Source organism: Salvelinus namaycush, chromosome 21 (assembly GCF_016432855.1).
Source record: "Salvelinus namaycush isolate Seneca chromosome 21, SaNama_1.0, whole genome shotgun sequence".
In the NCBI taxonomy this organism is placed as follows: Eukaryota; Metazoa; Chordata; class Actinopteri; order Salmoniformes; family Salmonidae; genus Salvelinus; species Salvelinus namaycush.
The window spans coordinates 52,259,223-52,331,311 of NC_052327.1; the positions used below are offsets into that span (position 1 = coordinate 52,259,223).

The 72,089-nt window shown below is 42.1% G+C and overlaps 2 protein-coding genes across 7 annotated transcripts in view; both read left to right on the forward strand.

The window, feature by feature from the left end:
• Positions 1-1,591: 1,591 nt before the first annotated feature.
• On the forward strand, positions 1,592-50,388 carry LOC120066483 (CUGBP Elav-like family member 2). Of its 5 annotated transcripts, none has more exons than XM_039017882.1 (14): positions 1,592-1,900; positions 19,333-19,523; positions 31,963-32,045; positions 36,989-37,037; positions 37,423-37,557; positions 38,548-38,627; positions 40,347-40,508; positions 41,022-41,157; positions 41,720-41,845; positions 42,440-42,580; positions 43,226-43,402; positions 44,383-44,526; positions 44,799-44,977; positions 45,871-50,388. In XM_039017882.1, the coding sequence occupies exons 1-13, from the start codon at positions 1,818-1,820 to the stop codon at positions 44,924-44,926; spliced, it is 1,635 nt and encodes a 544-aa protein (XP_038873810.1). In that variant the 5' UTR covers positions 1,592-1,817; the 3' UTR covers positions 44,927-44,977; positions 45,871-50,388. The 5 variants fall into 5 exon arrangements, with proteins under 5 accessions (XP_038873810.1, XP_038873811.1, XP_038873812.1 ...); XM_039017883.1 differs by having other exon boundaries at positions 42,443-42,580; XM_039017884.1 differs by having other exon boundaries at positions 41,720-41,827.
• A 7,042-nt stretch (positions 50,389-57,430) lies between these two features.
• Positions 57,431-72,089, forward strand: part of LOC120066485 (probable 2-oxoglutarate dehydrogenase E1 component DHKTD1, mitochondrial) — a 47,760-nt gene continuing 33,101 nt past the window's right edge. Inside the window, exons 1-7 of one of the 2 annotated variants that reach the window (XM_039017888.1) lie at positions 57,431-57,504; positions 58,443-58,683; positions 64,288-64,440; positions 65,855-66,066; positions 66,847-67,041; positions 67,302-67,571; positions 68,549-68,720. In XM_039017888.1, coding sequence (XP_038873816.1) covers positions 58,497-58,683; positions 64,288-64,440; positions 65,855-66,066; positions 66,847-67,041; positions 67,302-67,571; positions 68,549-68,720 — 1,189 coding nt within the window. In that variant the 5' untranslated portion in view covers positions 57,431-57,504; positions 58,443-58,496. Of the gene's footprint in view, positions 57,505-58,364; positions 58,684-64,287; positions 64,441-65,854; positions 66,067-66,846; positions 67,042-67,301; positions 67,572-68,548; positions 68,721-72,089 lie in introns of those variants that run through there. The other variant, XM_039017889.1, reaches the window with a different exon arrangement.

Genomic DNA, 72,089 nt, shown 5'->3' on the forward strand with positions numbered 1-72,089 from the left:
TGCTCTGGTACAACCAGTACTTGACAACCGTGGTTTCAGCCCCCCTCGGAGTGGGTTTCATATAGGAAGACCTCGCCTGGCAAGTCCAGTTCAACAAAGAAAGACAGGCTCCTCCCCCCCAGGAAAACACCAGCAAAATCACAAAAGGGGAACATGAACTGTGACCTCTATAGAAGCAAAGTGTACATCCTAAATGGCACCATATTCCCTATGTAGTGCACTACTTTTGACCAGACCCATAGACCCTATTCCCTATGTAGTGCACTTCTTTTGACCGGGGCCCATAGACCCTATTCCCTATGTAGTGCACTACTTTGACCAGGGCCCCTACTTTGTAGGGAATAGGGTTCCATTTGGGATGTAGTCAAAGACTCAGGATGCCCAGGATTTTTAAAATTTTAATGATCTTAATCACTTGGTTTTCTTCCTGGCCTATACTCACAAAGAGTCTCAGAATAGAAATGCAGCGCTGATCAGTTTTGCCTTTCATATCATAATGAATATGATTTTTGGACAGGGGGGACCTGATCCTAGATCAGCACTTCTACTCTGAATACTGGCCCAGATACTAATAGGAAAGTACTGGACTCGGAGTCGAGTGGCTCAACCTAAAATCTGGAGCAATTCATTCGAATTATTGGCGAGAGGATTATAGAATGAGAATTTCCTATAGCTACTTGATTGGTTCAGTAATAGCGAAGTGCTTGGGCTAAGGACTCCTCAGGGAATGGGTTTGCCATATAGCCTATACTCTCTAACCTCTCTCACAAATGGTATTGTGTCTGTAGTCAAGGTTCAAGGAAGGGGTTTGGGTTGCTATATACTTTTCCTTTCTCTGATAATATTTTACCTCTGTTACAAAATGTAAATTGCTTTCTGCTATCATCTGTCTTGGGTCTGTACTAGTCTAGCCAGGGAATGTGGGGGTCTTCATGTCCTTGGATCAACACCTGCCATATTTCCCAAACACATAATTTAGGTCAGATTGAGAGCCATGGTTGGTTGGTGTGAGTGAAGACACTTGTGTAGCCTAATTTAAATAGACTGACAAAAAAATAGTCAAACACGTTGTGGATTCTGTGAAAGTGTAAACCAAGATGACTGGACTAGCCTAGCCTACATTATTTTTACATACTTGACATGGAATGGAAGTAGCCACGCCTCTCCAGCTATCCATTTCTGCATTCGCTTTGACAGTGAGGGGATTCGATTAACCTGGTCCGGGTAAGCGTGTTTTGCACCGGGTGAAAATTGATTGCATTCGTTTTGGAACTGGGCTGCCTCCATTTCAAAGTCCCCTTAAAACAAAAGGGAAGTAAATAAGCATGTGGAGTAATGCGTAGGATTATGTGTGTTCACATGCAAAAGTGATTACTTTTAATAAAAACGGTTTGTCTGGATTCCCAATGAAAACTAGTTAGAAAATTATATCATATTTTATGGTAAAGAGATGTATGTTTCTGATATTGTTCGATTTGAGAGGGCGCTCCTCGATCGCCGTTTTTGCCCGTTCACGTCATGGTCCACAGAACGGGGCCCCGCGGTTCAACATAATCAAATCCGCCCAGTTGCGCGCCTGTAGTTTATTTCAACGGGGGATTGCAGAAGAAATTAGCTGGGGATTGCAGAATACGAATGTCAACCGACTGATGATTAGTATTCGCATACTGCTGCTCTGAGTAGAAGGCTAGAATAAGCCCCCCTCCCTGCACCTGTCCCGCTGCGTTTTGTGGTCGCGCAGAGTTGAATCTCGAGGCGATTTCACTCACTTTCATTGTTGACTACAGCGTGGTGGGTTCTGGTTGTAGCTCGTGAAAATGACTTCGACATACAGTGGTCTGGATTTTCATCCGGATAGGATGGTAGAAAGCCGGTTGATGATGAGCTCGGAAGATACAACGTAAGTAACTGTTTATTAGATTCTAATAACCGACATTTTAAATATTTCGTGTTGCATTATTTGCCTATAATAAACTAACCTCCACAAAGTGCATTCAACGCACTGTTAATTTTACGAGAATTCACCGACATGTCTGAGTAACATAACAAGTGAAATGGGTAGCTAACTAGCTAGCTAGCTGGAAAAAATGTTTACTTCTTGGCTAAGGAAATGCTAGTGAAGTGACATGTGCTTCCGGAGTTAACATGTTCCAGACATTATCGGACTAGGTAGTCGTCATTCTAAAGTGTTTTTAACATAGCCAGTTAGAAATAATTGCTTGTGTGTTTCGGTGTCGTTACTGTGAGAGCGCGAGAAAAACCAGCACACGCGGCAGCCGCCCTTTTGATTTTTTTTCATGCCGCTTGCTTGAGCGGATAGAGAGGAACAGAGGGCAGCAACGGAGTCTTCTGTTCAGTAACAGGTAGGCCATGATAGAAAATAGCTCAAAACAAACACGAAATTCTACCCTATTGCAACGATTTTGATATCAAGTCGATGTATTGCATAATTCGCTATAATGTAACGTTATTTCTTTTTCACGAGACAGTAAATGCATTTATACTCGATGTTTCACGAGGGGCAGGCAACTAACTACGTTTCTTTTGTAGCGAGTAGCGACCGTAGTTCCCCGTTAGCAATCGATTTCCCGTAATGGAGGTTCATGTTGGGTGCCTTGCGGAACACGTGGTACATTATTGAGCAATTTTAATGGACATCTTGTGACTGCCGAAATAGATTGTTAGCAAAGGAAGCCAGTCAACAGCACACATACATGTTGTTTTAGAAATGCCCGGAGGCTAATTGGGTTTACCATGACTGGATTTCAACTCTCAGCCATATAAAGGGTATACAGCATAAGGCTGTGCGTTGCTCAGGGAGAGTACACTCTGAAACCCCCCTCCCCTAGTTAGCTCTAGAAATGGGCTTGGCCCTGTAACGTTCATGAAACATAACATATTTAGCTACATAGCTAGCTACATACTTAAACATGTTTACAGCAGCTCCCTTAGCCCGATATTGATTATTAAATGGGCCGATAAATGGATTTGCAGTAAAACATGGTGAATGACAAATAGCCTGTGATTTCCTGCTAGACGAGAACACACTGGAAGCATTAAGCGAGAGAGGGAATCCATTTTTTTGTTGTTGTATCTACTACAAATAGGTTTGTCATAGTCCTCATGGGAACTCTTTCGACCTCTAACCTGTCCAGCGCACATCTGTTGTTGTATGATGGATTTCTGAAGGATGTTACTGTCATCTCTGCCAATCACTCACTAGGTCAACATCATACAGCAGGTATGCTGTAGTAACTACATGCATTTGAAATACACACACAGACACAGGGAAAAAAAGGTGACCTAAACAAGAAATGATTAAGTGAGGTTAAAGATCATCATGGTTGTCATGGTTATCTGGCACTACCATGATTGTGGCTCTAAAGCCTAGCAGAACAGTGGTCTGGGACTATAGAAATTAAAGGAATCTCATTTTTTGGCTTTGGACCCACACACAGGTGATGCAATCTCAACCCAACTCATCTGTGTTCTGTGATTTGATTGAGCCTCTGATAAAGGACAGTGATATGGTGAATATCTGGGCTTAAGTGTGATCCTTTGGCAGCGAACACTGACATGGGAAGTATCACAAATGGTGCCATTTTCCCTATATAGTGCACTACTTTTTACACTATGGGTCCTGGTCTTAAAGTAGTGCACTATATAGTGAATAGGGTGGCATTTGGGACACAGTGTGTTATCTGGGCTAAGCTACATTTGATGGTGCTGTGATCCCATTGTTGTGGACTCTGACCGATTTTTTTTTATTTATTTTTTTAAGATTTTTTTTTTGCCTGCAATGAAAAGTATACATAAACTCTCTAGGTAAATAGTATGGTCTACAGCTTGTCATGAGGTATTAAACTCAGGCGAGTAGAACCTTGAGCCTTCCTTTTAATATTAGAGATCAAGCACCAGTTAACAGACACACCCCTGCCCCCTTTCTTGACGCTGTCATGCGGTCTTGAAGATGCATAAGAAACAGCTAGATGTATATTGTCCTTGTTCAGCCACGACTCAGAGGAACATAGGATATTCCATTTCTTCAGGTCCCGTTGTTAGAAGGCAGATCATTAGGGTAGAGGCAGATCATTTATTTTCCAATGTAGTTAAGTCAGGGTGCCCGCACGTTGGCATCTTAAGCAGACTCTTCAGAGTTTCTGGAATTGTGGCCTTGTCCGGGGTGAGCAGTATGTCTTGCGCCGCCGAAACGTTGAAGTAGAATCTTCATCCAAATCCAGGTTAGTGGTCTCTGTTCTGATGTTCAGAAGCTTTTTTCAGTCATAGGAAACGATGGTGGTAACATTATGCACAAAAGTTTATCGGCACAAATAAACGCACAAAATTGCAGAATTGGCCAGGAGCCTGTAAAACAACAGCTATCCATTGCAGCTCCATTCTATACCATACCAAAAATGCCAAAGGAACCTGTCTATATGACTATTGCCCATCTCCCACCCGGACAAGAGGAACACCTATGTGAGCATGCTGCAACTGGATCCTGGACTTCCTGACGTGCTGCCCCTTGGTGGTGAGGGAAGTCAACAACACATCTGCCATGCTGACCCTCAACACGGGGGCCCCTCAAGGGTGTGTGGTTAGTCCCCTCCAGTGCTCCCTGGTCACTCACGACTGTGTGGCTGCGGCTGACTCCCAACATTACGTTTTCTGACGACAAGACGTTGGTAGGCCTGATCACCTACGATGATTAGACAGCTTATAGGGAGGGAGTCAGAAACCTGGCAGTGTGGTGCCTGGACAACCTCTCCCTCAACTTCAGCACGACAAAATGGAGCTGATCGTGGGCTACAGGAAACGGAGGGCCGAGCATGCCACCATTCACATCAACGGGGCTGTGGTGAATTGGGTAAAGGCTCTTGTCCACATCACTATGGTTCTATTATGATCCAGACACACTAAGACAGTTGGGAAGAGGATATGATAATGCCGCTTTCTCCTCCTAGAGGCAGAAAAGATTTGACAAGGGCCCTCAGATCCTCACATTTTTACAGCTGCGCCATTTTGAGAGCAACTTGATTGACCGCTTCACTGCTTGGAATGGCAACTGCTTGGCATCTGACAGCAAGGCGCTACAGAGGCCCAGTCCATCGCTGAGGCCAAGCTCCCTGCTATCCAGGACGTCTATACCAAGGCGGTGTCAGAGGAAGGGCGTAATATTTGTATTTCTTAATTCCTTTACTTTAGATTTGTCTATTGCTAGATATTACTGCACTGTTGGAGCTAGAAACACAAGCATTTCGCTGCACCCGCAATAACATTTGCTAAACGTGTATGTGACAAATCAAATTTCATTTGATGTAGGGCTCACTCCATTTAGTCGGCTCACCGATTTTGTTGGGTCAATGTTTTGACCCGTCTTGATTGACGCCTGTCTCAGTGGCCTAATCCATTGTGAATGCCGCTTGGATGGCACAACGGTATCACCTCACCAGTAGTACATTTACCGTTAATTCCCATAATTTTGAATCTAGAATTTGTTTACTGTAATTTCTGTTAATGCATTCATATTATTTGTCTTTTACAGTTTTTGTTGTCTTAGTGGACACTTTGTTTGTTTGCAGAGAGCACAACCTAGGCTACACTTGTTCTATTTACGAGTTGTCAATTTATTGTGTTTGGAGCATTCCTGTCAATGTTGAGTAAGGATGTTGGCCTGATTATGCATAGAAGTGGGCCTAGGCTAGCTGGCCTGCATGCAAATGTTGGCTTATGAATATGCCCATTTGGGGATCTGATAGTATTGCTGATTGTCTTAACTCACCACCTCTAATGAGCTGTGTAGCTCAAACTAAATGTTTTCTTCACCTGAAATGGCAAGTAAACCAAGTCTGTTTTTACGTCCTTTGAAAATACTTCCTCAATGTAGCCCATTTGAAAAGATAATTCCAGCCCTCTCCTTTTCGATAACCACTTGGTGTGAAGAAGACAAAAAAGAAGTCAAATGCTGATTCAGTTGAAACTTCCCAAAATATGCCTAGGGGGAAATTTTATATATATATATATATATATAATATAATAATGTTGCAAGTTTGTTAGTGCAAGCTTCTGGCTGGATGAAGTTGATTGTTGATACAATGTTTCAAGTTCCTTGCAGACAAGCCATGAGTAGCCAATGTGATGAATTTATCAGGATATTTTCCAGCTGCAGTGCTTTTATTTGTTGGCTTTATGTAGGCAATTTTTTACATGTTTGGTGATGGCAAAAGAAGTTACTTTTAGATTTGTATAATTTTAATTTAGATGAAGCTAATAACTGGCATGCAGGTTGGTTAAAAACAGTGACACAAATTGGCACTCCAAATGGAAAGGGTTGCGGACCCCTGGTGTATCCTATTACCGGCAACTTCGTGAGCGTAATGGCAGAATCTGCGAAAGCCAGCAGCAGCGGGAGGAGATTCGGGAACAGGTTTTTTCCTGCTTGTTAGGCTATCTTGATCTCTAGCTCCCTCTTGAGTTATTTGTCTTAATTATTTAATCACAGTGTGCTTAGTGTCAGACAAGCCCAGTAGCCTACAAATAGTATTTTTTTGTATCTTTAAAACATAGGCTGTGTCCTAATAGTGGAAAAATACACATTGTAAAATTTCTACCTGTAGATTGGTCAAAAGAACACACGACTCTTGGTCAACAAAGATTTGTTTTCTTCCGGGGACTGGCCTAGGTTCCAGCCAACAAAATCCGACTGTTCTCTCTGTTACCACACGGCAAGCAGTACCTATTAAACAAGTCTGGAACCAACAGAACCTGAACAGCTTCTTATGGCAACTGCTTGGCATCCAACAAAAATATAAACTTAACAATTTCAAAGATATTACTGAGGAACAGTTCATATAAGGAAATTGGTCAATTTGAAATTAATTGAGCCATAATCTATGGATTTCACGACCGGGCAGGGTTACAGCCATGGGTGAGCCTGGGAGGGCGTAGGCCCACCCACTGGGGTCCAGGTCCAGCCAATCAGAATGTGTTTTTCTCCACCAAGGGGCATTTTTACAGACAGAAATACTCCTCAGCACTCCCCCTCCCCTCAGACAATCCTGCATGTGAAGAAGCCGGATGTAGAGGTCCTGGGTTGGCGTGGACACATGGTCTGGGGTTGTGAGGCCAATTGGAGTCTAAAACGACGTAGGTGGCTTATGATTGAGAAATTAACATAAAATTCTCCAGCAACAGCTCTGGTGAATATCCCTTCAGTCAAATGCCAATTGCACGCTCCCGCAATTTGAAACATCGGTGGCATTTTGTTTTGACAAAACTGCACATTTTAGTGGACTTTTATTGTCCCCTTCTTGATATGCCACACCTGTCAGGTGGATGGATTATCTTGGCAAAGGAGAAATGCTTACTAACAGATTTGTTCACAAAATTTGAGAGAAATAAGCTTTTTGTGTGCATATGAAAAATGTCTATTTTATTTCAGTTCATGAAACATGGTCCCAACACTTTACATGTTGCATTTATATTTTTGTCGGGTGTAGTTAGCCCAGGTAGGTGTTTGGTTATCTATCTGCACTTACCCTTTTTTTGCACTAACTGTTTTGACTTGTCACTTGTTTATCTATCCTGTTGCCTTTTTAGTCAATTACCTCGTACCCCTGCACATCTACTCGGTACTGGTACCCTGCGTACAGTACCAGCCAAGTTTGGACACCTACTAATTCAATTATGTAGTAACCAAAAACGCGTTGAGCAAAATATATTTGAGATTCTTCAAAGTAGCCACCCACACTTTGCCTTGATGACAGCTTTGCACACTCTTGGCATTCTCTCAATCAGCTTCACGAGGTAGTCACCTGGAATGCATTTAAATTAATTTGTGGAATGTCTTTCTTTAATGCGTTTGAGCCAATCAGTTATGTTGTAAAAGGTAGGGGTGGTATACAGAAGAGAGCCCTATTTGGTAATAGACAAAGTTAATTTTATGGCAAGAACAGTTCAAAATAAGCAAAGAGCAACGGCAGTCCTTTCCTGTGGCGCTAATGAACATATTATCCTCTGCAGCAGAGGTAACTCTGGGTCTTCCATTCCTGTTGCGGTCCTCATGAGAGCCAGTTTCATCATGGCGCTTGATGGTTTTTGCGACTGCACTTGAAGAAACTTTCAAAGTTCTTGACATTTTCCGTGTTGACTGACCTTCATGTCTTAAAGTAATGATGGACTGTCGTTTCTCTTTGCTTACTTGAGCTGTTCTTGCCATAATATGGACTTGGTATTTTACCAAATAGGGCATTTTTGGATGCTGATTTACATTGCATTCCACGAGGAAACCGCGTGCAGCAAGGAGCCAAGGTAAGTTGCTAGCTAGCATTAAACTTATCTTACAAAAAAACAATCAATCTTCACAATCACTAGTTAACTACACATGGTTGATTAATATTACTAGGTTAACTAGCTTGTCCTGCTTTGCATATAATCAATGCGGTGCCTGTTAATTTAACATCGATTTACAGCCTACTTTGCCAAACGGGTGATGTTTTAACGAAAGCACGTTCACGAAAAAAGCATAATCGTTGCACGAATGTACTTAACCATAAACAAACGATGCCTTTAAAATCAATACACAAAGTATATATTTTTAAACCTGCATATTTAGTTAAAAGAAATTCATGTTAGCAGGCAATATTATTTAAGGAAATTGTCACTTCTCTTGCGTTCATTGCACACGGAGTCAGGGTATATGCAGCCGTTTGGGCCGCCTGGCTCGTTGCGAACTAATTTGCCAGAATTTTACAATTATGACAACATTGAAGGTTGTGCAATGTAACAGCAATATTTAGACTTATGGTTGCCACCCATTTGATTAAAATACAGAACGGTTCTGTATTTTACTGAAAGAAGAAACATTTTGTTTTCAAGGTAGTTTCCCGATTTGACCATATTAATGGCCAAAGGCTTGTATTTCTGTGTTTATTATAATTAAGTCTATGATTTGATAGAGCAGTCTGACTGAGCGGTGGTAGGCAGCAGCAGGCTCGTATGCATTCATTCAAACAGCACTTTACTGCGTTGCCAGCAGCTCTTATCAATGTTTGAAGCACAGCTCTGTTTATGACTTCAAGCATATCAACTCCAGAGATTAGACTGGCAATACTAAAGTGCCTATTAGAACATCCAATAGTCAAAGGTATATGAAATACAAATGGTATAGAGAGAAATAATCGCAGCGTCATAATTCCTATAACAACTACAACCTAAAATTTCTTAACTGGGAGTATTGAACCACCAACTTTCATATGTTCTCATGTTCTGAGCAAGTAACTTAAACGTTAGCTTTTTTACATGGCACATATTGCGCTTTTACTTTCTTCTCCAACACTGTTTTTGCATTATTTCAACCAAATTGAGCATGTTTCATTATTTATTTGAGACTAAATAGATTTTATTTATGTATTATATTAAGTTAAAAGTGTTCATTCAGTATTGTAATTGTCATTATTCCGAACTTTATATAATCAGTATCTGTTTTTTTGGTCCTCCAATCGGTATCGCCGTTGAAAAATCATAATCGGTCGACCTCTAATTCCAGGTGACTACCTCATGAAGCTGGTTGACAGAATGCCTAGTGTGTTCATAGCTGTCAATGCAAAGGGTGGCTACTCTGAAGAATCTCAAATATAAAATGTATTTTGATTTGTTTAACAATTGGTTACGATATGATTGTGTTATTTTATAGTTTTGATGTCTTCACTATTACTCTACAATGTAGAAATAAAGAAACCCTTGAATGAGTAGGTGGCAACTTTTGACTGGTACTGTATATAGCCACATTATCTTTACTCATTGTATTTATTACTTTATTTCTCTATTTTCTTTCTCTCTCCATTGTTGGGAAGGGCCTGTACGTAAGCATTTTACTCTTAGTCTACACCTGTTTACAAAGCATGTGACAAATTTTTTTTTGAGCTGGCTGTCTGTTGATCTTGTCAGTGTGGCCTCTTGGCACGGAGTCCTGGGGCTGATGGTGGTGGCCAGCTGTTCTCATAGTGTGTGTGTTCAAGAGGGAGAAAGGGGAGCCGTGCAGACAGATGTTGACGGCTGAGAGGACTCCATTCTGGCTTGTCACCTGTTCTGCTGCTACTGCTGTGATGTTGGATATGCACCCTGTATCGAGGTTAAATTATAAAAAAGTTGTCTGCTCTGGTCCAAAACCAGTTTGGCTGAAGATGTAGGCCTAGATAAAACGGTGTATGCTGTGGCCTACATTGACTTCAAACCGCTCTCCTGAGTTTTGTATGCTTCATTTTAAATTTTTGGTGGGAAAAATATTGCGTCAGTGGTGTCCTGGCCCTAGCTGGTGCTCTATAGAGCATGGGGACAGGAAATAGAGCCTACTTTCACATTACATGCTCCGTGTTAGATTTGGAAATGGAAAACATTGAGAAAGGAAGGTGTCTTGGATTCGACCAGTGCCAAGGTAAATCGAAAAATCCAGTTTGTATGGAAGTTGGAACATCCCCTATGGCACACACAAGTGGCACATTATGATATAGGAAGCTAAGCCTTGCTAATAAAATCTTGAAGATTGCGATGGCATGCACTTGATCTACCAGGTGACCATAGACTCAGCACACAGGATGAGTTGGCACTGTCTGTTGTCAAAGTTGAGTGGAATCGGCTGCCAGGCCAGTTGTTTATGATTGGGAGTACACAATGGAAAATGTTTTCCAGTGGAAAGTGAAAATAAGAATTTCTTATTGGACAAGCCCAGGTAGTCCTTGTCCCTTCCTGTTTGTCTTTTTTATTTTTTATTTAACAGCTCTTATTTAACAGCTCTCTAGTTAGCTAGCTAACTATAGCAAAACAACATAAATCGGTTTCAGTAGCTATGTTTTTGGGGAAGAACATTGTGTGCATCCATGAGCTAGCTAGCTTTTTAAAATGAACAGCACTGTAGGTGCGCGAAACAACTTTACCAGCATCATAGCATACGTATTGATGAATCGTTGTGACATGAAATACGAGTGACGGTGTAATGATTACTTTAAAAATGAATGAACGTGTTTAAAGTATTTGACGTGCAGTCATATTCAGGTCCTGATTGGTCAACACGCTTATTTGACACATCAGTGTTATTTGGAATCTTTTTTGACCCGCAAAGACCCAAATGCCGTTCCATAGAAATCCTGGTTGAGAATGAAACGACTGAACAAATTAACAACGAAACAGCACAGCAAGTAAGTGAAAGAAATAGGTTTTGATTATGTTTTACTGGTAATGGGGACATGCGTAAATGGCAACAAAGTAACTTTTTGGTGTGTGTGACGTTTATTTAACTAGGCAAGTCAGTTAAAAATATTCTTATTTACAATGACGGCCCGGACGATGCTGGGCCAATCCTATGGGACTCCCAGGAACGGCCCTAATGTGATGCAGCCTGGATTCGAACCAGGGACTGTAGTGACACCTCTTACACTGAGATGCAGTGCCCTAGACCGTTGTGTGTGTGTTAACTATTTAACTGTACTAGAATGCTTAAAAGGCCGCTAAAATTAAGTGTCGGTATAGTTTTTTCCCGGTGTGCATAAAAACGGTGCATAAGAACTGCATAAAAATAACTGGCCCTGAGTAGGGTTCTTTCTCCTTTTTTAATCATGCTATTAAGGGGCAGTATTAAACAGCCGTTTTCTCTGGTCTTAACAGCTACAGTAGTATCTTATTTAACTTTTTATATTGAGTGCTTTTCTAAGCACCAGACTAGGAACCCCTGTTTTCCCTGGGTCTACCTTCAGTGTATTTGGGTCTCTAATATGCTGCTAGTCTTTCCCCTGGGGACCCATCGCTGCTAGCCTGGATCCCATAATTCAGTTTGGATCTAGGCTCCGACCCCGCTGTTGCTGCTCCTACCAACAAGCTTCTCTTGGCCTGATGCTGGATTTTGTATGCTAGCACAACTGGATGAGGTGTGACCAGACCACAGTTGATTTGGATCATCCTCAGCCAGATTCCTATTAAATTCTAGAGCATTCATTCACACCTGCTTTACTTTGAATCCTTATTCTCGAGACATTTTGAGTGTCCATTTTTTATTCATGCATGCATTCACACCCTGACTCACCTCTTATTCATTTCATTCCATTCATTCTTTAATTTTAATCCATAACCACGGTCACCAGGGACGCTCCATGAGATTTAAGAAGCTAATGGGGTAGGTCTCGTCGTCAGGTCCTGGCTGCTTGTTGTTTAACATGGGGCTCTAGTCACAGCCTGTTAACATGGGGCTCTAGTCACAGCCTGTTAACATGGGGCTCTAGTCACAGCCTGTTAACATGGGGCTCTAGTCACAGCCTGTTAACATGGGGCTCTAGTCACAGCCTGATTGGACACATCTGTCTTTATCAGGGGAAATGCAACAATGAAAATGGGGCCATATTGAGGCAGAATTGGAGTTAATGCTGGGAGGATAACGTCTTTAATGGGGCCCTCATCAGAGCACTGATGTACTGATTATAGACCAGGACAACAGTCCTTTCAGCAGTCTGCAGCACCTTGTATGGAATTAAGACGAGATATCACAGACTGAAGAATGTGTGTGTTGCGCCTTGCTTTAGTGACTCGAGGTGCAGGCTGCCCTTCCTGTGTGTCGTCGTTTAATGTAATCGTTGTGGTTTACAGCCTTGTAGTGCTGGGGCTAACACACACACACACACACACACACACACACACACACACACACGAAACCAACTGCTGCTATTTCTGTGTCGCTTGTTGTCATGTGCCTTGCTGGAGTGAGAGGTGGTGCATCATGCTCTGCTTGTGTGATCTAACCAGTCTGAGGCGACACAGCCCTGTGACCTAACCTAAGGCCGTCTCCTACTGCCAAGTGACTCCTGAGGGAAGGGAGCATCAGTTATAACCCAACGAGGGAGAGCCTCTTGTTAACATGGCTATTTACGCGAACTCCCTTTACCACAACTATGAATTGAACCAAAACATGAAGCAACGCTGCATGATATCACAGGGTGTGGGTGGGCCTATGAATTTTAAAACTTAATTTATTTATTTATTTATTTATTTTTATTTTTTGGTGGAGTCGAGTGATCAAACAATCCTAGCCAAGCCAAGGAAAATCATTAGGCTTGTATTCTAAGTTAAACTGGTTGGTGTTAACGCTCCATTAATTTAGAACCCAACAACAGAACCCAACGACGCCAGGTGACACATTTTGAGAAGATGGTTGACATGTAGTCTAGAGTATATAGCCTTATATTGGTGACTGGTGCTGCCTCCATGACAGTCTCGCTATAATGGGAGCTACTAGGAAAGATGCAGCAGCAGTGTAGCTGACATGCTTCTGCGGTCAGACCACAGCAAACGGCCAGGCCAGGCATATGGTCCCGGTAAATCATGTTATTTTATGGGAAGAGCAACAGCAGGTATGCTAATTTCAGACTTGGGCCTTGGAGTCCTCTGGAGCCCAGGCGTCAGCTGCTCCCGGGTGTCTTTGGGACAGGTCACCTGCCACATCATAGGGCCGTCAGGCCTCAGTCTTTCCCTGGTCTGGGTTGTAATCATTGGGGTACAACATATGTAGCAAAACGCTTTGCAACTTAAAAGGGCACATGTGTTTTCTTCTTATTGGATACTTTGGAGACCTTCTGTTTTAAAAATGGAGTATCCCCTTCTCTTCCCCCCTTTACTTGGAGAGTGCCCTCAAGTGACTAATCATTAAGTTTCCTCCAGGAACTATTTTTTGTTGGTCTAATTGAACAGTATAAAACAATCCGAATGGGGTCGGCCCCATGTTTTTAAAAATCACTTAGCATTTACAGTGCCTTAAGTATTCATACCGCTTGATTTATTTCACGTTTTGTTAGACTGATTTCAAAATGGATCAAATGTATATATTTTTCTCACCTATCTACACACAATACCCCATAATGATAGTGTAAACTTGTTTTTAGAAATTTTAGCAAATATATTAAATGAAATGCAGATCTAATTTACATAAGCATTCACAACTCTCTGCGATGACACTTCAAATTGAGCTCAGGTGCATCCAATTTCCTTTTGATCATCCTTGATGTCAATACAATTTGATTGGTGTCCACCTGTGGCCAATTCAATAGTTTGAACATGATTTAGAAACATACCTGTCTATATAAAAGGTCCCTACAGTTGACAGTGCATGTCAAAGCAGAAACTATACCATAAGGCAAATGCAGAAACTATACCATAAGGCAAATGCAGAAACTATACCATACGGCAAATGCAGGCAAATCCTTGATGAGAACCTGCTGCAGAGTGCAAACGACCTTAGAATGAGGGTGACGATTTACATTGCAGTAGGACAATGACCCCCAGAATACAGTCAAATCAACCTGGGAATGGCTAAAGAAAAAGAATGTGGAAGTCCCTTTTGAGCCGACCCAGCAAAAGCCCAGACTTGAATCCCAATGGACATCTGTGGATAGACTTGAAGATTGCTGTTCACCGCTCCCAATCGAGCTGAACAGAGCCGGAGAAAATCTGCAAGGAAGAATAGGAGAAACCCCAAATGCAGATGTGCAAAACTGATACACACCCAAGATGACTCAAAGATGTAATCGCAGCCAAATGTGCTTCTATAAAGTATTAACTGGAGTGTGAATGCTTATTTAAATGAGATTTCTGTATTTCCTTTTCAATACGTTGTGGAAGAAAAATCTGAACATGTCATTTATGAGGTGTGTGTGTGTGTGTAGATGGGTGAGATGTTGAACTTTTTATTATTGAAAAACCAAATATAGTGTAATTTATTTTATTTAAAAAAAAAAGATTGTGATAACTCTTTGGCCGTATCATCCAGCTCCAATTCACACCAGATGCATAGTTATCAAGATAATCATACGTGACAGGCAACTAACTGTGTCTGTATCGAGTGGCGCAGCGGTCTAAGGCACTGCATCTCAGTGCTAGAGGCGTCATTACAGACCCTAGTTCCTATAGGGCGGCACACAATTGGCCCCGCGTCGTCCGGATTAGGGGAGGGTTTGGCCAGGCTGTCAATGTAAATAGGAATTTGTTCTTAACTGAATTGCCTAGTTAAATAAAATTCTTGATTTGTACATGTAGGAGAATGAAGGCACTCAGCAAAATGGTGCTGTGTTGGGACTGTGCTCTGGAGCAGGTTTCCTTCAAGGATCTTTCTGTACTTTGCTCCGTTCATCTTTCCCTCGATCCTGACTAGTCTCCCAGTTCCTGCCGCTGAAAAACATCCCCACATCATGATGCTGCCACCACCATGCTTAACCGTAGGGATGGTGCCAGGTTTCCTCCAGATGTGATGCTTGGCACTCAGGTCAAAGTTTCATCAGATCAGAGAATGTTGTTTCTCATGGTCAGAGTCCTTTAGGTGCCTTTTGGAAAACTCCCAAGTGGGCTGTCATGTGCCTTTTTACTGAGGAGTGGCTTCTCTGGCCACTACCATAAAGGCCTGATTGGTAGAGTGCTGCAGAGATGGGAGAACCTTCCAGAAGGCCAACCATCTCCACAGAGGAACTCTGGCGCTCTGTCAGTGACCATCGGGTTCTTGGTCATCTCCTGACCAAGGCCCTTCTCCCCCGATTGCTCAGTTTGGCCGGGCGGCCAGCTCTAGGAAGAGTCTTGGTGGTTCCAAACTTCTTCCATTTAAGAATGATGGAGGCCACTGTGTTCTTGGGGACCTTCAATGCTGCAGACATTTTTTTTGGTACCCTTCCCCAGACCTGTGCCTTGACACGATCCTGTTTCGGAGCACTACGGATAATTTCTTCGACCTCGTCTTGGTTTTTGCTCTGACATGCACTGTATACTGTGGGAACTTTTATATAGACAGGTGTGTGTGCCTTTCTGAATCATGTCCAATCAATTGAAAAAGCATTGTTGTAAAAGCATTGCAAGGATGATCAATGGAAACAGGATGCACCTTAGCTCAATTTCGAGTCTTATAGCAGAGGGTCTGAAATACAGTACCAGTCAAAAGTTTGGATGCACCTATTCATTAAATGTTTTTATTTTTACTAAAAAGAAATTTACTATAGAATAATGAAGACAAACTATGAAATAACACATGGGATCATGTAGTAACCTAAAATGTGTTTCTTCAAAGTATTCACCCTTTGCCTTGACAGCTTGACATTCTCTCAACCAGTTTCACGTGGAATGCTTTTCCAACCGTCTTGAAAGAGTTCCCACATGCAGAGCACTTGTTGGCTGCTTTTCCTTCACTCTGCGGTCCAACTCATCCCAAACCATCTCAGTTGGGGCGGCAGGTAGCCTAGTGCATTGGGCCAGTAACCGAAAGGTTGCTAGATCGAATCCCCGAGCTGACAAGGTAAAAATCTGTCGTTCTGCCCCTGAACAAGGCAGTTAACCCACTGTTCCTAGGCGGTCATTGTAAATAAGAATTTGTTCTTAACTGACTTGCCTAGTTAAATAAAAAAATAGGTTGAGGTCGGGTTACTACATGATTCCATATGTGTTAATAGTTTTGATGTCTTCACTATTCTACAATGTTGAACATTAAAAAAAATAAAGAAACCCTGGAATCAGTAGGTGTCAACTTTTTCACTGTTACTGTATGCAAATAAGATGTATATCATTAATTATTTTTTATACATTATCAAAAATGTCTAAACCTGTTTTTGCTTTGTCATTATGGGGTATTGTGTGTAGATTACTGAGAATTGTTTTATCCATTTTAGAATAAAGCAGTAACGTTAACAAAATGTGGAAAAAGTCGAAGGGTCTGAGTACTTTTCTAATGCACTGTACATGTATGAGTTCAGAAGGCAAGTCACTCAGCAAAATGGCGTCAGGCTGTCTGGTTACTAGATAATGGTGTCACACGACACAATGCCCGCTGGTTTAGTTAGACGTAGCGTTAAGTGGGAGGATTACAAAGCGTCCTTCTGACTCACTAAAGGCCCATTGTTATCATAGAGGGTATCTGTGAAGTGTTCTCTCCAGCATCTGAACAATATGCGCTTGTTTCCCCTGCTGCTGTGCTGGGGATGGCATAGAAAAATAATTTGTAGAATGGAACCTGCTATCACAGTAGGTTGACTTGGAATGGGGGATGTCTATTCTAAGAATTCTATGTCTATGGAATGCTGGTAGGTTACTCCCTGTTCCATCGCCAACCAAACCAATGCCTGAGGAGTGACGGTTTACAGGCAACAATCCTCTGCTTACTGAACTCTGTTTTTAGAGGGTTAAACATTATGTAACGAAAATACAAACATTTTTTCTTCTTTTTGGACAAGTTCAGTCCTTCCTGTGTTTCGGCCTGCTATCTTTCAATTTGTGCTGACTGACCCTACTGTGCTGGGGCCTTCCTGCTGAGAGGATTCTGTGTAGCTAGCTGTCGGGATGGGTGGCGGGGGTAGTGAAGTCGCCCCATGGCTTTGTGTGGACTGTAAAGAGTCTTCTTATGCTTCCAATTTCAGTCGTGTGTGTTTAGCTGTGTATAGCTGCTTGGATGAGTTGACTCCAGTAGGATGGTTTGTGCCTCTATTTTTCCACCCTAAAATTAGTGCGATTTAGTTAACAAGTATTGGATTTGGGTGTTTTCTAAGAGTTGGATTTCCAAAGGAATAATCGCTAAGGGACTTGTCAGTAAGCATGTCGTTTAGGTCGTCCCTTGGTGTGTCGGCCGAGCGTTTGGGCTCTGTGTGTAAGAGATGGATGGCTCGTGTCCAAAGGTCTGTATACTTCCCCTCTATCATTTAAATTTAGCCTAGTCACCTTAACCATGTTTGTTTTCCTCAGGCCCTCTGCTTACTATCCCATTAGAATTAATCGGTGTGTGTCGCCAGCTTGCTATCCACCAGGAGTCCCTCTGCTCATCTGGCTGTGTACACACACACACACACACACACACACACACGATCTTGTTCCTCAAGCTCATGTGTGCTCTGCTGTGAGTGAATGATAACTTCTCGTTGGCATTACCTGTACCTGGGAGACTGTAGGGCGGGGATCAACTTGATTCAGCCACGGGCCGATCATTTTTATTTTTCATTGTTTTTCTGAAATGGATGGTCGGCGGCGAGGGGGCTTAATAACACATTTGTAGGCTGCAAATTGACCGCAAGAAGCCCAAAAAGACTAAAACAGTCATTTCAAATCTAGCTTATGTCTTGTGTACAATCACCTGTCTCGTGAGAATACTTGAACAGATTTCTTTAATTAAAATCACTTCGGGTTGATTTCCATTTTTTAAAATATATATATATATATATATAAAATCATTTTTTATTTTTATTTTATTTTTTTGCCGCGGGCCGCCAGTTGGGGAACCCTGTTGTAGGGCCATAATCACAACAAACTCCCCTCCCTCCCAGGTAAATGTAGGACCAGAGTCATGGCCTCCTGGCCCTCTTCCAGCCTGGCTGAGTCAGGAAGGCTATGGTCAGAGATTGTGAGATGCTGCCCCCTCAGCTTCCCAGCCTAGCTCAGTGGAGGCATGTGCTGAGAGAGGCTTCTGCTGGGTTGTAGTGGACTGTGTGATACTGGTACGCTCACGACGCTGTCTCTAAGTTCTAGTGGGGGTCTGTGAGGTATGCTCCTGTGCTGTGTAGAGTACTGAGCTTAATCAGTCCAAGTCTAGCCTTAACTTAATCACCCCGAGAATGCTGATCTCCTCTCAGGGCCCGTCGAGCTGCCTTGCGTTGGCGCTGACCCACCCTGAGAGAAGAGAGCAGGGAGGGGTGGGTGGTGTGTGGCTTGTGTTACCGTGTCGCTGAATTGTTTGTTTATAAAACAGTGCAAGTTGAAGTACTATTTCATTGGCTGGTAAAAGTAAATAAAATGGACTAGAATGCTAAAGGTTAAAACAAGGATTAAAAGTACAAACTATTAGCTCAATATTAAACACACACTCCCCACTTCATCCTTGTGACTAGCCGCTGCCTCTCAAAATAATACACCAGTTTCCAATCAACTCCAAGTGGTGGGAGGGGCCAATAGTTAGGCTACCTAATTTTTCAGCCAATGACTGAAAAATGGGGCCTGTTTTCAGTCACGTTTAGCATACATTCAATGATTAAAGATGGGGGATTGTCCAGTGATTTTTGGAGAGGATGTGTGATTATTTTCATCAGTATCTGTTCTTTTTTTTTTTTCCTGTCAGCCAGACTTGTTAGTTATGTGCTCTAAAATGTATGTTAAAATAGAAATAAACGTGGTACAGATGTGACAAACTATCGCTAGGGGGCAATTATTCTGCTAATACTGCAGCACAACTTAACTGCTTAAGTGCCAGGCAACTGTACTAGCCACACTGACTGGTGGACCCAGAAGTATGTTTCAGGTTCTGGTACAGTCTAATAATCCCTCACTTCTCCCCCACAGCAACGGCAACAAGATGAACGGTTCCATTGAGAACCTGGAAACACCTGACCATGACTCCATCAAGATGTTCGTTGGCCAGATACCTCGCTCCTGGACAGAAACCGAGCTCAAGGAGCTGTTTGAGCCCTACGGCGCCGTGCACCAGATCAACATCCTCCGAGACCGCACCGCCACACCCCCCCAGAGCAAAGGTAAGGGGGAGACGGGCACAGAGCGAACACACACACACACTGCACCCAGACACCTGCAGAGCAAATAATCAATTTAAAATGTCTCTAATGAAGCCCTTTCTATACCAGCATAAATACCTTTACAATAGCCCAGGCCCTAGAGGCCAAAGAGGACTGAAACACAGACAGAAAGACAAGGTGCCAACACCATTCATTGTCAGTGTTGACGGCTAATACCTCTGAGCCAGGCGCTGCAAGCTGTTTGTGCACACAGTTGTCTATTACTTAAAATACAACATTAGGTTCTAATATGTTATTAAGGTTTAAATACCAACCCTCCTTACACCTGTGCATTATGGAAAACATTGTCTTTCCTCTGGTGAGAGGGAGAGATTATTTTCCATTTAAGACTATCACCTTCTAAAAGGGTACCTGAGTTGAGCTGTTTCGTTTAGCCTCGCAATTAGACAAGACGGCGACATGGAAGCCTGCAGTTATTATTTTTTTTAAACATCTAAATTACATTACACCATTACATAACACCTAACTATACAGCACCTTTCAACCATATATCAGTGGAATATTAAACGGCAAACTAATAATAATAATACATAAAAAAATAAAACACCCATTACACAACTGTTCTAACTTAAGCCCTAGCTTCTCACCCGCACGTCCGGTCCCTTATATATAATTCAGAAAGTGTTCCCATATCAGACAACATTTCGCTATCATTGATTCATAAGATGCAGTCTCCGCCATTAGTTTAAACTAATCTGTTTTCGGACAATCTGCTCTCTTCCAGTTATGTAGTTAGTACAAGTCTAGCCGCAGAAAGAAAACCCGGTGAGGCAAGACCAAACTCTACTTTGCTAATACGTGGTGGTTATAATAGATTAGTCCCCTAATAAGCACAGCTGTGGGGACTTTGGTATAGGCTGTGCCACCCACCTCTTTCCAGAAAGCAAGCACCATGGGACATCCCCATATAGCATGCAGAAAGGTACACCCTTGCATTTCCAGCATGAAAATGGCTTTATTGCTAAATACTTATCTGGGGTCCAGTAGTATCTGAACAATCTTATGTATAAATGTATCCCTGGTACACCACCCTACATTGGAAACACATATTTTTCCATACATATTCCTCAATGTCACAATTTTAAGATCCATCTGCCAAATCAAACTTCAATTCTCAGTTCCCATGTTGTGCATGACTCTTTTTATAAAACACTGAAGCGGACTGTGATATTCCTTCAGGACCTGATAGGACATAAGCACTATAACTCTGCAATGTTGGGTTGTATAAGAGAGTCTCAGTCTTAAATAATTTTCCACATAGTCTGTGCCTGTATTTAGTTTTCATGCTAGTGAGGGCTGAGAATCCACTCTCGCATAGATACGTGGTTGCAAAGGTCATCAGTGTCTTAACAGTGTGATTTTACAAGGCAAGAAACTCTGAGCGCAGCCCTATTCAGAAATCTGGCAGTGGCTTCTGATTTAAATTCAATTTTCATAGAACCGCTTGTTGCAAGTTCCATGAGGCTCTCTTGTTCAGAGATCAGTAAGAGGACTGGAGGCAGGGCATGAAAGGGAGAACGTATCCAGTTGTTTGTGTTGTCCGTTTCGGGAAAGTACCTGGGTATCACATTTGACATTGTCCGTAAGCTTGAGTTCATTTGCACACACAAATCATACAATGATGGAAAGACCTGTGTGTTTTCCTTGTTAATGCGGACAAAAAAGAGCTCCGACTTCTTAATCATAGCCTCAATATTGTCCCGCACATTGAATACTATTGCGGAGAGTCCCTGTAATCCTAAATTCAGATCTTTCTGGAGAGAAAAAAACATCACCCAGAAAGGCCAGTCATGTGAGAAACTTGTCAGACAAGTGAAAATTATGGTCAGTAAAGAGAATTTAAGCTCTTCTCTCAAGTCCAAAAAACGGGACAATACTTTGCCCCTTAATAACCAGCGCACTTCTGTATGTTGTAAAAGCGTTACGTGGTCGCTGCCCATATCATTGCATAATGCAGAAAATACATGAGAGTTCAGGGGCCTTGCTTTAACAAAGTTAACCATTTTCACTGCAGTGTCCAAAACGTCTTTCAAGCTGTCAGGCATTCCCTTGGTAGCAAGAGCCTCTCGGTGGATGCTGCAGTGTACCCAAGTGGCGTGGGGAGCAACTGCTTGCACACGCGTTACCGCTCCACTATGTCTCCCGGGTCATGGCTTTTGCGCCTTGAGTACAGATACCAACCCATCTTGACCACAAGTCCATTTGATGTCACAAAGCTGTCCAGTACTTAAAATATCCTCTCACGTTGTACTGGTTTCCAGTGGTTTGCAGAAGAGGATGTCTTCCTTAATTGACCCCCCCAATAAACATAATGGACATATACCAGGAGCTGTGCCAGGCCCGCCACATCTGACTCATCCAGCTGTAACGCATAGAATTTACTGGCTTGTATGTGACGCGGTAATTGTTTAAAAACGTCTCCTGCCATGTCACTGATGCGTCGTGGAACAGTGTTTGATGAAGGCATTGTCTGTATAGTTTTTTGGGCCTTTTCCCCAGCATTGTCCCAGCCATGTCTGCGGCAGCAGGAAGAATTAAGTTCTCCACAATAGTATGGGGCTTGCCTGTCCTAGCCACTCGGTAGCTCGCCGTATAAGACGCTAGTAGCCCCTTATTAATGGTATCTGTTGCTTTTATACATGTCTTACTACTTGAAAGTCGTCTTTTATTCTCACTCAAACTCCTGTGGCTTATTTTTCAAATTGTTACCCGCAAGAGTAATGGTTCATGTGATTGGATGTTAATTATTTGACAGTGCTATTTCAAATATATAGCCCTGTTGGGAAGTATAAATGTACTGTTTGAAAATGTGAATCACATTTTTATTTGGCGTACCCTCACCGGCATTGTGCGTACCCCTGGGGGGAATACCTGCCCTAGTGCATGCAGGCATTATCTCAGCCATACCCCCCAGATAAATTTAATGTTTTCCTATGTAAACCGATGGGTTGTGCCATATGGAAGAATATTTTTGTTTATACCGGGAAATTCCAAGCGTCTGGGGCGGCAGGTAGCCTAGTTGTTAGAGCCTTGGGCCAGTAACCAAAAGGTTACTGGATTGAATCCCTGAGCTGACAAGGTAAAAATCTGTTCTGCCCCTGATCAAGGCAGTTAATCCACTGTTCCCTGGTAGGCCGTCATTGTAAATAAGAATTTGTTCTTAACTGACTTGCTTAATTAACTAAAAAGAAATTATGAATGTTAACCCATACCTTGGGAATGTTGTAGGATTGGGTTAGCCTCTTCAGTTGGCTGTCTCTGAAAATGTTTTTTGTGTTTAGGCCTCAATAGGCTTAAACGGGGCTGTGAGACCTCTCAATCTGAGTCCATCCCAAATGGGAATCATAATTTCCACAGTGTCTTGCCAATTTAAATACTTCAAATGATATGTTGTATAGTTCTACATTGGGTAATGCTAGTCCTCCTTTATCCCTTGAAGCATGTAACTTGTTCGCATCTATTCCGGGTTTTTTCCCCCCATCCCAAAGATAATTATTTGATTGTACTGCTTAAATAGTAAGGGAAAAATGGTCACAGGGAGCATCATGGACACACAATTAAACTGACACCACAACCATTTTAACAGTATTTATTTTGCCCCATCTGAAAACCAGATATTTGAGAACGTGTCAATTGTGTTCAAAACCAAAGGGATTGATGTGGCCGGTTCCCTAAATGAGTAACAATATGTCGTCAGCATATTTAAAAACAGCTTATGCTCTCTGGCACCTCCCATCACTCTTTTTGATTCCTGAATCAGCTCTGATTGCAGCTGTCAAGGGCTCTAAAAATATAGTAAAAAGGAGAGGTGTGAGAGGACTACCCTGCTGGGTTCCCCTCGGCAAATTTTATTTTATTAAGAGAAGAAAAAAGATAATACCATTTTGTGAGAACTGCTGCTCTTGGATTGGAGTATAAATACCTTAACGCACTTGATAAATCTAGGGCCAAAGCCAAACTTATTTTCAAGGGTATATGTGAAAAAGCCCCACTCCACCCTATCGAATACCTTCTCCGCATCTAGGGAATAGGCTGCCGCCTGAGTATCCTCTTTTTCACTCAGCCACATGAGGTGAAGCAAACGTCTAAGATTCTGTGGCGGTACTACTTTTTTTTTTTTTTACAAATCCCACCTGATCTGTGTGAGTAATATGAGGTAAAACCTTCTCCAGCCTCATGGCTAGTACTTTGGAGAGCACCTTACAATCAACTCCAATTAAACTGATAGGGCGAAAACTCCCTGGCTCTATCCTTCTTGAGAATTAATTAAATGAGTGCCTTATTAAGTATCAGGTAGCTGCTCCACTTACAGAGCTTCTGCATACACCTGTTAACCTGTTTGGCGTGCAAGCCCGACGTCGGTACACTTATGACAACAGCCAGCTCAAAGTGCAGGGCGCGAAATTCAAAAGATATTTTTTTTAAATATTTAACTTTCACACATTAACAAGTCCAAGACACCAGATGAAAGGTACACATCTTGTGAATCAAGCCAACATGTCCGATTTTTAAAATGTTTTACAGGGAAGACACTATGTAAATCTATTAGCTAACCACGTTAGCAAAAGACACCACTATTTTTACTCCATCAGTTTTTTTACTCCATCAGTAGCTATCACAAATTCGACCAAATAAAGATATAAATAGCCACTAACCAAGAAACAACTTCATCAGATGACAGTCTGATAACATATTTATTGTATAGCATATGTTTTGTTAGAAAAATGTGCATATTTCAGGTATAAATCATAGTTTACATTGCAGCTACAGTTAGAAATTGCACCGAAAGCAGACAGAAAAATTAGACACCAACGCCAAATAACTAAATACTCATCATAAAACATTTCTGAAAAATACATAGTGTACAGCAATTGAAAGACAGGCATCTTGTGATTCCAGACAATATTTCCGATTTATCAAGTGTTTTACAGCGAAAACACAATATAGCGTTATATTAGCTTAGCACAATAGCAAACATCACACCAGCATTGATTCAAGGCAAAAATAGCTATAACGTATAAACCACCAAAATATATTAATTTTTTCACTAACTTTCTCAGAATTCTTCAGATGACAGTCCTGTAACATCATATTACACAATGCATATAGAGTTTGTTCGAAAATGTGCATATTTAGCGGCACAAATCGTGCTTATACATTGAGAATAGTGTCCATAACGTCAAGCAATCTGTCCGGCGCCATCTTGTAAAGGCACCTATTCTTATCAAACTATTCATAAACTTGACTAAAAAAATACAGGTTGGACAGCAATTGAAAGACAAATTAGTTCTTAATGCAATCGCTGAATTACATTTTTAAAATTAACCTTACTGCGCAATACAGGCTGCGATAACGCAAGGCTACACTGCAGGAAATGGCGTCTTATGCATTTGACATTTTTCAACAGAACAATGAATTATCAGCATAAATAGTTCTTACTTTTCGATGAACTCCCATCAGAATCTTGGGAAAGGTGTCCTTTGTCCAAAAGAATCGTTGCTAGGTTGGAGAACGTCGTCTTCAACGTTGCAATTAGCAGTAAACAATAGCCATGTGGGCCAGAGATACCCAACTTCCTACAACGTCACGAAAATAAATACCCGAAAATCGCAATATACTGACAAACTGATATAATTCGGTTTAAAATAACAACATTACGATGTCTTCAACACCTATATCGAATAAAAACAGAGCCGGATATATCTAGGAGCTAAAACGGGAGCTTCTAAAATGACATGCCAAGACCCTCCCTGCGTCAGAGCGAAGAGTGGAAAGATGGGACACTTCGGTTCCAAGCAATTTATAACCTTTGGGAACTACGTAGAAACTCCATTTCAACTCTCCCTATTCGCTGACACCCAGTGGAAGGCGTATGCAGTGCATCTCAACCAATAGAGGACAGGCAAATTAATACACAGGTCTCAGAACAGCCAGCAAAATTCTGCATTCTGACATACACATAGGAAAATTGCTCTAAGTCGAGTTCTGTTTCACCCACAGATATAATTCAAACGGTTTTAGAAACTAGAGTGTTTTCTATCCAATAGTAATAATAATATGCATATTGTACGAGCAAGAATTGAGTACGAGGCCTTTTTGAAATGGGCACCTTTTATATGGCTACTCAATACTGCCCCTTGAGCCCAAAGAGGTTAATATATGAGCTAATACGTCAATATTGCTCTTATAATACTCAACCGGGAAGCCGTCTAATCCTGGTGACTTTCCAGACTTCATTAAGGTGATGGCTGTTATCTCAGATTCTAGTATAGGAGCATCCAAATCCTGTATTTGATCTGGGAACGACACCCCCGGAAGCGCCATCTTTGGGGGGTGGGGGAGAGGCTTTACAGTTAGCTAGGTCTAAGTTTTACATTCAGACTTATAAAGCGTTGAGTAAAAGTCACACCACATTGTTCATATCTTTTGTACTCACTTCCATTTTTGATAGCTGGTATTACAAAACTGGTATCTTTTTGTTTCATTTGTCTAGCCAATTTACTTTTTTCACCATTTTCAAAAGTTTGTCCTCGGCCGAAACATTGCATATTTAACCTTTTTTTTTGTTAGATCTCATGTAATTGAAACTTCAGATCAGACTTGTTTCAATAGGGTGTATTTTTCCTTGATTACTCCTTTTTTTCAGCTCTTTAATTTGAGTTTTTCGACTCTTTCTCTACCTTTTTTTTCTCCTTTCTACTTGTGTGCTATTATTTTGCTTCTAACATAAGCTTTAGGGGCCTCCCACACCATTTATTCAATGTATCAGTGTAACCAATGTTTGAAAAGGGGAAGAAAAAAAACTAACACTTGATCTTCATCGAGGGGTAAGATGAACTGTTTGGTCTTGGAGGATGAATACATCCTTATTCCATCTAAGGCTTTTCTTAGCCATATCAGCCTCCACTGCTATAAATCATTCTGTTGTGTGGTCAGTCAATCTATCACGTCTTTAGTCATACTCTTGTAAATTAGGAAGTAATCTATCCTGGAATAAGATTAATGGTTATGTGAATAAAATATATTTTCCTTCTTTCTTTAGGATTGACAAGTCTCCACACCCACGTCCCTCATTAATATGTGTATCGCTGCTCTGTCACTTGGTACAGTCCAGTGACCAAAATAGCGTTGTAGCTATACAGTCTAAAATGGTACTGTAGCTATTAGTTGGCCGAATTGTCATTTCACCGTTTCTGTCCGATAGGACCACGGAGCCGGCGGATAAAAGGGGTATTTTTCCGCAACAAGGAAGAGGCTTCATGAGTTGGATGTACGTTTCACACCCACCAACTTAGCTGTGCTAACGCTTTACATGGAAGGGTGAAAGACCGAGCTTCGATGACTATCGCAAGGCGCTGGAATTACTTTAGAAAAACTCAGAGGACCAGAAATAAGGGCATAGCTATATTGGCCAGTGAGTTCTATATGGGATAGTGTCTCACACACAGACTATCGCAAAGAAGGATAGCTTGCAGCCCTTCCAAGTCACCCCTCTCTTCTCCTGATACATTCCCTTCGCAGCGATGATAAACTATGCAGAAATCGTGATTTTCCATTTCCTGGTTACAAAAATTAATAGTAAGCTTTTAATTTCAGTTTGTGACCCAAGCAAGTAGTGTAGACTATCATTGTACCATCTAAACTGCTTTGAAAGGGCTTTTACATAACCAAAAATATTGTATTTGAAGCTTGTGTATAAAACCGAAAGTAAAAGACTGCAAAAACTGGAACTTAAGAACAGGAAGCATAAAAATAGAACATATCTTCTGCTTTTTAGACTTGCTTTCAATGAGAATGATGGCTCTAACACACATTTCTATGTGTATTTGGTCAGGTCACCCAAAAAGTTACATATTGCAACTTTTAAGTGTAACTATTAGAAATCTGAGATTATTATTATCTCCAGTTCAGGCCTCCAGCTATGCATTTAGTTTTCTAAGTGGCTAGATGTCAAGATCATCATCTTGGTTACAGCAGAGACAGTCAACCCTTTCCTGGATCAAGATCCCTTTGGCCTACATTATACATTTTTTTTTATTTTTAAATAGTGCCCCTTGCACTTTCGGTAATACGGGGTACCAAAAGGTTGCTAGATTGAAACCCCGAGCTGACAAGGTAAAAATCTGGCATTCTGCCCCCTGAGCAAGGCAGTTAACCCACTGTTCCCTAGTAGGCTGTCATTGTAAATAAGAATTTGTTATTATGGTTGCAATCCCGTTAACGGGATGATATGACAACAGCCAGTGAAAGTGCAGGGCGCCAAATTCAAACAAATCTCATAATTAAATTCCTCAAACAGTCTTATGTTTATCTTATACCATTTTAAAGGTAATCTTGTTGTTAATCCCACCAAAGTGACCGATTTCAAGTAGGCTTTACAGCGAAAGCACCACAAACGATTGTTAGGTCACCACCAAGTCACAGAAAAACCCAGCTATTTTCCCAGCCAAAGACAGGAGTCACAAAAAGCAGAAATAGAGAGAAAATTAATCAGTAACCTTTGATGATCTTCATCAGATGACACTCATAGGACGTCATGTTACACAATACATGTATGTTTTGTTCGATAAAGTTCATATTTATATCCAAAAACATCAGTTTACATTGGCGCCATGTTCAGAAATGCCTCCAAAATATCCAGAGAAATTGCAGAGAGCCACGTCAAATAACATAAATACTCATCATAAACTTTGATGAAAGATACATGTTTTACATAGAATTAAAGATACACTTGTTCTTAATGCAACCGCTGTGTCAGATTTCAAAAATCTTTACGGCAAAAGCACAATATTCAATAATCTGTGAACAGTGTTCAGCCACAAAAGGAAGCCATACAGTTACCCGCCAAATTGTGCAGTCAACAAAACTCATAAAAAGCATTATAAATTTTCACTTACCTTTGCTGATCTTCGTCGGAATGCACTCCCAGGACTCCCACTCGGTAATGTCCATCATTTATGTCCAAGTAGCTACTTTTGTTAGCGCGTTTAGTACACAAATCCAAATGCTCGTGCAGGTCCAGCCGAACGTCGGACGAAAGCTTCAAAAGGTTATATTACAGGTCGAAGAAACTTGTCAAACTAAGTATATAATCAATCTTTAGGATTTTGTTATCATAAATATTCAATAACGTTCCAACCGGAGAATTCGTTTGTGTATAGAAGTAATGGAACGTAAGTCGATATCATGTGGAATGCGTGTGACCAGGACCTGGCTCTCTGCCAGACCACTGACTCATTCCCCTCTTATTCTGCTCCACATCACAGTAGAAGCTTCATTCAAGGTTCTACAGACTGTTGACATATAGTGGAAGCCGTAGGAAGTGCAAACAGATCCATATCCTACTGTGTTTTCAATAGGCGATGAGTTGAAAGTCGACCAAAATCATTTTGTCCTGGTTGGATTTCTTCTCAGGTTTTTGCCTGCCATATGAGTTCTGTTATACTCGCAGACATAATTCAAACAGTTTTAGAAACTTCAGAGTTTTCTATCCAATACGAATAATATGCATATATTAGCAACTATGACTGAGGAGCAGGCCGTTTACTCTGGGCACCTCTGTGCACCTTTCATCAAGCTACTCAATACTGCCCCTGCAGCCATAAGCAGGTAACTGACTTGCCTAGTTAAATAAAGGTTAAATAAATAAAAAATGGTACAGTACAGAAACGGTATGATAATCTGCATACCGCCCAATTCTAGTATGTGCCACTGAAAGTAACCCAGCCTCCAGGTGAACGTGACAAAACAACGACAGCTCATCTGCTATCTATGGTCTGTGAAAAATATTTTTTTTATGGCCAGATGTCTCAATCCTGAGGGATTCAAAGCCATAATCTACCAACAAGTGGTTTTTATGTGGTTTGTTGAACCTGCTTTGGTGATGGGATTTTGTCTGAAGTGGGCTATCTGGAAGTGCCAGTGCCTCAGAGCTGGGGGGGGTGGTGTAAGGATAGGCCTAATCTCAGTTGCAGTCTGGAATTTTCACAGGTATCTTGTGTCCCACCTCTCTGAGCTATAATAATATAGTCTTCTGCACTGTTCTAAGCAAGCGCCACCTAAAATTGAACTGCTCTCTCCATTCTGTTATTAAATGTACATCATGATTAGGCTTCAGTATAAACGTCTAGATGGGCTAAATGGATGGATACCCGGGCATCTGTGTACTTAATGGTCAGACCAGTGTCTACTAGGTACTGCTGAATATAGAGCACATTGTGTGTCTTGGTGTGAGAGGATGAATAGTTCAAAGCAGAGGAGCTCTCTCGCTCCTCGGCATAGAGTAGTGTCAGCTGTGATGTCCCATTGACATGTTAATTTAATGGTAATTTATTCTAATAGATAATCTGGGTTGATCACAGCAGCCCTTTGGCTCTGCTGACTTTGAGGTTTATTCTGAATAGGAGGATGGAGGTTCACACTTTCTCTCGTTCTCTTCCCCTGCCCCCCCTCGCTCTCTCTGTTCTCTAGTCAATTCAAAGGGTTTTATTGGCATTGGGAAACATATGTTTACATTGCCAAAGCAAGTGAAATAGTTTTTTTTTTTTTTTAATGAACAGGTAACATTACACTTCCAAAGGGAATAGCCATTTCAAATGTCATATTATGGCTATTTATGGTCTGCTGCCCCTCTCTCTTCCCTCTTGCTCTCTCCCCCTCTTCACAATCTCTTTCACCATCATAGCCTGGGGGCCTTGGCCCAGTAGTCCTACCCCCTGTTGGGTGAACTGGGGAGTTTCATCAAGAGGTTTTGGTGACGCCCATGCTGCATTTTAACCCCCCCTCATGCCCTCCATCAGGCTTTTGTTTGAATAATCCTGGTTCATATTGAGCAGTCAGGTTTGAAGTGCTGTGTTTATTTTAGGTCATGTTGACTCCAGGGTATCTTTGTGAGATATCAGAAGGTAGAGATGGGTCTGTTTATTTATTTAGCCTCATCAGAGTGAGTACTCAGCTGCCTTTTGGAGAGAGGGAGCATCTTACATCGAATGGCTCCAATGCATATAAAGAGTATCTCTCTCTCTCTCTACACAGCGCGGCCTGGGTAGGAGAGAGGAGCTTCCACACTACAGTAACGGCATAATACAGACACACACACACATCCTGTGAGGGAAAGAGAGCTGCACTCTGCAGTAGCAGCATAAAACAACATTATGTAGGTCAGAGACGCTGCAGTGTTCCACTTCTGTGTGTTTTTGTGCGCTTGCTCTCTACCAAGCTCTGTGTGCTCCCAGCCCAGAGAAACTGACAGGATGGAACGCCACTGGCGGTCTACTGGGGCGGAAGGATGAGAATGTTCTCCTTCTCGTCTCTAATTTTCTCCCACCATCCCCCCCCTCTCGTTCTCTCTCTCGCGCCCCCCCCCCCCCCCCCCCCTCTCGTTCTCTCTCTCGACCCCCTCTCTCTCTCGTTCTCTCTCTCGCCCCCCCCTCTCTCGTTCTCTCTCGCCCCCCCCTCTCTCGTTCTCTCTCGCCCCCCCCTCTCTCGTTCTCTCTCGCTTCCCCCTCTCTCGTTCTCTCTCGCTTCCCCCTCTCTCGTTCTCTCTCGCTTCCCCCTCTCTCGTTCCCTCTCTCGCCCCCCCTCTCTCTCGTTCTCTCTCGCCCGTTCTCTGTACCATTGTGTGTACTGTATTGCCTTTTTAAATGTGTATTCGCAACACTTCACACTGATGCAATGGAGTGCCGTTCTCTGTTAGTGTGGGTGGACGGTACAGTGGCCCTCTACCACTGATCAGTGATCCTGACTGACGGCTAGCCCCTTGGTCTCTTGCGCTCTGCCCTTTCTGTGGCAGGACAGTCATGTGTGTCAACTATAGCCTTCACCCTCAGCCCTGTCTCTTTATCTAGCCAGCTAGGAGCCACTGCCTGTCCTTTTGCATGCTCTCTGCGTTATGTACTGTATGTTCAACCGTGGTGGTGAAAGTAACGTGGCACATGTTCTAAACGTGTGACATGGTGCGCACCGTGTTCTAAACGTGTGACATGGTGCGCACCGCGTTCTAAACGTGTGACATGGTGCGCACCGCGTTCTAAACGTGTGACATGGTGCGCACCGCGTTCTAAACGTGTGACATGGTGCGCACCGCGTTCTAAACGTGTGACATGGTGCGCACCGCGTTCTAAACGTGTGACATGGTGCGCACCGCGTTCTAAACGTGTGACATGGTGCGCACCGCGTTCTAAACGTGTGACATGGTGCGCACCGCGTTCTAAACGTGTGACATGGTGCGCACCGCGTTCTAAACGTGTGACATGGTGCGCACCGCGTTCTATTTACATTCCATTTCTTGTCTTGGAACAGCGTTGCTGTACGAATTACCTTACTGGTCTCTCATTCAATTATGTTTTTCTCTCCTCCCCGCCCCCCTTCTCTCCTCTAGGATGCTGTTTTGTAACATTTTATACCAGAAAAGCTGCCCTGGAGGCCCAGAATGCATTGCACAACATAAAGACCTTAACTGGGGTGAGTAAGCAGGAAGCGTGTGTGTTAGGGGTAACCACATTTACTCGACTGGTCGGCTGTTTGGTCGATAGGCTCTTAGTCGACCAATATGTTTTTTTGTTTTTTTTGTTTTTTGGAGCAGTGACAAAAATAAAAGAATTATGCCACATGAGACACCGGTCTGATTCAGACCTGTCTCAGTGAACTAATCCATTGCGAAGGCCATGGGATGGCTCACCAGTAGAATATTTTACTGTTAATTCGATTATATTATTGCAGTCTTTATCATTGTCATTGTAGGAGTGGACACATTGTTTGCAGTGCGCACAACCCAGGCTACAATTGTGTGAAAGAAAAAAACAAACATATTTGTTTGGAGCACTCGTGTCAATCTTGAGTAAGGACACGCGCCTGATCACACAGTGACGTAGGCCTAGGCTACCTGGCCTGCACGCAAATGTTGGCCTGTAAATGTGCCCATTCAGGTTTATGATACGTTTTCTGATTTGTCTTAACTCACCATCACTGTACAGGTTCTCCAAAGTATTTTTTTTTCTTCGCCTCCAACATCAAGTAAACGAAGTCTGTTGTCACATCCATTGAGAATGATAATAGTTCCTTAATGTAGCCTATTGGAAAAATCTTTCTAGCTCTGATCCGGTAGAAATGTCATATAATAGGCCTACCTGATTATTTCTTATCCCATCTGCAAATAGCCTATGTTGCAATTTTGATAGCTGGACCAAGTTAATAGTTGTTACTAGAGGTCGACCGATTATGATTTTTCAACACCAATACCGATTATTGGAGGACCAAAAAAAGCCGATACGATTAATCGGCCGATTTTTAAATAATAAATAAATGTTTTATTTGTAATAATGACAATTACAACAATACTGAATGACCACTTATTTTAACTTAACCTGTCTGGGAACTAGCGGAACCCGTAGCCAATGAAATTGCAGGGCGCCAAATTCAAACAAATCTCATAATTCTAATTCCTCAAACATACAAGTATTATACACCATTTTAAAGATCAACTTCTCGTTAATCCAACCACAGTGTCCGATTTCAAAAAGGCTTTTCGGCGAAAGCACAACATATCATTATGTTAGGTCAGCACCTAGTCACAGAAAGCATACAGCCATTTTCCAACCAAAGAGAGGAGTCACAATAAGCAGAAATAGAGATAAAATGAATCACTAACCTTTGAGATTCTTCATCAGATGACACTCCCGGGACAACATGTTACACAATACATGTATGTTTTGTTAAATCAAGTTCATATTTATATCTAAAAACCTCAGTTTACATTTGGCTTTGCCTCCAAAACCTCCTGTGAATTTGCACAGAGCCACATCAATTTACAGAAATACACATAATAAAATTTGATAAAAGATACAAGTATTATGCACAGAATTATAGATATACTTCTCCTTAATGCAACCCCTTTGTCAGATTTCAAAAAAGCTTTACGGAAAAAGCAAACCATGCAATAATCTGAGTACGGTGCTCAGAGACCAAAACAAGCCAAACATATACCCGCCATGTTGCGGAATCAACAGAAGTCAGAAATAGCATTATAAATATTCACTTACCTTTGATGATCTTCATCAGAATGCACTCCCAGGAATCCCAGTTCCACAAATGTTTGTTTTAGTTAGATAAAGTCTATCATTCATGTCCAAATACCTCCTCGTTGTTCGCGCCTTGAGTTCACAAATCCAAATTCATGACGCGTGATCACTAGGCGCAGACAAAGTCAAAAGGTTCCGTTACAGTCCGTAGAAACATGTCAAACGATGTATAGAATCTGCTCCATTTTCCAGAGATAAATAGCCTAACCAGCAGGGGGAAAAACCTGTTCCCAACCTTCTTCCCGTTGCTACTGGTTTTCGTAAATTGTGCCATTGCGCTCCTAAAGTTGTCGGTAATAGAATGCACCAGCGGTCCGCAACCTTCTCCATTTCGAGTGCCAAGTAATCGTACCATTTCTACTGACCTGCATGCCAGTTATGATTTTTAATATTCACATTTTTGTGTAACAGTTTAAAATTCATTTATAGTCGTTGTCTCAATCAATGTCACATGGTTAATCAAAATACTATCTAAATGAAAATTATACAAATGTAAAAGTAACTTATTGCAAATATGTAAAACAATAGCCTACATAAACCAACAAATAAAAACACTGCAGACAGACAATATCATAAAGGAAAAATATCCTGTAAATCCCATTGGCTACGCATGGACTGCCTGCAAGGAACTTGAAACATTGTATCAACTAGAGGTCGACCGATTAATCGGAATGGCTGATTTAATTAGGGCCGATTTCAAGTTTTCATAACAATCGGAAATCGGTATTTTTATTTAACCTTTATTTAACCAGGCAAGTCAGTTAAGAACACATTCTTATTTTCAATGACGGCCTAGTAACAGTGGGTTAACTGCCTTGTTCAGGGGCAGAACAACAGATTTTTACCTTGTCAGCTCGGGAATTCGATCTAGCAACCTGCCGTCCTAACCTAAACGGGTATAAAACATGAGGTCTTGTTTTCTTTCTAGTGGGTTTCGCGCACATCTTATAATTTTACAAACCATGTCACGGGCTGTTTTTAAACTAATCCCGGGTCGCTAATTATTGGTTTGATAACAAACAACGTTCATTAATGTTATCTAGCTAGCTAACAACCTGCTAACTTGAAGGGTGGTTTAGGCAAATTTGATTGTCCCATGAAGAAAGGATAAGACTGCTAATCATTATGTTCTTAAATAGGTAGGTTTCATATAGGCTTAATTAATGTAAGCCTGAACTATCTAATATTTTGAATTCTGTTTGGTGCCTAACGTTATAAGAGTTGGGAGCAGTGTGTGTTTGTGGGAGAGTGAGTGATGGTGAGACATTTAGAAAACGTGAACATGCGTCCTGGGGACGGGACCAACATGATGCTAGCTCACTTTTTTCCCTCCACCTCGGTATTGCAATACTAATCGGTGATACTTGGCCTGGTATCGTATCATTTGTGAAATGGTATCGTGACAACACTAAATAACCACACAGCCGTGTCCAGATTGACCTAGCTCTCTCTCTCCCTGATGTGATAACACAGACCTATAGGTTATTTATTGTAATTTACGAAATCAGCCAAATGTCCACGATGTTTGGTCGGTGTCTATTTAATTGTTGGTTTATCGTCCCAGCTCTACTCTGGCAGTTAAAGCATTTTCAAATGGTGTATTTTGGACAGCTGCTCCTTACCTCAGCCAGTCATGCTGCTCCTGGCATTGACTGGAGTCCCATGGCGCGTCAGTGGAAAAGCTTGCGTCCCTGTCGGTCGCTAGACCTGGGTTCAAATACTATTTAAAACTATTTCAAATAGTTGAGCTGTTCTTGAGCTTGTTGCAATGGAACCAACCTGCAAAACCTGTCCTGGCAACCCAATTTGGCACACCAGGCAGGCTAATGGAAATGCGCAGTTATTTGAAAGATTTCAAATAGTATTTGAATGCAGATAGGCCTGCCTGTCGCACTGACTCTGTGCCTTCCTCTCCTTGGTGAGTGACGCCGGTCCTCATACTGAGAGGGCCATCTGTCGATTTATCTTAGTTCCCTTTCCTCTTGTAAATTAAAAACATTTTCTAAAATCGTAACCGCATGACTGCCTCTTGTTTTTATCATGAGTGCTCAAGCGAGGGAGTAAAATTGTCATAAATACACAGCAAACACATTTTTAAACTTAAAGCCTAGACATATTTATCATGGTTCCCTTCTCTAGAAAAATAACACATTTCATACAGCCAGCCTAGCCTCCCTTGTGTGTTTTGCTTTGATATTGAAAGCTTGCTCGAGTAAGATATCCAATCCATTTCCCATGACAAACTTAACTTGAAACCTTGCAACTCCACTCATATTTCTATTCCCCTTAGTTAAAATGTACTCACTACGCTATATATTCCTTCAATTCCCTTTCCTGCTGTCTCTGGGCCAACATGGCAGGTGTAGATTGCTAATCCAAGAGGCTAACTCTTCAGATCCACTTCTCCCACAGTGTATTTGGAGGATCTAATGGAACTGCCAGGGGAAATAAGTTACAGGTGGAAATATGTAATTTGGAGACTTGATTGGATTTTCTGCCAGCTTCTTGTTGGAAGCTTGAGCTATGGTGCTCATTTTTTGGAGAGTGTTAGCAATGCTTGTGGAAATGGATGGTGTTTAGTTAGCATTCCATTCACTTTAAATGCCAGTAAACATTTTTAGAAGCAGACCAGAGGAGACCAACACTTGTGAAATGAATCCTGAACGAATGTTGACAGGAAGTAATCAATAACTGAAATCCCCCTGACTTGGTCTGCATCCCAAATTTAAACCATATTCCCTAGATAGCCCCGGTCAAAAAGTAGCGCACTTTATAGGGAATAGTGTGTCGCTCTGACCCAACCGAAGAAAGATGAAAGAAATTGGATCTGAGGATTTGAGCCCCACCTCTAGCCAGTGGACATATCCACTTCCATAGCTGACTGGAGTGTTGGAGATGATTGGGTTTGAGAGGAGAGCGAACAATGGAGACATGGTGGAAGAAAAGGATGAGGGGGAATACACCGGCAAGAGGGCAACATGGGCTTTTTCTAAATTCTCTCTCTGTCACCTTCCCTTCATCTGTACTGTTTGGGAAAGACTTGACAATCCTGTGAAAACAATATGACGGAATCAAGCTCATCGTTAGGCTGGCTTTCACCTGACCTGATCAGTTCTTTTCAGATCAGTTCCGGTGGAGAGGGAGGCTGGGAGGGAGGGAGGCTGGGAGAGGACAGGTTTTTAAACAATTGAGAGCCAAGGAGAAATCATCAGCCAAGCAGCACCTGGTCTGTTCGTCGTGGGAACTAACGGTTGTTGGCGCGTGTGATTGTGGTGACAGGTGTGATGATGGCATGATAAACATGTTTCTTCCGTGTTCTCCTCCCAGATGCATCATCCCATCCAGATGAAACCCGCCGACAGCGAGAAAACAAACGGTGAGTGACATCACCGGTGGAAGTTTGTAAGCAAAACATGGCTTCTGACCGGTTAAATAGAGTGTGGGGCTGTGTCTCAAATAGAACCCTATTCCTTATGTACTGCACTACTTATGATCAGGGCCCATAGGGAATAAATAGGTAATGGGTTTCTATTTGGGGGGGCAACCTGAGAACAGAACGCAGCTAATGTCTACCATGAAATCCCAGAGGGGAAATTACATAGGGGGGTTGACTTACATCTTTTATTTGTATTTTTTTTTTAAGTATGTGTTGTACAATGACCGGTGTCTATGTTCAGTGTTTGTGCAGAGATGAACAGAGTGCATTTTCAGTATAGTTCAATTATTATAAAACAATCGTTGATATAATATCTTCATTTCAGCGGTGGAAGACAGAAAACTCTTTATCGGAATGGTGACGAAGAAATACGGCGAGAATGAGGTCCGGCTGATGTTCTCTGCTTTCGGCCAAATAGAGGAATGCCGAATTCTCCGTGGACCCGACGGTCTGAGCAGAGGTGGGTTGTGGGTAACGCAGTGTCACACTCCACGCTTCCTTTTATACCAAGTGGTCCTGGGTTCAGTGAATGAGTTGGTAAGAGTGTGGGGATATTAACACCAGAGGTCTTGGGTTCAATTCCCGCAAAGAAATCATAATGCACGTAGCCAAAATATATGCAAGTCAAATGTACTGCAAGTCGCTTTGGATACAAATCTGATTGGGTAGGTATAATGGTAGTGGCTTCCTCTTTAAGTAACCCCCCCCCCCCCCCCCCCCCCCCCCCGCAGAGCAGAGTGAGGGGGCCGCACCACTGCCTGTAACAATGGTCCCGGCCGTCGCCATGGCAACCCCTAGCTGTTGGTGTTCTGGGCCGGGCTCAGCTGGCAGGCAGGACACACACACACACACACACAGTACTGCACCGCCCCCACTATGCTCCACAAAGGATGGGATTACTCCTGTCTGTCTGTCTGTGCCGCAGAAGACGCCATAAAAGCCAATGAGCTGAAAGCAGAGCAGAACATGCAGAGCTCAAACTGTCACTGCACCCTGTGGCTAGATGGTAACCACATTGAGTGTCTGTCATTGTAGCATGTGACGTTGCCATGCCATATATATATATTTTTTACACAGATCTATTAATTTACGTCATCCCTATCCGTTATCACATCCACCCTCTCACCACATCCACGTCGCCCCATCCTCAGCTTCTCTTAATTGTGATATAATACGTCTGTTACTGTTACGTTACTGTGCTCATGTGATTGTTGTTGTGACTGTTATCGTCGTCGTCGTCGTTGTTTCTTCCATGTACTAACCAGTGAGAGCGGTCCCTTCTGTCGGTGTGCTTGGAGTGCTGTTCACTCTAATATGGTGTTACTGTAATATGTAATGTTTCATAACGACGTGTCCAAATACCTTTTTTTTGTGTGTGTGTGTGTGTCTGGTTTTGTTTCTTCTTTGTCCCTCCCTCCCCCTCTTGTTCCCTCTCCCTTCCCCCTTACAGGCTGTGCGTTTATCACATTTTCTACCAGGGCTCAGGCTGCGAATGCAATCAAATCCCTGCATCATTCTCAGACAATGGAGGTACTGTACCCCTCAGCACATATTTACCTTTTTAAAATCTGTTTTAGAGGAAGCCTAATGAATCCATAATGTCCCATTTTAAAATATTATTGATAATGTGACTTGTCAAGTTGCAAAGCACCATTCAATCTCTTAGATAAGTATTTACCAAGGTTTTACATGGTAGAACATTAGCCTCCCCTCTATTGAATAGGGTGTTTAACTGAAATATAGGCTACCTTATTAGAGTATTTGTCCCACTAAATCTGTTCAAAACAGGGGCCGGTATTCGTGTTGAGTCAGTTCAGTGCTTAGGAACTGGAGCAGAAGTATTGTGACGGTCAACATGTCAGCGGCTCCCTAGTGAAGCGTCCAACCGATCCCTAATTAGGAACAACTCATTAAATCTAGCTCATCTCTGGGCCTCAGAGATTAGAACTAGGCCCTGCTAATGGTGGCACCCTTAGGGTTGCTGTGAAATTCTGGAACCCGTTTTAAAATTCCCATGTTTTCTAGAAATCACGGTTCAAGGGTTCCCTTTTGATTCTGCATATCCTCTGACTGGGATTTTTGGGGACTTTGGGAACATTTCCAGGAATTTTACAACCCTAGTAGTCCCTTTACTGTCTGTTACCCCCTGGTGCTATGGGAGCTGCTACTAGTGTAGAAAGTCATTTTCCCAATCAAGCCTGGTCCCCTCATCTGGCACTCTAACACAGATACCTTCCGCATGTCTACGTCTGGTCTCTCCAGTGATACGTCAATATCTGGCTTGTAATGTCTGTCACAGAGGAACGCAGTGCTATCCTATGTATGCCTTTTGTTGTGACAAAATGTTTTAACTAGTGATGTCTTGACTTGGAAGTACACGTGTGTGTGTGTGTGTGAGAAGTTGACTCTCCTCAGCCTTAGTCCCTCTCGTTTAGCCCAATCGTCGTTTTGAGCCTTACCCTTCAGTGTTACAAAGTGTAATTGTCTGTCTGTGAACATTATCCCTTCCTGGGTCTGTCTGTGAACATGATCCCTTCCTGGGTCTGTCTGTGAACATGATCCCTTCCTGGGTCTGTCTGTGAACATGATCCCTTCCTGGGTCTGTCTGTGAACATGATCCCTTCCTGGGTCTGTCTGTGAACATGATCCCTTCCTGGGTCTGTCTGTGAACATGATCCCTTCCTGGGTCTGTCTGTGAACATGATCCCTTCCTGGGTCTGTCTGTGAACATGATCCCTTCCTGGGTCTGTCTGTGAACATGATCCCTTCCTGGGTCTGTCTGTGAACATGATCCCTTCCTGGGTCTGTCTGTGAACATGATCCCTTCCTGGGTCTGTCTGTGAACATGATCCCTTCCTGGGTCTGTCTGTGAACATGATCCCTTCCTGGGTCTGTCTGTGAACATGATCCCTTCCTGGGTCTGTCTGTGAACATGATCCCTTCCTGGGTCTGTCTGTGAACATGATCCCTTCCTGGGTCTGTCTGTGAACATTATCCCTTCCTGGGTCTGTCTGTGGAATGTTGCCTGGCTTTGTCATGCATGGCAGTGTGTTCCATCTCTGTTTACTATTTGAATGCAACACTTTGGCAACTTATTTAAATAAATATATTTCAGATTACCACAGGACGTAGTCCATCTCCTACAATGGATTCCTGACAAATTGCCTTGCAGATTTTCCTCTGTTATAGCGATGGTGTTTCTGGATGTGAATTTCACTGGGTGTGATATCTAACCTTCCCCCCCTACAGGGCTGCACTTCTCCCATGGTGTGTAAGTTTGCGGACACTCAGAGGGACAAGGAGCAGCGGCGCTTGCAGCAGCAGATGGCCCAACAGATGCAGCAGCTTAACAGTGCCTCCACCTGGGGAAATCTGGCAGGGTTGGGAGGCCTCACGCCACAGTACTTAGCCGTAAGTACACCTTAATACCAGGTTTGGGGTCAATTCAGAAAGTAAACCAAATTCCAATTCCACATTTTCCTCTTTGAAAAGCATTGAGGAGAATTGGAATTTCAGTGTACTTCCTGAATTGAAATGGAATTGATTCCGATCCCAACCCTGCTTAATACTCCATAGTACACTATATTAACCTGGGAGGCCTCACACCACAATACCTGGCAGTAACTGTAAACCATCAACATACTTTTTCATAAATATACACATTTTATCATTGTTGGAAAGCATGGCATTGAAGTAATGGACTCCTTCTCGTTTTGTTTTTGCTCGGGTTCTTGTCACCTCTCCTAGCCTTTTTTCTTAAACCGTATTTGAGGAGAAGATCCGAGGGCCCTCTCGGACCTTCTCCTGCAGTGAGTTTTGAGGAGAGAGGACGCGAGGAATCACAAAGCCTGAACTAATTGAGAAAGTACACAAGTCTCTCCTTTGCTCTATTGTTCTAGAACTCTCTTTCGCTTTGTTTTACAGTTGCTCCAACAGGCGACGGCTACCAGTAACCAGAGTACTTTTGGTAACCAGAGTACTTTTGGTAACCAGAGTACTTTTGGTAACCAGAGTACTTTTGGTAACCAGAGTACTTTTGGTGGCATGCAGAGACTAGGAGGTAAGTCACTCACTGTCCCTGTTCATGTCCCCCCATAACTCCAACCCACTTGAAGAAAAAGACAACTGTTTATGTAAACAGCCTTCTGACTCAGCGCTTCACTCCCACATAGTTTCACAACCACTGACATCACATTACCCTTGAATGAGATCACCGTTGGGAAGATTAATCAAGAGTAGCTATTGTAGGAGACCATAAGTCTGCTGGGGACGAACTTAAAGGGTTGAATATCAAAAACCTTTGGAGTGCCTCAAGGCAGTGTGCTAGGGTCACTTGTTTTCCTGTTGTATGTCAATAATATGAAGTGTGCTTGTTGTTGCCATCTCCTTCTGTAAGCCGATGATTCCGCTCTTCTGGTCTCCCATAAGGACAGCTGATGCAGCTCCATTTCCCACTCTCGGTTGTCATTGCGAATAGGAATCTGTTCTTAGTTATATTTATCGAGGTATAGCCGTTATCTCTCCTCCCCATGGTTCCAGCCATGTCAGCTGATCATGACTATTACTTCTTATAATGATGACGATGTTAATAATAAACTTCCTCCCTCTGTCTCCTCTTCCAGGTGTGAACCAGCTGCAGCTGCAGAACCTGGCCACATTAGCAGCTGCCGCCTCTGCAGCCCAAAACTCAGGCGGCTCCACCAACGCCATGTCAGCCAACGGCGCTTTAGGTAATCTCTATAACTCAGGTAAATATGGTACACCACTTTTCTTTTACGTCCAGGTAATATAGAGTAGGCTGTTCAAACCCTTTCTCTCATTATTACTTTTGTGTCATTTCTAAAAAAAAGTCGCCAGACAACAAAATATTTCAACTACCTCTTCGTCTTGCCTGGGTTCTATCCTCCAGAGGATGGTCGGGGGGGGGGGGCGTAACATGGTTATAAATAATTTGTACACGTCGATCCCAAACAGATAACAGTATTTGACAAAAGAACAGAATCATTTCCGACCTTCATTACATTGAGATACGGTCAGATATGCCTCTCTAGTTATGCGGGAGTACTTCAACAGATTTCCTCAATTAAAATCACTTTGAGCTGATTGACTAGTGATTTTTAGTCTCATGTCCAACAACGAAAATTATAATTAAAATAAAAATTGGTCGCCCAAATTAAAATCACCAGGCTGCCTATTGAGGAGCCCTGCTATACGGCGTAGTTTATTTGTTTTTTGTTATCTTTAATTTATTTTACGACCTATGTGAGTTAATCAGTTGAGTTGATAGATTAGTTTGTGTAGCGAGTGAGTCTCGGTTTACCTACTGGTGATCTCCCCGGCAGCAGGCCAGACGGCAGGTTCCAGCGCGGGTGCAGCCATGAACACCCTGGCCTCTCTGGGCCTGACCCAGGGCCTTGGCGGGGGTCTGACGGGGGCCTCCATGGGCCTCAACAACCTCAACGCCCTCACTGGGGGGGTCAGTGGTGAGTATGCCCTCAGTGAGTACCGCACAAAGAAAAAATGACTTTACTACCTTTTCTTCAACCCTTTTGTTTCTGTCTTTCAAATCATACATTTCATTCTGTTGATATTCTTCAGGTATCTGGTTGGTTTCATGGACACAGATTGCCTGGTCCTGGCTTTGGAGAATCTCCATAAATTGTCCAGGACTAGGCTAGTGTCTGGGAACCTAGCCACTATAGTCCTCATTGAATCTCAAATGTATGACTACATGTATGGTAGGGCCCGGACCATACCGGTATTGCAAAATTATTATTATTTTTCCCCCCATGGAAAAAATGAAAACACGAAGCAGACCACTCTTTGGTCCTTTTTAAAAACTTACTGTATGTAAAATAGTGTTCTGTAACTTGGAAAATCAATACTTGTGACTGGATGACAACATAATGTTTGTTTCCAACATTAGGGCTTTTTATCTAAAGAAGTGAAATCTGCTTCATGTTTTGTTTCCTTGCCACGATAGTAACGATTATCACGATACTGGTATCGTTCCGGCCCTACTGTACGGTAGAGGACTGTAGGTGTCGAAGCCTCTCTGGCTGTTGTATTCATGTAATCTATATTTTTGAATTGTCAAATAAATTCTATGTTTCCGTCTACTGTGTTAGGTATGGCTGCTATGAACGGGGGCCTGGGGGCCTCGATGGCTAATGGCTCTGGAGCGAGCTCCATGGATGCCCTGACCCAGGCTTACTCAGGGATGCAGCAGTACACTGCTTCCGCCCTGCCTTCCCTCTACAGCCAGTCCCTACTGCAGGGTGCAGCCGGCGGGAGCCAGAAGGAGGGTGGGTCTCAGGCCACACACCAATTACCAATATTGTTTTGTTTTGATCCTGTGTGTCAACTAGTCTCTTGTCAGCCCATGTGGTTGATTGAGGTTATTGGATATGATAAAAAAATAAATGTACATTGTGGTCATTTAGCAGACGCTCTTATCCAGAGCGACTTATAGTAGTGAGTAGGTACATTTTCATACTTTTTTTGTCTTTTGTACTGCCCCCCTCCCCCCGTGGGAGTCAACATATGCAGACAGACACGTTTGAGATTGTATGTACTGCCATAACAGTCAATTACTTATTTCCATTGGGATCCCTTTAAATGTACACACCAGTTACCCGTTTTGATCACACGTGTGTGTGTCCGAGGGTCATGTAAGTCCATATGCGCTGGGCACCTACCTAAAAGGTGTTTTGACGTTTTTAAGAAAATAATTGATTAGCCATAGGGCACAGTGTCACATGTTTACTGAGTACCACAACATTATCTGCCTCGTTCTAAAATAAAATAAAAAGTGCATCCTCTACTTCCTTGATCCTTTAGCCAGGAGCCAGAGGGAGGGTGAGTCAGTCCAGTCACACTAAGCACACCTGAGTTCAGGTAGTATTGTCTTTCTTTCAAATACTTTGAGTAGTTGCTTGAGACTGCCACAAGTATTGTAAGTTAACCCCTAAACTTTAATCTTGGGTCAGTTTTGCTTTTTCCCCCAGTAATGGTTACGGTTAGGATTGGGGGATGGGAAACTGATCCTAGATCTGTACCTAGGGGAGATTTTACCAGGGAGCCCTTGAGTGGCAGATGGGCAGGCTTTGCACTTTTGGGACTATTCCATTGTGCCAGGCGAGCTCAATCAAGCACAGATTGAGTATTGGAAAGATTTTAAATACTGTTTTGAACCCAGGTCGGTGTTTGTTGGATCTGTCAAAATGTTTTTTCCGTTGACCTTAGTCTACCTTTCTCACATCTCTCTTTCCATCTCTTCCCACAGGTCCTGAGGGGGCTAACCTGTTCATCTATCACCTGCCCCAGGAGTTTGGAGACCAGGATGTCCTTCAGATGTTCATGCCTTTCGGAAACGTTGTCTCTGCCAAAGTCTTCATTGACAAACAGACCAATCTGAGCAAGTGCTTCGGTACGTACGGTCGTCTTCTACCCCCTAAACATGAGCATGGAGATGGCCATGGTAAAATCATTTGTGTTGCTCCAATTCTAAAATGCATAGATCAATGTTTTATTGCTTACCTAAGAGTTGAGTTTACCACAAACGTCTCGCCAACTTGCTTTTTGCACTGTTGGTTATACGAAATATAACTTTTTTAATGGCTTTTTACTAGTATTCTCCATTCCTCAGGGTTCGTCAGCTACGTCAATCTAGTATTTATCTTTCCCTTGTCCATTCCTCAGGGTTCGTTAGCTACGACAATCCAGTGTCGGCGCAGGCTGCCATCCAGGCCATGAACGGCTTCCAGATCGGCATGAAGAGGCTCAAGGTGCAGCTGAAGCGCTCCAAGAATGACAGCAAACCCTACTGATCGTACCCAGGGCAGGGGCCTTCCCCCTGGCTCTGTGTTAGCACTGCTAGGGTAAGTCTAAGTCTGCCCAACCAGCTAGCCAACCCACGACTTGAGCCGAGGCCATCCGATCAACACAGTAGAGACTTATTTCACTGGGGTGTGGCTGAAAGGTGCTGTTGGTGTCATACCAACTCTCACCACTTGCGTCGTCGATTTATTATTCTCTTAACAGTTACGATCTTATCTCTCTACACGTTTAGTACACCATCCATTCCTTTTACAGTTTCATGTCATTTTTTAAGAGTCGTATAAAGTGTTTTAATTTATATGATTTATTTATAGCTATCAATGGAGCCAATGTTCAAGGGGGTCCTCTGTGTCGACTGCTATAAGAGGGAGCATCAGATTTGATTATTTCCATACCATTTCATTACCTCTACAAAGTTTTTTAAAATACAGGTTGACTAAGGATCAGACACACTTGATACTGTCAAAGCTCTTGGTCTTCATTCTGTCGCATTGATCTCTATGTGAAGCTCCCTTTTATGTTCTCTCTCTGCTTCCATCTTTTTCTCTCTCTCTCTTTCTCAATCTAATCCATGTCAAGCTGCTGGGGCTACCTCTGCTCTCCTCTCTCAACTTCTTCCAATCATTCCATCCATCTATCCAAGTCTTCCCTAAAGGGACTGACTGGTTGGAGATGGATCAGTTTGTCTTAGTCTACCATACATCTAGTGATGTCATTTCCTGTGTCAAACCTGTGTGTGGGGAAAGCTTGTCCCTGATTTGCAGTTATGTTATGTGTGGTGACTGGCAGTTGTTGGTTGATTGTGCCTCATGGTTGAAAGGTTATTGTGCTGTGGCTCTGTCTAACTTCTCTCTCTCTTTTTCTCTCTTCTCCTCTCTTTCTCTCCTCTCCTCTCCTCTCTACATCTCCGTGTTTTTTCTTCCCTTTTTTTTAGAACAAATCTTCATGCCTGTTTGCTCATCGTTAGCCTAGCATGTCCTCATGGTGTTGAAAACCGACTCCAAACTCCTCTTCCTCCCGGCTACTCCTCCTCATCCTCCCACCATTGTCTCTAAAGCTCGCCTGACCAATAGGCTACCTGGGCACACACCCCGCTGACCTTTGACCTATGACATTTGACCTTAGCTCAACATGATTGGGTGTGTCCAAAATGGCACCCTGCTCCCTATATGGTGCACTGCTTCTGCCCAGAGCCTTTTTGACCAGTGCAAGTTACTGCACTATATAGGGAAGAGGCTGCCATTTTGGATAGAGAGATGATTTTTTTTTTTTTGCATGCAACTTCGTTTTTCTTTGTTCCTGTATAAAATGTGAGGGGAGGTCGGTCAAGCAAAATCAATGTGAAATCTTACCTGAGCTCATTTCATTTAAAATACTTTGTTTTTGTACATTTTCTGCAAATGCAAAAAAAAAAAAAAAAAAAAAAAACTTGTTTTAAAAGCCTGTGGGATTGTTTTTTTTGTTTTGTAATTTGCTTGTTTCTGTTGCTTGTTTCTTTTTTACCTCTTCTCTCTCTCAGTATAAAGTTCACTTGAAAGTTTGAATACAGGGACTAGCACAGCGCTGTGCTACTTTGTGCCATTAGCAATATGTCTGCTTCTGAAACAACAAAATAATGCTGTGTCCAAAATGGCACCCCTGTCTCCTATGTAGTTCACGACTTTTTACCCGGGCCCTGGGCTCTAGTCAAAAGTAGTGCACTATGTAGGGAATAGGGTACCATTTTAGACCGCAACCTAAGACCACTCGACTCGCAACACTTAAAAAAACTAGTCTGATTATCAACCAGAATTGCCCCTCAGTGCTCTGTTAGGGTTTTCACATTTTCAATTTTCAATTTTGTCACCAAGGCTGTTAAAAAAAAAAAAAAAAAGTGACTCTTGGCTTTCATTTAATGAAAATATGTTTATTTGCCTATTTTTGTTTTATTCTTTTTTTCAAAAATATTTGACGGCACAACGGAGGTAGATTTGCTCTTGACTACTAGGGGAAATTACTACCTACTACGAGTCTGAACTTTTTTTAGAAGTGATTCACAAATAGACAATCTGTGGTTTAAATGCACACTTAGATTACCTATATTTTATACCATTGAATCTATAGAAGTTTAAAGCTAAGTAAAACAGAAACCCAGGTAAACTTTGGGGTTCTTTTTGTAGATTATGTTGTAATGTCATCTAGGGTCTAAGTGTATATGTTTTTAAATGGGTAGGGGGGGGGGGGACTGTTTGCTCGGTCAACACAACACAGCCTTTCAAAAAAAATAACTGTCGTTACTAGCGGTGATGTAATTGATACTTACACGTGTTGTCAGAATTCCTTCCTGGGTTATTTGCTATTTTTAACCTCTGCAACTTTTTTTCAGTTAAGTAGATTGTCATTGTCTCATCTTGGGGAATATATATGACTAAATTAGTTTTTTCCTACGTTAAAAGAAAATAGTTTCAATTTAGTGTTAAATTCTTATGGTCTTGAGAATTTTTTTTGTGTGAATTTCTTGTTGATGATTTCGTAAATGGATGTTTTTGCTTATGGATACCTCATATTGCAAGATAATGTCTGTTACCACAGAAGACAGACGGGGTGTTTTTGTTTAAAGTGCCCATGTGTCAAACTCGCATTTTTTTTTTTTTTTTTCGTTCTTACAATATGCTTTCATGTGAGTGCCCAATTTCTCAACACACACTTTGTTCTGTGACAGTAAGAACACTGGGAGCCCCTGAATGTGAAATCACACAGGGGACTTTGTATTAGATCTCTCTCTCTCACACACAATGTATTTGTTGGTGATAAGATAGTTGAAATCCAACATTTAAAAAATTAAAATAATTTTCTATTCAAAACGGTCACACATTATCTGTGTTATCACTGTTGAACCCCCCCCCCCCCCCCCCCCCCCCCACACACCAAAAGTGTTGGTTTACAAAAGCATTCCATGTTTCGGCATAAAGTTTACTACTCAGAACAGAAGTGTCTTTATTGGGTTGATAATGGACCAGCCTACTTTCTGTTAGTTGTACTGCAGAGATGATGGGACAGCGCAAATCATTTACATCCAGCCCCCTCCCCCCGCATCTTGTTTCCCGCCCCAAAGAAAGGTTCCCCCAAAAATATGCGTACCTGGTCCCATATTCACAAAGCGTCTAGGATCAGGTCCCACCTGTTCATGTAATCTTATTCATTATATGATACAAACTCAAAAGCTGATCCTAAATCGGCACACGGCGCTTTATGAATACGACCCAGAAGGCGCTAAACAAGGGTCGTCAACTCAGGGTCCTTCGTGTTTGAGATTCAGCTCTGTGTGGAAGATGCCAAGCACTGCCTACGGTGTCTTTCTCTCAACAGACTTGGGATTAACAAGCCACAAAATGCATTTTTCAGTTTTGGTTCGCTTTTTTAAATAATTTTTTTATTGCAAATCACCCAAGATGGCACCCGTTTTTTTTTTTAGCTTTAAAGTTCTAGCAGCACTTGAGAAGATTTGAAGTGTTTGTTGTTGAATGGTAGTGATTTGGTTTTGTCTGTTTATAAGCAGAAATATTGGAGGCAATGTAAACTTTTTTTTTTTTTTTTGCAAATCTGTTTTTGTTTTTTTTAAGCATGGGTTGGTGGCACTTCCCAGAACTACCAAGGTACCACTAATAAACATTTTATGTTGAATAAGATGGGGAATGTGCTTTTTGCAGTGAGTTTTTCTATCCCAATATACAACACTCAGTGCCATATATCTAGAAACTGCCTACACAGATGCTAGATGCTATTAGGCCATGGTTTAGGGACTAGAGATTACTGCAGTTAGGAACGCTCAGTTTGCTTTTGTTATAATATACATACCAGTGTGTCATTAAGGCTAAATCACCCGCTGTGTTTCCCACTTTGTGATGTTATTGCTTCAAATGGTACGTGATGTACTGAATTTTAACACATTGGCAAGTAATTTGTGAATATTATCATACATTGAACAACCCAAACCTTTTTGAAGACAAATCACCCTGTTAGTGAGTGGACAAAGTTGAGTGCTTTGCGGTAGTCACAGACAATGTATTGCTATAATATGAATGCCTAGTTGTTGGGTAAAATGGTAAAGTTACTGTATATTGATTTGATTTATTGATTATAGAATAGTAATCCTTTTCACGTTAACCAAAACCTGGGTAGTGGTGCATTATTAACATTGACTATATAACAGTTTGTTAAACAATTTGGTATGTAGGCTACAACAAACTGTTAACAAATGTTAGTAAATATTTTAATTGATTATAATGGGTAGTTATACAACTGTATTGTAAAGTGTTACCGTAAATGTTGAAATATAAGCACAATATAAAAATCACACATGGGTCAGGGTATAGGAACTAGAAACTCACTTCGGGGGCTTCCGTCACAACCATCATTTTTAGGACTAATTCCAAATGGCACCCAAATTCCCTGCGTAGTGCACTACTTTTGGCCAGGGCCCATTTAATCTGGTCAAAAGTAGTGCACTATGTAGGGAATAGGGTGCACCTTGGGACTTTTCGCAGTATCTCTATCACTGGTCACCGTTTTTCTATTCTCATACTCTGAAGTGCTGTTTGACAAAGTGTGGTAGCTTTGCATCGCTTAGATATTGTCTTGGTCAAAAATCTGTCCTTTTTTTCTGTACCCTCTTTTTTCTTATCTGATTTAATAATTGGTAGGACTTCATGTTCTTCTCCACATAAATTATTTGATAGATGTTTGTTGTCTTGAGAAAAGCCAAAGTCGCGGTCCATCATGTTGATCTGTAAAACATTTACAGTAGTGATTTTTGTTTTTAATTAAACTTTTGAAATTTGGGTGGGATTTGAAGGAGAAAAAAAAGCGAAATGACAAACTGGCTCTTTCCAATTTCTACAATACTGGTTGTGCATATGTATTTTGTACCAGTGAAGCTTTTTTTATATTGGAAATAATTAAAGAAAAAAATATATATTGGAAAAAAAAATGTCTGTCCTCTCTAAGGCCCTCGCCTTGAATGTGCTAGTCTTGAGTTTGGCTTCTTGGTGGTCGTCAATGATAACATTTCTGATAGTATGTTTTTTTGTTTCTTAAATAACCTTAATTTTGATTTAATTAACTTGCATTCTACATGTTCCTCACTTCGTTATTCAGTTTCTATATTGGGGGGTGGGGATCCTCTAAAATCGTGGTCAGTTTCATGTTAGTGCTGTGCTCTGTCCACATGGTTATTAAAAATGACCATCTGGGCTTATTATAGACAACTTGTATGGATAGATAAATGTCTTAGTTTAATATTTGTTTAGTTTCTGGGCTTTTTCCTTTACCTGTTGGTAGATATTTCTATTTTTCCCATAGAAGCAGTGGTGTGTAGTTTGAAATCAGTCAATGTTTTATTTGGTAAATGTTTGTTCATGTGTGGTGTGTTTCTTTGCCTCTGTCTCCAAAATTAAACCATTTTTCCCTAATATTCAATGTGTCTGTGTGTTGTGTAGTCCCAGTGCCTGTCCAGTGACGTGACAACATTTACAAACTCCCCAGTGTCTGTCTTCCTAACTTGTTTCTTTCCATTGTCCTTCTCTTTGCTTATTTATTTTGTTTCCAAGCATTTGCTGATTTTATCATTTGAGTTTACTGCTATATTATTACTAATATACAGTAGACTATGGACATAACATATTTGTGGGGCCGTGAGTGATTGTGTGTTCTGTTTTGTTCAAAAAGAAGCCCTGCAGGTGAAGTATTCCCATCGTCTGAGGATGCCACCAAATATCTTGGTATTCAAGATGTTTACAAACTAAACTGCAAGAACCTCAGTATTTTAAGTACTACTGAATAAAGGGCAATGAACAACTGATGTACCCTTTGCCCACACACTATTGGACAAGGCTATTGTGTTTATACGTCATTGGACTATGCTCAGAAAGACCCAGAGGCAGGCATGTGTTGTGTACCATGATGACCACATGACTATTTTAAAACAAGTTATTGTAGATCATGATGACTGCACTGAAGTGGCCACTTCACAGGGCCAAAATAATTTAAAAAAAATGAGACCAAATGGGGTTAATATGTCTAAAAGTACAAATTTCTAAACTTTTATTACATTCTGATTGTATTCGGTTACTAATAGGTTATATAGTATCTTGAACATAAATTACCTGCCCAGTGGTGGAACTGGCTACTAAGTAAACATTAAGAAGCGAAATAACAGTTGCAAATGAATGTTAAAACGCTGGTTGTTTTTCCCAATGCAATGTGTAGATGGCACTAGGCTACATGCTATGTTGTGTTTGGAATAGTTATTTCACAAACTGTAGGCTAATACACAGTCAATCTATAGCTACTCAATTTCCTGTGAGCTGCAGTAGGCCTACTGCAAGTGGTTAGATATGGTGATTGCTGTCACGGTGCAGCTCTAATGGCTACTTCAAATAAAACAATGTATTTACATAATGTAGGCTTAATTCCCTTTGGTCAGAACATTGAACTCCACACTCAGTGAGAGAGCGTGTTCTGACATAGTAGGTCTATGCATCTTTAATTCAAAATATTTCTTATATTTGCTCACCGGTGGCTTCCTTCTGTAGGCTTTTTGCCTTTCATGAAAGTCAATTTGGATTTGTTTGTGAACTTTATGCCATCTTTGTACTTGTTTATGCCAAGTTTCTCAAATGAGATTCCCTTCAGCTTAACCTGGAAAAAGAGACGAATAAAGACAGTCAATATTACACCATTATAAACCAGACACGATCAAGCTTATTATACTATAAACCAGATACGATCAAGCTTATTATACTATAAACCAGATACGATCAAGCTTATTATACTATAAACCAGACACGATCAAGCTTATTATACTATAAACCAGACACGATCAAGCTTATTATACTATAAACCAGACACGATCAAGCTTATGATACTATAAACCAGACACGATCAAGCTTATTATACTATAAACCAGACACGATCAAGCTTATTATACTATAAACCAGACACGATCAAGCTTATTATACTATAAACCAGACACGATCAAGCTTATTATACTATAAACCAGACACGATCAAGCTTATTATACTATAAACCAGACACGATCAAGCTTATTATACTATAAACCAGACACGATCAAGCTTATTATACTATAAACCAGACACGATCAAGCTTATTATACTATAAACCAGACACGATCAAGCTTATTATACTATAAACCAGACACGATCAAGCTTATTATACTATAAACCAGACACGATCAAGCTTATTATACTATAAACCAGACACGATCAAGCTTATTATACTATATACCAGACACGATCAAGCTTATTATACTATAAACCAGATACGATCAAACTTATGATACTATAAACCAGACACGATCAAACTTATTACACTGTTTGATTGACCTTCTTCTCGGCTCCTGAAAAACGTTTTCGTTGCTCTGGTTCCAAAATGAGAATGTCCATCGGCCTATCAGCTTGCTGTAGAACTGCTTGAAAGTATTTACCCCGGTATCCCATCTTCAACTCTGAAACGCCACAGATGTATCCACAAGCTGTGGATTTTTTTTCATAGTCTTTCCCACCAGGTGATCGACGTCTTTGGAAGGTAGTTGGAAGGTTTGAACCTAACAAGAACAATAATATAACAATGTCATTTCCCCCCCCCAGATACCATATACACTGCTCAAAAAAATAAAGGGAACACTTAAACAACACAATGTAACTCCAAGTCAATCACACTTCTGTGAAATCAAACTGTCCACTTAGGAAGCAACACTGATTGACAATAAATTTCACATGCTGTTGTGCAAATGGAATAGACAAAAGGTGGAAATTATAGGCAATTAGCAAGACACCCCCAAAAAAGGAGTGATTCTGCAGGTGGTGACCACAGACCACTTCTCAGTTCCTATGCTTCCTGGCTGATGTTTTGGTCACTTTTGAATGCTGGCGGTGCTCTCACTCTAGTGGTAGCATGAGACGGAGTCTACAACCCACACAAGTGGCTCAGGTAGTGCAGTTCATCCAGGATGGCACATCAATGCGAGCTGTGGCAAAAAGGTTTGCTGTGTCTGTCAGCGTAGTGTCCAGAGCATGGAGGCGCTACCAGGAGACAGGCCAGTACATCAGGAGACGTGGAGGAGGCCGTAGGAGGGCAACAACCCAGCAGCAGGACCGCTACCTCCCCTTTTTGGGGGGTGTCTTGCTAATTGCCTATAATTTCCACCTTTTGTCTATTCCATTTGCACAACAGCATGTGAAATTTATTGTCAATCAGTGTTGCTTCCTAAGTGGACAGTTTGATTTCACAGAAGTGTGATTGACTTGGAGTTACATTGTGTTGTTTAAGTGTTCCCTTTATTTTTTTGAGCAGTGTATATTGATCTGTAAGGTTTTGCCTCAAAGTTCCTATGGGTGTTCTGTACAATAGATTCACTCTAGTCAATGGCCAATGAGAGTCCTCTAGTTTACATTTTGTTACTTGATGTGTAACCCTTTACAAATTTTAAATTAATTTATTTCGTTTAAAATCATACAGCAAGGTGTGCAGACCTGCAAAACAGACCTGCAACATGATTTAAAAGTAGTGCATTACACTTCAAACATTTTGCTTTTCTTCAGTCTGGGGAAAGATGTTCTGATGTCTGGCTGCTGTAACAGGGTGAGGAATTTACTGCAGGTCTCACCGTCCTTACTGATGTGTGTATCCAGCAAACGGATGATAGAATCTTCCGGGGCTGATTTACTGAAGATTTGCAGCTTCCTGTATTCGCGTAAAGTCATAAGTTTCTGCTCATCTACATGCTGAAGGATGTGACTGGGGTTCGCTGACAGGACATCAGTCAGAAACGTCTTAATCTCTCTCAATTTATCCATGCTGGACCTGAGACAGAGAGAGACGGACACCTTGTGGGTGTTTTAGAACCTACGGAATGGGAAGCAACTGAATTGAAGAATTTAACTGAATAAAATCAATATATATGATTGGAGTTTAATAATTTATAGCCTACAATAATTAGTCTAGGTAGTTAGGCCTACTTTTTAATTGGGGAAAAAATGGTTTACCTTAGCTCTTCGGGCTTACATTATTGATTATGATGGATTTTTCCTAATAATTGCGTTGGCGGCCAGTTAGACTACGAGGTCACGGTGTGTCACAAAAGTCATACAAGTAGACCTAAATTATGTTTTCCCTTTTTCTCAAAGATTAGGCTCCCATATGCCGATAAATATGTTATGCTATGCCTATTAGATTAGATATTGACCTACTTGACAAAGAATAGAAGCTCTTACCTTGAAGAAAACCTATATAGGGGACTGCAGAAAGATATTATGTATGTAGGCTAACCTATGTATTTGTGATCAGAATTTCCTTTCGCTTTAATTATATTTTAAATATGGAAATACCTTATAGACTAGGCCTACTCGTCATAGCTCTGCATTTGACCAATCATCTCCTACAGGGAAGTTAAGAGAGATTCAAATTGGTAATAACGGTAGCTCAACTCAGCTACAGACTACAGACAGCTACAGACTGTAGGTTAAACGAGATACAAATACACTGTCACTATCTATTGTTGACAAGTGTAACTACAGTTAATATACAGTATAAATTGATGGATGAATCATAAGTATATTGTACTGAATAAGAACTGTTTCTAACCCAGTTCCCTCATCTCTGATCACCTACAAAACCACAACTCATATATCATGTGTTTTTCATTCAAATAAAAAGTAGCAAATATCTACTTGAGTTATCAAGAACAACCTCAACCTCTCCCTCAACGTTAGCAAAACAAAGGAGCTGATTGTGGAATTCAGGAGGATCCCAGCTGGACACGCCACCATCCTTATCAACCTGGCCGCCGTGGAGACGGTCAATAACTTCAAATTCCTCGGCGTACATATCTCAGAAAAGCTGAAATGGTCTAACCACACGGACACCGTAGTGAAGGCACGACATCGACTCGTCAACCTCAGGATGCTGAAGAGATTACCCGAGGGCCCTCACAGTGTTCTACAGGAGCACCATCAAGAGCATACTGTCGGGCTGCATCACAGCCTGGTATAGCAACACCCCCGCCGCGGACAGCAAGGCTATTCTGAAGGCGATACGTGCAGCCTAACGCGCCATTTGTGCACACTGCCTGTCCTACAGGACACCACCACCAGGTGTCGCAGGAAGGCCAAGAAGATCATCAGAAAATCTTGGCCAATACATTTTTCTACCCTCAGACCATCAGGCTGCTGAATAGCCTCCACCCCCCTTCCCATAATACACATTCTCTCTCCTGCTGCCCCCCCCCCCCCCCCTTAATAATATAGGTTAGGCGAATTAACGTAGCAGGTTAGGAGCCTTAGGTTAATATTAAGAATAGGGTTAAGAGTTAGTTAAAATGCTCGCCTAACCTGCTACAACAAGTCACTTCCGGTCATAGCTTTACTCCATCTAGTCAGATCCTGCAATGTGTATTTGGGTCTGAGTGCATGTCTGTGGGAGAATCTCAATTGCAGACTCCTCGCATCCTCGCCTCCTTCTCTAAATCCATTGGATGAGAAAGCCAGCGGTCCGGCCCCTCTGAACTTCTCATCCAATGGGTTTTGAGAAGGAGTATTCAATCGAGTTCGCCAGCTTGTAGTTCTAATAACCGGAAATGAGTTACCTCCAGTTCGTTCAGCCATTCCTATGGGGAAAATTAATTGGGGAAAGAATAGGATTTTGGGATAAACGCCGAACATAAGGTCTGAGGCTTGGGAGATCTTATAAGTTTTGTTCTATGAGATAATATCAGTCAGTTACAATGACCTTTATGAATTATGAAGCCTTTGTGTTTTTTCCTGATTACATAAATTATTCAAAATTCACAAAAAGTGAGGTCAGCTGATGAAGATTATCTGATAGACGTATAATAAAATGTATAAGGTCTCCTAAGCCTGTGTTTAACACAGATCTTATTTTTGGCATTCCATTCATTTCCCTATAGAGCCCCACAGTGGAGGTGTCGTAATACCCACAAAACCAACGGTCAAACAGGGAAATGGTTCCAATAGTTTTTCCACCATTCATTTTTCCCATAGGGAGTTTTAGAAACACTTAACATGAGGGCTGTGTTTCGTGTAGGCTTACCCTGGCGTGCCGTTTTGATAGCACGTCCAGTGTAGCTGATTTCTGTCATTCTGATTTTGCACTTGCCCTTATTCAGTTTCAAGTTGATGCTCCTCAGTCTGTCTAGTAGCTGTCTCAGTCTCCGGTCGTGTTGCTCTGTGTCATCACCCCAGACAATAATGTCATCCATGGTGTTTAAGACACCTTCCAGACCTTTCAAATGCTGGGCGAGGCACCTCTGGAAAACCTCTGGAGCGGACGTGATTCCGAACAACAGTCTCTTGAAGGAATACCTCCCAAACGGCGTATTGAACGTGCAGAGTCGGGAGCTCTCTTCATCCAGTTGGATTTGCCAAAATCCTTGGTTTGCATCAACAACTGAAAATACCTTGGCGTTAGGCATTTCAGCAACTACCTCTTCAATGGTACGTAAAGAATCATGTTCTCTCTTGATGGCTTTGTTTAGATCTTATGGTTTCATGCATACCCGTATTGTGTTTGGCTTCACGATTGTCCCCAAGCTGTTTACCCATTCACTAGGCTCAGTTTGCTTGATGATGACATCCATCTTTTCCTTGTGGTTAAGTTCCTTTTCAAGTTTTTATTTTAGTGCTACAGGCACTTTTCTGGTTTTCTGAGAAGCCACTGGCGATGAAAGTTTAAATCTGCAACATATTATTACATTTAAAAAGTAATACATAGGAAAGCTCAACATTACGAAACATGGAGAAAATGATTCCACCAACTACTCTGAGCCTAGAGGAAAAATTGGGAGAGTTTGAATCCAGAAACATAGGCTGAATTTCTGGATCCAAACTCTCAAATGTTGTTTTTTGTTTTACTTCGAACACCATGCAATACTATATCGCACAATGAGGCAGGGATACGGGTAAAATAACAATGTTTATCTGATGTCATGAGTCAAGTACCAGTACAGACGAACACGTACTAATTAGTAACAACGCCACCATCAGGCAGTCCAGGTGAGTACATGTACATACATTACAAATCTGATTTACTTTTATTTAAGGAGAGCGAATCGATATACAAACCCGAAGTCAGCTGTAACTGTCAATAGTAAAACAACGTTTAAAACAATGTTTGAGTGAACCTGAATAAAGAAAATGAATGGTGAAGTCGATGTCATCCATACACGGTAGACTCCTCCTCACCACTCTGTAGTGGCCTAGGGCAAAATGGGGAAGGTTTACGAGGCCAAACCCAACAGTGCGTGTTTGATGGAGGCACTTGTTGCGCATAATCATCTGGGTCGTCAATCATACGTGATATAAACGTGAAAGTGATACATTACAATCTGATTCAACTGGCTGGCTACACATGCACCTGAGTTGATTCAACATTAAACTATATAACCTCTGCACTTCCGCGAAACACGCCGACGGCTCAACCAATCAGCTTGAAGTATGGTGCCACCTCCTATCTTTCACAGCAGTGTGGCTGCTGCTCTGTAGCGTGTGTAACCGTCTAGATCAGGGGTGTCAAAGTCAAATGGACGGAGGGCCAAATAAAAAATTTAGCTACAAGCCGAGGGCCGGACTGTTCGAATGTTCATTGAAAATTTTTTAAATGACGCATATAGTCTAGTGAACCTAATTGAACCTACTGAAAACCTAACAAATATATTCCAATATGATCAGATAAATAAAGCAATATTTTCTTATGGCTCTGTCAGTAATCTTTAATTTTCAACAGACACAAAAGACAAATTTCCTTTATATAAAAATCCCCATAACATGAACATTAAATGAAAGAAACCGGTATTCAAGGCACCATCAGTAGCCTATATTTTCTATTTTAGCAAAAGTGGGCTAAATTTACTTCAAAGAAAAAAACAATAATAGCAATTTTCTATCATCCACTCAACTGAAATATTTTTAAAATATAATTGGATTGAAATACAATAAAATAAAGTGCAAAAATCTAGCCTTTTGTAGCCTTTGTTCCATGTCCATATTCTTGTTTTTGTCCGCGTGTTTCGTTTCATAATGTCGTCTCAGATTATACTCTTTCAGTACCGCCACACTTTCTCCACACAGAAGACACACAGGTTTTCCAGCTACCTCCGTGAACATATACTCCGACTCCCACCTTGTTTGAAACCCCCGGTTCTCAGTGTCCACCTTCCGTTTTGCCATTTTTGATGGGTATCTGAAAGTTAATTTTACTGTGATGCTGACGACTGCTGTGCCAATAAATATTGAAATGAAGCAGCCTACTGCTCGGTGCGTCACCGTTGCATTGTGGGAAATGTAGTATTGGTGCGTGTAAAAGATCTGCGGGCTGCCGGCTTGCTGCGGTCTGCGGGCCGGTTCTAATAATAAATCAAGATCATCCCAGGGGCCGTAAAAAACCTTCTCGCGGGCCGGATGTGGCCCGCGGGCCTTGACTCTGACATATGTGGTCTAGATTAACTGGCTACGTCGTTTTTTAAACTTATTTTATTCATTTAAAATCATGTCAGCGATACTATTCCTGAAAAACTTGCACCACGTCAGCAGAGTACCTCTCAGTGTCGCGCGACCGGTCGTCGGTTGTCTGTATCATACCCGGAAAGGAGTCTACGGTCACCGACCCAAACAAAGCCAGGGGGACACGAAGTTGCACAGTGACCCAGTCTCGTATAACATTGCACTCAATCGAGGTCAGTAGTTTTTCCTGATAATGGACATCTTTAACCTTTAGCTATTATTCTATAGCAAAGCAAGAATGTTGGGCAACATTATCAGTGGGCAAAACCAGGTTGAAAAGACATCCGTATGACGTCTTATTCTGGTCGCAAACTGTTTTTACCCTCGACTTTTTACTGAACGGAATATGACGTATTTTTCTGACCACCATATTACCAATTGCGTCATAATTGTGACCTGTATATTATGTGCTATATTATGTAGCCTACTGGTCATAGTTAAAACCTCATCATAACCTGGTAATAACTACCTGACTACAGCGTATTACCTACTGTAAAAAGTATTGCAGAGTATAAAGTTTGATATTGAAAATATTGTTCATTACATTTCTATTTGTTTCTATAGTAACCAATTTAAGTTTAAATCGGCAACATATTCTTACATTTAAAATAGATCAAGCAATGGCAAAAACAAATCTACATCAAACATTTTGGACATCTGCATACAGTAATGTTTCATAATTCAACCACACACATTACATGCATAGAAATACTGGGACACAGAGTATATAAAGTTCAAATGATTTATATTTATTAATGATGAATAAGAGTGGTGTGATGGGGGGTGGATCTCATCAAGGACCTTTGAGCACAAGAGGCAATCTGAAGCCTAGGACATTGTCCCGGACAAACACTCCACTCCATAATCCTGAGGACATTGTCCCGGACAAACACACCACTCCATAAACCTGAGGACATTGTCCCGGACAAACACACCACTCCATAATCCTGAGGACATTGTCCCGGACAAACACACCACTCCATAATTCTGAGGACATTGTCCCGGACAAACGCACCACTCCATAATTCTGAGGACATTGTCCCGGACAAACACACCACTCCATAATCCTGAGGACATTGTCCCGGACAAACACACCACTCCATAATCCTGAGGACATTGTCCCGGACAAACGCACCACTCCATAATCCTGAGGACATTGTCCCGGACAAACGCACCACTCCACAATCCTGAGGACATTGTCCCGGACAAACGCACCACTCCATAATCCTGAGGACATTGTCGTCGGACAAACGCACCACTCCACAATCCTGAGGACATTGTCCCGGACAAACGCACCACTCCATAATCCTGAGGACATTGTCCCGGACAGAGGTTCCCCCAATTGCCAGATGTCCTCAGTAAAAAAAAAAGAAAGGTAGATGCAAAAATGTAAGTACGTCTAAAGAGGAAATAAAGAGACAAAATATTATCTCTCAAAAGTTGTCTGTCATGTCATTCCTGCAACAAACATTGTTAGAAATGGGTGTAATTGTCAAATATTTTCTTCTTCTCTGCAACTGCGCACATGTGAGTTTGAGTGAGTGACAGTGAGAATGAGCAAGAGCATGAATCACCAAGGGAGGTGTCTGTTGAATCAGCACACAAGGGTTTAGCAAGTTAAAGGAAGGTGAGTTAAAACAGGAGTTTATTTGCTTTACAAACGTATATTATTAGAGCGGTGCTATTTCAATTGGATCTACTTAAACTACACTCAGACAAAAGGGTTATTTGGCTGTCCCCATAGGAGAACCCTTTTTGGTTCCAGGTAGAACCCTTTTTGGTTTCAAATAGAACCCTCTGCGGAAAGGATTCTACATGGAACTCAAAAGAGTTCTACCTGGAAACAAAAAGGTTCTTCATGGAACCAAAAAGGGTTATTCAAAGGGTTTTCCTATGGGGACATCCGATGAACCCTTTTAGGTTCTAGAATACACTCTTAGTAAAAAATGTGCTAAGATCAGGGTAGCTGAATGACATGTCTCTTGGGGAATCCAGTCTGTGAGACCTGTTGCAGGGGGGAAAACACTGATCATCAGCACAGCTAGTACAAACCTAGCTCTTACAAAGCTGGTTAGTAGGAATTGGTTCCTTCTTCCATCCAACCTAGAAGATTCCTGCAAAAACAGAGAATCAAGAATTGACAAAGGCAGTTGAGGGGTGTAACGTTTGGATGCGTGTTGAGGGGGAACAGGGATAGGCTAAATGTATTGTCAACTACAAAATACACAAAAATACAAGGATCTCTGATGAATCAAGAAACACTTCCATATTGGAACACGCAATACCCCATAATGACAAAGCAAAAACAGATTTGTATACACTTTTGCAAGTTTAGTAAAAAATTAAAAACTGAAATATCACATTAACATAAGTATTCAGGCCCTTTACTCAGTACTTTGTTGAAGCACCTTTGGCAGCGATTACAGCCTCGAGTCTTCTTGGCTTTGAAGCTACAAGCTTGGCACACCTGTATTTGGATCTTCTCCCATTCTTCTCTACAGACCCTCTCAAGCTCTGTCAGGTTGAATGTGGAGGGTCTCTGCACAGCTATTTTCAGGTTTCTTCAGAGATGTTTGATCGGTTTCAAGTTGGGGCTCTGGCTGAGCCACTTAAGGACACACATAGACTTGTCCCGAAGCCGCTCCTGCGTTGTCTTGGCTGTGTGCTTTGGGTCGTTATCCTGCTGGAAGGTGAACCTTTGACTCTGTCTGAAGTCCTGAGCACCCTGGAGCAGGTTTTCATCATGGATCTCTCTCTGTACTTTGTTCCGTTCATCTTTCCCTCGATCCTGACTAGTCTCCCAGTCCCTGCCACTGAAAAAGATCCCCACAGCATGATGCTGCCACCACAATGCTTCACCATAGGGATGCTGCCAGGTTTCCTCCAGACGTGGCGCTTGGCATTCAGGCCAAAGAGTTCAATCTTGGTTTCATCAGACCAGAGAATCTTGTTTCTCATGGTCTGAGAGTCCTTTAGATAACTTTTGACAAACTCCAAGTGGGCTGTCATGTGCCTTTTACTGAGGAGTGGCTTCTGTCTGGCCACTCTACCAAAAAGGCCTGATTGGTGGAGTGCTGCGGAGATGGTTGTCATTCTGGAAGGTTCTCCCATCTCCACAGAGGAACTTTAGAGCTCTGTCAGAGTGACCATCGGGTTTTCAGTCACCTCCCTGACCAAGGCCCTTCTCCTCCGATTGCTCAGTTTGGTCATTTTGCCAGCTCTAGGAAGAGTCTGGGTGGTTTCAAACTTCTTCCATTTAAGAAAGATGGAGCCCAGTATGTTCTTGGGGACCTTAAATGGGACCTTCAATGCTGCAGAAATTTGTGCCTTGACACAATCCTGTCTCGGAGCTCTACGGACAATTCCTTCGACCTCATGGCTTGGTTTTTGCTCTGACATGCACTATCAACTGTGGTACCTTATATAGACAGGTGTTTCCCCTAACCCGGACAACGCTGGGCAATACTTATGTAAATCTGTTTATTTCTTTAATACATTTGTAAATATTTCTAAAAACCTGTTTTCACTTCATCATTATGGGGTATTGTGTGTAGATTGATGAGGAGAAAAACGTATTTAATCCATTTTAGAATAAGTCTGTAACATAACAAAATGTGGAAAAAGGGAGGGGTCGGACTCGGGAAGAGCTCGGGCCGCATGAAGCTCACTGAGTCAGAGTCAAGGCCGAGTCCCCTGAATCTCAAACAGAATAGGCCCGAGCCTAGCATGTTGACTGGGTACAGTAAGCCACGAGACCCTAACCCGCTTTCTTCCACCAAAAAAAACAGATATCAACCAAGTGTTTGGTTTTTCACCAGGCATGATGGGACCCATGTCGTTCAAAAAGTTATACTTTTGAATCATCTGTCCATAGAACATTCTTCCAAGAGTCTTGATGATCATCCAGGTGCTTTTTTGGCAAACTTGAGTAAACTTTTTGGATGACATTGGTCCCATTTATGTCTGGTGAAAACCAAACACTGCATTTCACAGTAAGAACCTCATACCAATGGTCAAGCATGGTGGTGGTACTGTGATGGTTTGGGGATGCTTTGCTGCTTCACGACCTGGACGACTTTCCTTAATAGAAGGAAACATGGATTCTGCTCTGTGTCAGAGAATTCTACAGGAGAATGTCAGGCCATCCATCTGTGAGCTGAAGCTGAAGTGCAGCTGGGTCATGCAGCAAGACAATGACCAAAACACACAATTATGAAAATGGCTAAAAAGCAACACATTTTAAGTTTTGAATAGCCTAGTCAAAGTCCAGACCTAATCCCAATTGAGATGTTGTGGCAGGACTTAAAACGAGCAGTTTGTGCTTGAAACCCCCTAAGACAGGTATTTCCTACCTCTTACATTTATGGTTGAAAACTCACAAATGTTGCTGAGTTAAAGCAGTTCTGCATGCAAGAGCAGGCCACAATTCCTCCACCGCAATGTGAGAGACTGATCAACAACTACAGGAAGCATTTGGTTGCAGTCATTGCAGCTAAAGGTGGCACAACCAGTTATTGAAAGTAAGCAGACAATAACTTGTTCACACAGGGGAAATGGGTGTTGCAAGTATATACTTTTTTTTAAATTTGTGAACTCAGGTTCATTTTATCAGATTTATTAGATGTTGGTTGAAGATCTGATCAAATTCTGGTATAAAGAAAAAATGCAAAAATCAGAAAGGGGGCAAATACTTTTTCATGGCACTGTATTCATTCACCTGTTGTTATTGCAGAACAGATGAAGTGTTGTTGTTGTAGTCATTGTTGTCACTACTTATCACAGCTACACTTTTACTACTTGCTTTAATTAGCATTTAACTGGAAATGTGTCTAATGCTTGTCATAGACTATGGATATCTTCCAACCCCCCCTCCATTCCTACGTGTTTACATAAAAAAGGCTGTTGTTTTGGAACAGTCTTTGTCCCTGGGTAAATCCATATGAATTAAATCCCTTTTTGACAGTATCCCTTTTGATTTAAACAAGTGTAGTTTGTCAACTGGGCACGTACACAGCTTGTGGATCTTTGCAAAACTGCTACAGTAAGTATATTTTTTATTTGAAATGTTTTTTTCTCGCTGATATCGGCATATGTTTTGAAAAATGTTATGAAAGCGATGATTATAGATGTTAAAACACAGAGTTGGAATTGTAGTTCACATGGAGCCATCAGTGGGCGAATGTACCTGCCAGCTGTGACACAGCCTGGGATCGAACCCGGGTCTGTAGTGACACCTCAAGCACTGCGATGCAGTGCACCACTCGCTGCACCACTCGGGAGGCCCCTGCAAATAGATTTTAACAGAAAATGTGGCCCTCCGTTGAATTTCAAAATCCCGATGTGGCCCGCGAGCCCAAATGTTTGCCCACCCCTGCTCTACATCATCTGAGGTTTTTGTGTTGTGCCCGCAATCGTTTGAGACACAACATGCTCTTGAATACAGGATGGGTTGTCATTTCAGTCATAGAAATATAATTAATAGAATGGACCTATCCCTTCAGACAACTGCAATTTAGGCTAGCTGGTACACCATTTGAAATTTCTATGAAATTAGTACTACAAAGATGGCTGTTTTATCTTTTCCAGTGTTGAAGACATGGATGTCTCATGCTATGGTGGGGTATGCCAAATAGGTCAACTTTGAGCAGCTGTATCTCTTGAATGTTTTGGCATTCAGGTCCAAAAGGTCACTTTGTGAACACTTCTACAATGGGCAAATATGTATGGAAGGTTTAATTCAAATCAAAATGGATTTACCCCTCCCTCTGTTTACACAGACCATGGGCTAGCACGCCTGGTGGAGGCTTACCGAGCACATGGACACAAGGCTGCTAAAATTAACCCTCTACTGCCTGACGACCCAGTGGAGGACAGTGTGCCAGAGATCAACATGTTAACTGGGGCTGTACAAGGACCCCTCAACACATCAGGTAGGCAATGTCTATGTTGTCTATTAACTTCTTCATTAAATACGTTTCTAAAGGGAGAACACTTCATTGATTAAATCAATCTATCAATAAATACACTTCACATTGATAATGCATAGCAGTGTTTTCTACTATCTTCCTACTACTACTAGGCTACTAGCTAGCTACTACTAGGTAGTTATACTGTAGTGTAGGTAGTAGGGAAGCCTTATGGAGAGGTCAATGTTAAACCCATCACCAAACATTTGAATTGCTAAACCAACCATACGTTACAGTTGGACCAATTAAATGGGAAGCGCCTGGAAATGGCCCAAACTGCTAATGCTAATTTGTCTGTTGACTTGCTCGCAGCACATCAATTTAACAATAACACATCAACTTAACGCAGGCTCTCTGCATGGTGTCGCCTGGGATGAAGCATTTTCAGTGACAGTCAATAATAATATCTCATACCTCAGTTATTACAGTTTATACCATGGCATTGTTGATTACTCATTTCTGATTGGTTTGAAGGGCATTCTAGAGCGTGCATTATTTCCCTATAATGCACAAGGTATATCAGCACAGTAGAATTCAATGGCTATAGTTCATTCTTACATGTTCTATGTTTGAGCTGCCTTTGAAAGCAAAAGTTGAGTTGAAAACATTGTCATTGTTGAATTAGATTTTCATAATAGCAAGCTAGGACCAAAGATTTTATAACTAAACTGTCATTGATCTATCTGTGATCGGACTGATGGTTTGATTAGCTAAACTAGCAAGTCTGTTTGTTTGGTTACCAAGGCAACTACTGTAGCTATCTAGTAAACTTGCTAGGTACTTCAGTGGATCTTGAAAATCATTTATATTTTCAAAGGAACACATTTCTAGCGGTACATTTGTTAAATTATAGCCATGGTATAAAAAGGATAATGAACTCGGGACTCAATGAGTTCTTTGGAAAATAATACAACTCCGTAGAAGATTAGTTCCACTCCGCTAGCGCGTCGAGAAGCACACCATCCACGTTGTTCATTATTTTCCAGAGAATGCATAGCCCCTCGTTGGTTATCACTTACATAATCACTCCTAAATAATAGACCACTCAAATGCAGGTAATACACATTAATTAGTGGATATGATTAAGAGGGTAAAATCACTTTCTGAAAATTGGGAATGTAAAAAGGGCTTTATAAATACATTTGAGTTATTCAGGGTGTCTATAATATCCATCACCTGTAACCCTACATGGAGATAAGTCATTCATAATTGTCACCTCCATATCCACTATTGCCTCACATGTACAACACACCTACATGTTTTGTCCTGCATACTGCAACATGTTTGCGACCAAACAGATCTTACTCAGGCAGGGTTCACCTGATTAAAACGAAAAATCTTCAAGAGGAGACTCTTATATGAACTCCTTTTCATCCAGGACTGAGGCATTTCGGTAAAGCTGAGGCGTCGGTGGAGGAGGTGATTGGCTACCTGGAGGAGTCCTACTGTGGCCGCATTTCCATAGAGACCAGTCAGCTGACCAGCCTGGAGGAAAGGGAGTGGCTCACAGACCGCTTCGAGCAGCTGAAGAAAGAGATGTTTACTGCGGAGGAGAGGAAAAACTTGGCCAAGCTCATGCTGGAGTCACAGGTAGATGGATGGAGGGAGGGTTAATGGATAATTGGAAGGAGACCTCCACCGAGGAGAGGAGAGAACTGGACAAGCTAATGCTGGGGTCACAGGTAGATGGATGGAGGGAGGGTTAATGGATAATTGGAAGGAGACCTCCACCGAGGAGAGGAGAGAACTGGACAAGCTAATGCTGGGGTCACAGGTAGATGGATGGAGGGAGGGTTAATGGATAATTGGAAGGAGACCTCCACCGAGGAGAGGAGAGAACTGGACAAGCTAATGCTTGGGTCACAGGTAGATGGATGGAGGGAGGGTTAATGGATAATTGGAAGGAGACCTCCACCGAGGAGAGGAGAGAACTGGACAAGCTAATGCTGGGGTCACAGGTAGATGGATGGAGGGAGGGTTAATGGATAATTGGAAGGAGACCTCCACCGAGGAGAGGAGAGAACTGGACAAGCTAATGCTGGGGTCACAGGTAGATGGATGGAGGGAGGGAGGAATGGATAGATAGAGAAACGTTGTCGTACTGTATTTATAGTCTAATTAGCTTTAATTGCCTAAATAATAAAAACTAGTATCTTATCTAATATCAGAGTAAAGTGATTATTTTATTAGCGAGAATGAGGTGGTATTGTTTTTATCGATGTTACTTTTCTTTTGGTCTCATTTCCAAGAAAGACTGAGACAGATCTTGCTGACTTATCTCTTGATGTATTTTGCCTTTATTTCACCAGAAGTCATTGAGAACACATTCTCTTTTACAATAACAACCTGTTTCTTCTTGTGTTACCTCAGGAGTTTGATCACTTTCTGGCCTCCAAGTTCTCCACGGTGAAGCGTTATGGCGGTGAGGGAGCAGAGAGCATGATGGGAGTGTTCTACGAGATGTTCCGTCTGTCTGCCCACAGCGGGGTGACGGACATTGTCATGGGGATGCCTCACCGCGGGAGACTTAACCTCCTCACGGGGCTTCTGCAGTTCCCACCAGAGGTCAGGGTTTAGACATCTTCGAGATCAAAGGTCATGGCTGTAATGGCTACCATGAATGACCCTGGGATAACTAATAAAGATGGTCTCACACTCCCAGTCATATGAATGAACCAATGTTTTGGCACCAATTGCCTTCCTCAGGATTCACTCCTGGGACTTTAAACTTGTATTTATTCACATATTGATTGATTAATTGATTGATTTGATTGATAATTATTTGGGATGTGCGACTCCCGTCTCCCCTGTCCCTCCACCTCCAGCTGATGTTCCGTAAAATGCGTGGCCTCAGTGAGTTCCCAGCAGACTCTCCCTCTATCGGTGATGTCCTCTCCCACCTCACCTCCTCTGTAGAGCTGGACTTCGGTGCTGCCCACCCCCTCCATGTGACCATGCTGCCCAACCCTTCCCACCTGGAGGCCATCAACCCAGTCACCCAGGGGAAGACCCGGGCCCGCCAGCAGCTCAAACAGGAGGGAGACTACTCCCCAGATGAGAACGCTCAGCCTGGTGATAAAGTTGTCTGTCTCCAGGTATCGTACTGAGACCATAGACATAGCCCTATTTAGACATATGTTGATATACATACCTAGACATGGCTCAACAGGAGGGAAACTACTCCCCAGAAAAACAATGCTTAGCCTGAGGACAATATAACCGGTGGAGTATTGTCTGTGGCAAGCCAATATAACCTGTGGAGTATTGTCTGTGGCAAGCCAATATAACCGATGGAGTATTGTACATGGCAAGCCACTATAACCGGTGGAGTATTGTACATGGCAAGCCAATATAACCGATGGAGTATTGTACATGGCAAGCCACTATAACCGGTGGAGTATTGTACATGGCAAGCCAATATAACCGGTGGAGTATTGTCTAGCAGGCCAATATAACCGGTGGAGTATTGTCTAGCAGGCCAATATAACCGTTGGAGTATTGTCTGTGGCAAGCCAATATAACCAGTTTGAAGTGTGGCCCTTTGGACCTCGGTGGGCAAAAATGAGTTTGACACCGTAGAAGAATATACTACAAAGCAGGGTCAAGGAGTTAGCCAGCTAACTTGCCTAAATATTATGAAATAACTTTTATATTTTTGAGAAATATAAGCTTGAAATGGGCGTGGTCTAATTGACTTGACAACCAAAAAACACATATCAAAGTTTAGCTTTCTTAATGAACCAGAAATCAGTAGTTGTTCTGGTTGTTTATCAAAGTCAGATGGCTAACTCGTTAATCCTGCTTATCCCTCTGAACTGGAAACACATTAACTCAGCCAAACCTCTTTAGAAAAGGGTACTTCATTGCTCTCGAGTGAATTTGCCTTGCACAATTGAAAAGCACTTTTAGTACAATATGTAATTAAGGGTTCTAGTAGAAAGGGATTATGACACTGAAGTCCAGTTTATGGAGACATACCGGCATTGTCCATCGTTGACGTCAATTATTTTCCCAACTTTCAGGCCTGAAAAGAACTGGTGATCATTGTGGAACCTTTCCTTCATTTTCTTAGGTCCATGGGGATGCCTCATTCTCGGGTCAAGGAATTGTTCCGGAGACATTCACCATTTCACTACTCCCCCACTTCAGAGTTGGTGGGAGCATCCACCTCATTGTAAACAACCAAGTGGGCTATACCACTCCGTCTGCGAGAGGGAGATCGTCTTTGTACTGCAGCGATGTTGGTATGTAAACTGTATCACTTTATCTATCAATCTCAATTGGAATAATAATATATCGATTGGAATAATATATATATACACACACACACTGCATTCGAAAAGTATTCAGACCCCCTTTCCCACATTTTGTTATGTTAAAGCCTTATTCTAAAATGTATTAAATACATTTTGTTCCTCATCAATCTACACACAATACCCCATAATTACAAAGTGGAAACAATTTTTTATTTTTTATTTTTACATTTGCAAAAAAAAACAACAACGAAATACCTTATTTACATAACTATTCAGAACCTTTGCTATGAGACAAAATTTAGCTCAGGTGCATCCTGTTTCCATTGATCATCCTTGAGATGTTTCTACAACGATTGGAGTCCACCTGTGGTAAATTCAATTGATTGGGCATGATTTGGAAAGGCACACCTGTCTATGTAAGGTCCCACAGTTGACAGTGCATGTCAGATCAGAAACCAAGCCATGAGGTCGAAGGAATTGTCCGTAGAGCTCAGAGACAGGATTGTGTCGAGGCACAGATCTGGGGAAGGGTACCAAAACATTTCTGCAGTATTGAAGGTCCCCAAGAACACAGTGACAACCATCGCTCTTAAATAGAAGAAGTTTGGAACCACCAAGACTGGGGAAGGTCTGGGGAAGGGTACCAAAACATTTCTGCAGTATTGAAGGTCCCCAAGAACACAGTGACAACCATCGCTCTTAAATAGAAGAAGTTTGGAACTAGAGCTGGTCGCCCGGCCAAACTGAGCAATCGTGGGAGAAGGGCTTTGGTCAGGGAGGTGACCAAGAACCGAATGGTCACTCTGACAGAGCTCTAGAGTTCCTCACTGGAGATGGGAGAACCTTCCAAACGGACAACCATCTCTGCAGCACTCCACCAATCAGGCTTTTTTGGTAGAGTGGCCAGACTGAAGCCACTCCTCAGTAAATGGCACATGACAGCCCACTTGGAGTTTGTCAAAAGGCACCTAAAGGACTCTCAGACCATGAGAAACAATATTCTCTGGTTCAAAGTTCTTTAAATTTTCCGTATTGACTGACCTTCATGTCTTAAAGTAATGGTGGACTGTCGTTTCGCTTTGCTTATTTGAGCTGTTCTTGCCATAATATGGACTTGGTAATTTACTAAATAGGGTTATCTTCTTTATACCCCCCCACCCCCCACCCTACCTTGTCACAACACAACTGATTGGCTCAAACGCGTTAAGAAGGAAAGAAATTCCACAAATTAACTTTTAAGAATGCACACATGTTAATTGAAATGCATCCCAGGTGACTACCTCATAAAGCTGGTTGAGAGGATGCCAAGCGTGTGCAAAGCTGTCATCAAGGTAAAGGGTGGCTATTTGAAGAATCTCAAATATAAAATATATTTTGATTTAACACTTTTTTGGTTACTACATGATTCCATATGTGTTATTTCATAATTATGATGTCTTCACTATTATTCTACAATGTAGAAAATAGTAAAGATAAAGAAAAACCCAAAAATAACACATCCTAGATCTGAATGAATGAAATATTCTTATTAAATACTTTTTTCTTTACATAGTTGAATGTGCTGACAACAAAATCACACAAAAATTATCAATGGAAATCAAATTTATCAACCCATGGAGGTCTGGATTTGGAGTCACACTCAAAATTAAAGTGGAAAACCACACTACAGGCTGATCCAACTTTGATGTAATGTCCTTAAAACAAGTCAAAATGAGGCTCAGTAGTTTGTGTGGCCTCCACGTGCCTGTATGACCTCCCTACAACGCCTGGGGAAGCTCCTGATGAAGTGGCGGATGGTCTCCTGAGGGATCTCCTCCCAGACCTGGACTAAAGCATCCGCCAACTCCTGGACAGTCTGTGGTGCAACGTGGCGTTGGTGGGTGGAGCGAGACATGATGTCCCAGATGTGCTCAATTGGATTCAGGTCTGGGGAACGGGCGGGCCAGTCCATAGCATCAATGCCTTCCTCTTGCAGGAACTGCTGACACACTCCAGCCACATGAGGTCTAGCATTGTCTTGCATTAGGAGGAACCCAGGGCCAACCGCACCAGCATATGGTCTCACAAGGGGTCTGAGGATCTCATCTCGGTACCTAATGGCAGTCAGGCTACCTCTGGCGAGCACATGGAGGGCTGTGCGGCCCCCCAAAGAAATGCCACCCCACACCATGACTGACCCACCGCCAAACCGGTCATGCTGGAGGATGTTGCAGGCAGCAGAACGTTCTCCACGGCGTCTCCAGACTCTGTCACGTCTGTCACATGTGCTCAGTGTGAACCTGCTTTCATCTGTGAAGAGCACAGGGTGCCAGTGGCGAATTTGCCAATCTTGGTGTTCTCTGGCAAATGCCAAACGTCCTGCACGGTGTTGGGCTGTAAGCACAACCCCCACCTGTGGACGTCGGGCCCTCATACCACCCTCATGGAGTCTGTTTCTGACCGTTTGAGCAGACACATGCACATTTGTGGCCTGCTGGAGGTCATTTTGCAGGGCTCTGGCAGTGCTCCTCCTGCTCCTCCTTGCACAAAGGCGGAGGTAGCGGTCCTGCTGCTGGGTTGTTGCCCTCCTACGGCCTCCTCCACGTCTCCTGATGTACTGGCCTGTCTCCTGGTAGCGCCTCCATGCTCTGGACACTACGCTGACAGACACAGCAAAACTTCTTGCCACAGCTCACATTGATGTGCCATCCTGGATGAGCTGCACTACCTGAGCCACTTGTGTGGGTTGTAGACTCCGTCTCATGCTACCACTAGAGTGAAAGCACCGCCAGCATTCAAAAGTGACCAAAACATCAGCCAGGAAGCATAGGAACTGAGAAGTGGTCTGTGGTCACCACCTGCTGAACCACTCCTTTATTGGGGGTGTCTTGCTAATTGCCTATAATTTCCACCTGTTGTCTATTCCATTTGCACAACAGCATGTAAAATGTATTGTCAATCAGTGTTGCTTCCTAAGTGGACAGTTTGATTTCACAGAAGTGTGATTGACTTGGAGTTACATTGTGTTGTTTAAGTGTTCCCTTTATTTTTTTGAGCAGTGTATGTATGTATGTACATGTAACAGTTTTGCTTCCGTCCCTCTCCTCGCCCCTACCTGGGCTCGAACCAGGGACCCTCTGCACACATCAACAACAGCCATCCACGAAGCATCATTACCCATCGCTCCACAAAAGCTGCGGCCCTTGCAGAGCAAGGGGAACAACTACTTCAAGGTCTCAGAGCGAGTGACGTCACCGATTGAAACGCTAATAGCGCATACCCCGCTAACTAGCTAGCCATTTCACATCGGTTACATACACACATCGTTCAAAAGTTTGGGGTCACTTAGAAATTTCTTGTCCATTAAAATAACATAAA

Excerpts from the sequence above, each read along its gene's own strand:
- LOC120066483 (XM_039017882.1), top strand. The coding sequence starts at position 1,818 with ATGACTTCGACATACAGTGGTCTGGATTTTCATCCGGATAGGATGGTA. Across the intron at positions 37,038-37,422 it reads CGACAGCGAGAAAACAAACG|CGGTGGAAGACAGAAAACTC; the intron begins GTGAGTGACATC and ends TCTTCATTTCAG. Across the intron at positions 38,628-40,346 it reads ATCATTCTCAGACAATGGAG|GGCTGCACTTCTCCCATGGT; the intron begins GTACTGTACCCC and ends CCCCCCCTACAG.